The 69,918-nt window shown below is 47.2% G+C and overlaps 15 protein-coding genes across 15 annotated transcripts; 7 read left to right on the top strand and 8 right to left on the bottom strand.

Moving 5' to 3' along the window:
* Positions 1-1,681: 1,681 nt before the first annotated feature.
* N7471_010281 (uncharacterized protein) lies at positions 1,682-2,171 on the bottom strand (the record flags this gene model as incomplete). The annotated part of the gene is made up of 2 exons (XM_057283000.1): positions 1,682-2,046; positions 2,132-2,171. The coding sequence occupies 2 exons, from the start codon at positions 2,169-2,171 to the stop codon at positions 1,682-1,684; spliced, it is 405 nt and encodes a 134-aa protein (XP_057131979.1).
* Positions 2,172-5,724: 3,553 nt separating this feature from the next.
* On the top strand, positions 5,725-8,940 carry N7471_010282 (uncharacterized protein; the record flags this gene model as incomplete). Its single annotated transcript, XM_057283001.1, has 3 exons — positions 5,725-6,138; positions 6,206-8,598; positions 8,670-8,940. The coding sequence occupies 3 exons, from the start codon at positions 5,725-5,727 to the stop codon at positions 8,938-8,940; spliced, it is 3,078 nt and encodes a 1,025-aa protein (XP_057131980.1).
* A 7,054-nt stretch (positions 8,941-15,994) lies between these two features.
* Positions 15,995-17,137, top strand: N7471_010283 (uncharacterized protein; the record flags this gene model as incomplete). The annotated part of the gene is made up of 1 exon (XM_057283002.1): positions 15,995-17,137. The coding sequence occupies one exon, from the start codon at positions 15,995-15,997 to the stop codon at positions 17,135-17,137; it is 1,143 nt and encodes a 380-aa protein (XP_057131981.1).
* A 567-nt stretch (positions 17,138-17,704) lies between these two features.
* Positions 17,705-18,787, bottom strand: N7471_010284 (uncharacterized protein; the record flags this gene model as incomplete). Its single annotated transcript, XM_057283003.1, has 1 exon — positions 17,705-18,787. One exon carries the CDS (start codon positions 18,785-18,787, stop codon positions 17,705-17,707), a length of 1,083 nt encoding a protein of 360 aa, XP_057131982.1.
* Positions 18,788-22,337: 3,550 nt separating this feature from the next.
* N7471_010285 (zinc finger MYND domain-containing protein) lies at positions 22,338-25,313 on the bottom strand (the record flags this gene model as incomplete). Its single annotated transcript, XM_057283004.1, has 1 exon — positions 22,338-25,313. One exon carries the CDS (start codon positions 25,311-25,313, stop codon positions 22,338-22,340), a length of 2,976 nt encoding a protein of 991 aa, XP_057131983.1.
* Positions 25,314-30,980: 5,667 nt separating this feature from the next.
* N7471_010286 (uncharacterized protein) lies at positions 30,981-31,469 on the bottom strand (the record flags this gene model as incomplete). Its single annotated transcript, XM_057283005.1, has 2 exons — positions 30,981-31,370; positions 31,413-31,469. 2 exons carry the CDS (start codon positions 31,467-31,469, stop codon positions 30,981-30,983), a joined length of 447 nt encoding a protein of 148 aa, XP_057131984.1.
* Positions 31,470-40,760: 9,291 nt separating this feature from the next.
* On the top strand, positions 40,761-43,656 carry N7471_010287 (uncharacterized protein; the record flags this gene model as incomplete). Its single annotated transcript, XM_057283006.1, has 3 exons — positions 40,761-41,075; positions 41,403-42,923; positions 43,420-43,656. 3 exons carry the CDS (start codon positions 40,761-40,763, stop codon positions 43,654-43,656), a joined length of 2,073 nt encoding a protein of 690 aa, XP_057131985.1.
* A 5,806-nt stretch (positions 43,657-49,462) lies between these two features.
* N7471_010288 (uncharacterized protein) lies at positions 49,463-50,413 on the top strand (the record flags this gene model as incomplete). The annotated part of the gene is made up of 1 exon (XM_057283007.1): positions 49,463-50,413. One exon carries the CDS (start codon positions 49,463-49,465, stop codon positions 50,411-50,413), a length of 951 nt encoding a protein of 316 aa, XP_057131986.1.
* Positions 50,414-51,938: 1,525 nt separating this feature from the next.
* N7471_010289 (DNA-binding domain-containing protein) lies at positions 51,939-52,457 on the bottom strand (the record flags this gene model as incomplete). Its single annotated transcript, XM_057283008.1, has 1 exon — positions 51,939-52,457. One exon carries the CDS (start codon positions 52,455-52,457, stop codon positions 51,939-51,941), a length of 519 nt encoding a protein of 172 aa, XP_057131987.1.
* Positions 52,458-55,323: 2,866 nt separating this feature from the next.
* N7471_010290 (nucleic acid/nucleotide deaminase domain-containing protein) lies at positions 55,324-56,898 on the bottom strand (the record flags this gene model as incomplete). The annotated part of the gene is made up of 1 exon (XM_057283009.1): positions 55,324-56,898. One exon carries the CDS (start codon positions 56,896-56,898, stop codon positions 55,324-55,326), a length of 1,575 nt encoding a protein of 524 aa, XP_057131988.1.
* Positions 56,899-57,697: 799 nt separating this feature from the next.
* Positions 57,698-58,067, top strand: N7471_010291 (uncharacterized protein; the record flags this gene model as incomplete). Its single annotated transcript, XM_057283010.1, has 3 exons — positions 57,698-57,740; positions 57,801-57,883; positions 57,963-58,067. 3 exons carry the CDS (start codon positions 57,698-57,700, stop codon positions 58,065-58,067), a joined length of 231 nt encoding a protein of 76 aa, XP_057131989.1.
* A 2,323-nt stretch (positions 58,068-60,390) lies between these two features.
* On the bottom strand, positions 60,391-62,469 carry N7471_010292 (uncharacterized protein; the record flags this gene model as incomplete). The annotated part of the gene is made up of 1 exon (XM_057283011.1): positions 60,391-62,469. One exon carries the CDS (start codon positions 62,467-62,469, stop codon positions 60,391-60,393), a length of 2,079 nt encoding a protein of 692 aa, XP_057131990.1.
* Positions 62,470-63,450: 981 nt separating this feature from the next.
* N7471_010293 (uncharacterized protein) lies at positions 63,451-63,765 on the bottom strand (the record flags this gene model as incomplete). The annotated part of the gene is made up of 1 exon (XM_057283012.1): positions 63,451-63,765. One exon carries the CDS (start codon positions 63,763-63,765, stop codon positions 63,451-63,453), a length of 315 nt encoding a protein of 104 aa, XP_057131991.1.
* Positions 63,766-65,105: 1,340 nt separating this feature from the next.
* On the top strand, positions 65,106-66,239 carry N7471_010294 (uncharacterized protein; the record flags this gene model as incomplete). Its single annotated transcript, XM_057283013.1, has 4 exons — positions 65,106-65,223; positions 65,286-65,837; positions 65,886-66,170; positions 66,199-66,239. The coding sequence occupies 4 exons, from the start codon at positions 65,106-65,108 to the stop codon at positions 66,237-66,239; spliced, it is 996 nt and encodes a 331-aa protein (XP_057131992.1).
* Positions 66,240-68,073: 1,834 nt separating this feature from the next.
* Positions 68,074-68,574, top strand: N7471_010295 (uncharacterized protein; the record flags this gene model as incomplete). The annotated part of the gene is made up of 1 exon (XM_057283014.1): positions 68,074-68,574. One exon carries the CDS (start codon positions 68,074-68,076, stop codon positions 68,572-68,574), a length of 501 nt encoding a protein of 166 aa, XP_057131993.1.
* Between the last annotated feature and the right edge of the window lie 1,344 nt (positions 68,575-69,918).

Consider the following 69,918-nt stretch of genomic DNA (forward strand, 5'->3'; position numbering starts at 1 on the left):
AGTGCTGTTAGGGTATCCTACCATGTTAGCATACTAGACGGGTACTCGGTTAACCAGTAAAGGTAATATGTGCATACCATTTCAACCCTCGATTTCGCGCAAGAGTAGAAGCTTTTCCACTTCCTCTCTTTCGTGGAAATTCATGCCCGGTCAGTCCCAGAATCGGAATATGTGTATTGAACTCACGTACAGTGTTCCTCCAACTTTATTGAGGCCCTGTATGTGACACCCAATGACGATATATTTGGCAGTAGGGGGCCCATAACTATTTCCCAGAGTGCCAGGATATGTGCACATGTTTGTAGACCCAAACTCCGTAAGATATCACGATAAAGATAATCTTGGAAACCAGTGCCATTCGATCTAAATCTTGCCAGTATACACTTCAATGCTACATATTCATTCGGCAATAGCCGGCCATTGGCCCATGACAAAATTATCCCCTCTGAATTGCATTCATTGAAGTTAGGGGATGACAGCCGGCTTCTCTGAACTGGTCGCACAATATGTGGGTTGGGGAGCTCGTTGTTCTATGGTTGGAGATGATTGGATTTCCTATTGGATATAAACTGCTAGTACACTGTGGCGTGGAAATAAAGCACTCTAAAAGTGTTTGTAATCCTTGTCCGATATCACGCCTTTCTTTTTTTTCGATCCAGCCGGCTCCATAATCTACAAAGAAGCATCACTGCGACTTATGAAAACCATGCCGTTGGATAGTTTCTGCCATGGAAGAAAAAAAAATCATTGTCTCGGTAAAGACCCCATGTTGCTTCCCTTCTCGGCTTGAGCCGACATAATCCCTTTAGTTTCCGCTTTGGATGAAGGGAAGCTTGACCGCATCAGCGCGAGGCCTTGCGGCTAAAAGCCTTTCATTCATGGCCAATTTTACATGTGAAACCTGGAAAAAGAAATAGGCTGTGTTCATTGGGGAAACGAAGAGGTAACAGCAGCTGTATCGGTGCCTATCTGAAAGCCGGAAGAAAGGGATCGACGACAATGAGCTCAGATTGTGCTAGTTCGAGATAAGACTAGAGCAGAAACAAATTATTCCAAAAACTTTCACGATGCTTTTTCATCTGCGTTGCTGCATATTGAAATTGGATTACTCAGGATATATTGCTTCAAATGCGGCTGCGAAATCAAACATGAAAATGACAATCGGGAGGGTCTCGCAAGGGTAGTAGTCTTGTTCTTTGTATCGAAAGGCGAGTCGCAGTTCAGTCCAAGAGGACTGTACATGACATGGAACTGGGCCCTCATGTCTTCTAAGGCCTGCAGTATGTCTTGAAGAGGTTCACGCCTAGAAAGGATTTCTTTCAATGGCTCAACTACGGAATAGACCAGATCATCTAGTTTTGCATCGAGACTCAATATTGAATCTTCCGCATCCACATACAATGTGCCAACGTGCGTTCGCGTCTGTGAAACCACCAGTTGCGAGGCGCTTTCGACGGTGGCGTAAATAAAAGGGTCGGCTCCGATTTCTTTCAGCCGCTGTAATTTGTTAGAGTTGTTTGAGAGAAGAAAGAGAGGGACCTGTAGGACCACGGCGACGTACTTCTTTCACTTGGGGCAAGGGATTGACGTGTACCCTGACCAACCTGGCATAGATTCTGTGGGCAAGGAGCTCGTAGTACCAAAGAAATTCGTCAATGGGCTTCGATGAAAACCCGAAGGCCTACCGGACAAACTCTTTATTGGGTACCTCGTGGAACTTTCGGTAACTTTCTTTTGCGAGCTCTATGGCGATGTCCGCAGGGCCTCCAGCCACAAGCTGGGATATATTTAACATCCACTGCTTCTGATCCGGAGTATTTTCCTCCCGATGAGGAGGGAATACATTCAGGCCCTTCAATTTGGCATATTTCTTGTCACAAAGGCCGAGCTTGCAACAACAAACTGGCTCCTTGTCTCCCCGGAGTGATATATTGTCATGCATATGCTCGTTGTCTCCATCGGGATCTCTGCATAATTGTTCTGGTAGTTGGTCTTTCTGCGGGGTTCCGACAGGCGTAGATGGGATTGAACATGTATATTCGACGACTTGAAAATGGAAATATTTGCTTAGTGCGCGATCAAGGCAGACGATGTCTAAGTTCTACCTCCCTGGTTTTGGAAGAAAACTTACCTTTTGGGCTTTCACTGCTATACTGTGCAAGAACAGTCATAGTTGGTGGAAATATGAATGTAAGAGGTGTCTAGTGAATACAGGGGAAGATGCGCGTACATTTATCAAGAGCGCACTATATGCCAAGGATTTGTGTCTCGCTTGCATAGATCCTCGTAGCGGCATCATAGCTTGAAACCCCTATACTTTGGCTGGATTAGGGAGTCCCGAATGACCCATGAGTAGACTAACACCCCTGTCAGCTTTGTAAAAGGGCCAGTGACCATAAGTCTAGATCAGTGCAAGCAAGTGCCCGCGCTAGTACGATCAAATTGCTGCAAACCCAATTTTGTGGAGCTCAATATTCACCCGGACGGACTTCCCCTGCCGAGCACTGACTGGCGCGAAGATCAACCAGGCTCCGCACTCCAGTTCCCAGAACGCTCAGCGCCAAGCCCGTAATTACGGATTATTTCAATACACTGTGATCTATTGGGTGTAATACTCATAAAATACTGTCCTTTTGATAGGCTTTGCTGGTTGAATCAGCATCGATTGATATGCCACACCATGCATGGCTGACTGCTGACTTGTGCTTCACCGCCAGCACCCAACTTTCTCAAACCCAACTGTGGGGCTGTATTTGTCCAAATTACAGCACAGTCTGTAGTCTCTCTGGGCAAGGATGGGACAGGGCTGCCCGGGTAGCTGAGTCCCATCCCTGCCCGTGCATTAGCGCGTCAGGTCACGGGTTTGTGAATGGCAAAGCCTCATTTGTCTAAGAACAGAGCGAGTAATTCAGCTTCGTATAATTTTATTCAAAGTTGTATCTGTCTAGGAGAATGATCCCAGATGGATTCACAGGTAGGCTAGCATTCGCGGAAAGTCTTCGAGACAAATATCAGCAGATATAAATTGCGCAGTTTCTATTGGATAGTCTAGTGCTGCGAACGCCAGTTGCACTCGAGTAGTGAGTGTGTGTGTGGGGACTGCAATCTGTGTTTGCAAGCTTATAATAGGATACGTGGCGCGCACGGATATCATTGGCATTGGATTGGAATCAGGCTACCATTTCCCCTGGGTCTGATTCGTTGCGGGCCGTGCCGGCCTGTGAACGAATTTATGGTGTTATTTATCCATCAAGGGGAAAAGACGCAAATGGTGGAGCATCTAACATACTCGGGCGGATATAGAAAATTCAACCGGAGGAAGAGAGCACGGCGTGAAGCCAGAATTGTAAGGGAAATTGCGGATGGAGAAATCGAGATTCAGGTCAAACTGTATAAGAGGATGACGAAGAAGAACCTCGAAATTGAGCCTATTGTATCTAGATAAAGTAGGTAGACGACCTATATAGGTTCGATGAATTAATGCGATAGATTTGAAAAATCTGCATCAGACCTTGTATTGTTAGGGAGTTCTGTGGGTCATGACCCAGTAATACGAATACTGGCTTAACCCTAATGCATGAGTAGTACGTATCTGGATGGCTGGACAATACCATCAGTACAGGCGATCCAACACCGTAACCGGCCCTTACATTTTTCGTAAAAAAAAGAGGGGCCGGTTACACTCCAGGTTTGCGGGGGCGACGACCGTTCGACCATACCACACTTTGTTCGCGCGCCAACAGTAAAGTGTCTGGTAGTCAGCAGGAGCCTGCCCCGCCAGTACAGGCAAATTGTCCGTGCGTTCTCAACCAATAGTAGTGGCCTATATCGTTGGAGGTGTGGACCACTCAGTAGTGAAATACTTTAACTAGCTAGTTAGTTAACGTATTTCACATGCGAGCTGCGCACACAAGCGAGCTGCGCAGTCCGATACACATACTAAATGCGATACATTACAACTGGATATCCTAACAATACACGTCTATATGAGCTTTTCCTTATAGCCTAATGCTTATTATACAATATTTTGTCACTTTAGGAAGTTTCAGGAAATTTAAGAACTTGATGATTGAGATATATATATTCAGAGGCTTCAAAGATGTAATTTTTAATACCATAACAATGCACGCTTTCGATCTATTCAAAATTGATATATACTACTTAAAATACTTATCAATGGCTATCTGCATTTTTTTTAAAAAAAAAATTAATAAACAAACGTTGGTTGTTGAGATGTGAGTATAGCACATATCGCATTTATTATGGTGTTTCAACTGCGCAGCTCGCTTGTGTGCGCAGCTCGCATGTGAAATACGTTAACTACTACTAACTAAGGGTTAGTTACCATACAATGGCATAATACATATGAGAAATGCTAGAGCAGGTGGCGCAGCTCCCCTTTACTTACTGTTAATAGACCTGGCTTTGAACCTCCGCATGGGTCCCTACCCTGGAACCTCGACCCGCCAAGGGAACCGCCAAGGACCCTCGATTTTACATAAAGGTGTATTAAAGAATGGTTTATAAGCAAGTTATTTCCTAATTAGGGTGAGTCATACATATATAATTTTAGTGGAGGTTCCAGGGTCCGGATTTTAGACCCTCCTTGGCGCCAAGGAGGGTCCAAGTGGAGGTTCAAAGCCAGGTCTATACTTACATGTGGAAAGAAGGGCGGTGTCAGACCCCTGTGATCAGAAAACGAGCCGAACTCCCTCAGCTTCCACATCTACCTCCAGCTGACCGGAGCCGCAGACCCCTCATGCTCTATTTCTCCCGTCGTCGACTGAAGGGGGTTTGGGCCGGCTTTTATTTTGATTAGCCATTTGTCCTCGACTGGAAGGCTGCGTTTTGCAAAAGGGCTTTCAAGTTGCTTATACTGAATCTTATTAAAAAGAAACTATACGGGGACGACTGGCCTACCGGTGATGATGATACACGGTCTATGCTTCTCTTAAGCTTCTCTTAAGCTTGTAACTGTTTCTCTGTGGGATGGAAGTTGATGCATGAACGCTGAAATCATCGCTAGGTGAGGTTTTCGGAGAAAACATGCTGGGGCTTTCAATTGTGTGTAGTCGGCTGCAAGCATCGTTTGCACACAAACATTGGGAAAATATAGGGGGTTTACAAGGGGCGTTTGCAGGCATATATGATTGGATGCAAATGTGGGGCCAGTGTGAGCTCTTCCTTTCAGCGTAAAGAGTTAGAAAAGCCCACATTTTGTGATTGCAATCTCGTCGATCCTTTCGCGGAAACCCACTTACTCCTCTTCCCGATAGCCAATTTTGAAAACTACTCGGCGACCCATCACTCAATTGGCCAAACCCCGGTATATGAGGCGCAAGATTCACTACCTGGCTGTAGCCCTATCGTATACTTCTATTTGATGTAGAGTGAATACATAGTGCACACTGCTCTCCTTCGACTACTTTTTCTTCTCTTTTCCCTTAATATTTCATTTCATTGTTCTATATTCGCGCCTTCCAAGATTAGGTCCACCACTGATCCGCCATTCATTCCTTCCCTTCTATAATATATCTCACTTCCTCAATTACAACCAAAAGCTATTGGTTTCAGTCCCGATTCACCAAGCCAAATTGCTCCTCAACGGTAAATTGGGCGCCCAAGATATACCCAGTGTCAAGGACCCTGGTTAGTTGCGACAACAAAACAAGACAGCCGCGCCTGGCAGCTTCAAACACCGCACACCCGGGCTCTCCACTTGCAATGGATCGCAATCCTTCCCCGGATGAGCACCATGTGTACGCGGGCCCGCTGCAGCCACCAGGATACTCCCTCATGTGTAATCGTGAGCTGCCACAATTAACACCAGAAAGCACATATGGTCGACCGAATGGCCATGGCCTGCCCATGCATTCCCGGCAAGACCAGGTTCCTCCTTACCCAAACATCCACCAGCCAATGAATGGCGCGCCGTACGAGGGCTCACCTGATTATCGCGCTCGTATGGGCTACCCACCCCTGGATCGGATCATTTCGAGCCCTCCGCCTTCTGCATCACATTCAACAATTCACGTTGCCCAAATGGCGAGTACTACGCCGCCTGCCGGGTACGATCGGGCTTTTTGCCAAAGCGAGGCGTTTAGAGCACGCCAGCGTAAGGCAAATAGAGCTACGCAGGTAGGTCAAGCTTGTGGAAGACAGTATAGTTTTAGGAAATTTTTGAACTAACACTCGAGCTATATAGGCTTGCAATCAATGCCGAGCTAGGAAAGCAAAGTGTGATGAGGGACGACCAAATTGCAGTCACTGCAAAGAGAACAATCTTGGCTGTGTCTACAAAGAGGTGTCACCGCACAAACAAGAGAAGACTACCCAGCTGATATTGGACCGGCTCTCCCAGATAGAGAACCGCATGGAGGAGCGAGACAACAGCATGGATGAGCGTTTTGAAAAAATGCAAATGCAAATGCAAGAGCAAATGCTCAACAATTTGGGTAAACTACCACCTCAGACTGTCCAAGATCGTCCGGTCCTCCCAGCACCACCTCCACAACCCGTCATCAAGCAGGACTTGCTTCTCAGAGCAGTGATGCCTCAGACCCAGGTCTCAACTCCAAATATTTTGGACCTCGGGAGTCAGGATGCAGCAGCTCCGAAATTTGGCCAAAAGCTTGGGCCTATAGAACCGAGGCTCGACGATCAGGAGGCCGAGGGAGATCTCTCCATTCCGGTGGAACACACTACTGCAGCTCACAAGCTATTGATGTGGCCGTCAATCAAGAGGCTACTACACTCTGCAGAATACGACGAGGATTATGTGATGCGGTTGGAAGAAGAGCGCGGTCTCATCAGCATATACGGCCAAGGCGAGATCTCATACACAGCAGATGACAGTCAATTACCAACAAATGGTGACCCCAAGGGTGCCCAACCCAATGGAAATTGCGTAGGACCGGATGCTGATGTCGACATCGATGAATCTGGGAACTTGAAACTGGATGCTGTCACTGCTAGGCGCTACTACGATAGCTACTTCCAGCACATGTTTAAGCTTCACCCATTCCTTATGGAAGGCGAGCTAAATATTAAGGTTGATAGCTTCATCCGATGTTATTGTCGCATCAATTCCTCACCGAGTTCGGCTTCCAATTATACACGACTACCTCGCGATGATCCGCCACCAGCCAAGAAGAGGCAATCAAACGAGAGCCTGGGTGTTCGTGGCGGGTTCATGAAGGCTATCTCCAATTCGCTGTGGCCACGAGTCGGTAAAAACATTGACAATGCCTTGATCCTGCTGTGCCTGGCCCTCGGAGCTATTTGCGAAGCTCGTGCCCCTCTCCCTGGGCCTATCATGGACAAGAAGCTTGACTACCTCAACCAGCCTATTCCTGCTCCGCTGCCACCATTTACTCTCTCGCCGACTGTAAATGGGACATACGTTACCAATGGTGTGCTCTCCCCCGCAAACTCTGACTCGGCGGCCATGCAGATGTCGCTTTCGAGTTCTCTTTATTCTCTGCCAACCCAGCCTCCTGGCCAATCCTCCCATAACAGTCCTTTCAACAAAGGCATAGAAGGCCTGTCAAGGAGAGATGTGACAAAGGCGCACGATGAACAAGGGAACACGAGGAACTATCAGGCCATTCCTGGCCTGACTCTCTATGGATACGCGACCGCAATATTGGGCCATCTGCAGGGTGGAAACGAGCTAGAACATGTCCAGTGTTCGTTGCTCGCTGGTCTTTATGCCGGCCAGCTGGCCCATCCTTTCCAGAGCCACAGTTGGATTTATCAGGCCTCAAGGGCTTGCCAGGTTCTTGTGAGAACCAAGCGATATGAGCGACTCGAAGAGGGGGCTACGCAGGACTTGTACAACTTCGCGTACTGGACTTGTCTGCAATTGGAGAGTGATCTTCTCGCAGAGCTGGACATTCCAGCGAGTGGCATCTCCCGTTCCGAAGGTCGGATGGCTATTCCGAAAGGAAAATGGACAATTATTCTACCGAACGATCTCAACGCACCCCAAACGATGATGATGCTGTTTTATTCTGCCCAGATCCATCTACGCAAAGTCTTGAATCGAGTTCATACAGACTTATACAAGGTCGAAAAGCAAGGCCAGACACGATGGTCATCCACCGTTCAAGAGGCTCTGAGCCTAAACCTCGACCTCTGGCGTGACAGCCTACCACAAAACATGCAGTGGCTCGAAAGCGATCCGCCAGCAAACGAAATCAACGCCGCTCGCATGCGTGCCAAGTATTACGGTGCCCGGTACATCATCCACCGACCTCTTCTCTACCACGCACTACACTACGGCCACACAGGTGCCCGCGTCGGTCTAGTCGGCCAGTCTTTGGTGGACTCACCTACCTCGCAACAATTGTCCCCCTCGATACTGCACAGCGGCGCTCAGGATCCAAAGATGGCGAGTATGTCTGGTGACATGGGCTCTATGCCGGCCACAGTCTCCACTGACTGGCAGCCCCCCAAAGTCCGCTTACAAGATCTGCCGAAGAAGCTAAAATCTGCCTGCGACATCTGCATTCAATCGGCTATCAAGAGCACGGAGGCCTTTGATGGTGTGGGCGGACATCGGTTGGTCGTTACCAACATCTTCGGCACTTCCCATGCGTAAGGAATCCTCTGACCCCCGTTTCAAAAGGTCACGGATATAGAGACAATACTAACATATTTCTTCGCAGTCAATTTGGCAATATGCTCGTTCTATCTGCAACCTATATGTCAAGTTTAAAGGAGCTTGTCGAGCTAGAGACACTTGAGCGCCTCCTCGTCAGGACAATAGGTTTCCTCATCCAAAGCAAAAGCATATCCCCCACCCTCCGCGCCGATGCTCGCATTCTCACTGAGATCTACGAGAAGATCTTCCATCGTGCTCCTGACCTGAGGCAAGCCAGCATGAGCAGCCACACTCCAAGCCTGAGCAGCCAAACTACCGGCATGAGCTTCTTTTAAATGTGCATCTAGCGTGAGAGTTATTTTTTTGTTCCGTTCCTGTGGGCTTCGTAACTCGATATCTGATATCTTATATCCTAATGAACACATCATGCATGTCCCTGTCTCTTTAAGCCCGAGCCCTTCCGCGCTCGATATCTGTTATCTGTCTGTCATCTATACCTTGTGGACTACGGTTCTTTTCATTGATGAGTCCCCGAAACCTATCCTATTCAACACTCGGCACTGATACGAGCTTTATTCGTGGTGATTGGTTGGTGTGGCTCTTTTCATACGTCGAGCAATCTCGCTTATTCTTTCATTGCCTCTCTAAGGTATTGCCTGGATTGGCTTTGACCTGTTGGTTTTTTCCCTTTCTTTTTTTTTCTTCTTTCTTTTTACATTTTATTTTGGGTTGGAAGCATTTCGTGCTTTAATGGTCTGACCTTAGCAGATACGTCTTGGGAATGGAGTTATTGTGTCTCGTGTGGTGATTCTACTTACATTGCATGCATCCCAAGTTATACACATCTGTTAGCTTTTTTCCTTTGAATGCTCTTACAATATGCCAACTTATTTCTGTTTATTTGGCTGCGCTATATCATTTTCATATTCAATGCAAAGTTTTGCATTCGGTGATTGGCTTTTGGTGCTTTGAATTATACCTCATCTTCAGTGTGGGCTGTATGTAGGGGTTTTTCTTGCTGTAGACTTTCTTTTCGGTAGCTTGTAGCATTAGACAGCACATAGATCAATTACAATTGAGATGAAGTCTGATACTGCTTGTCCATGTGGTTAATCTGGGAATGGAACTTTTTGGTTCATGCACAAAGTTTCCAAGTTTGGAAGTACTAGACCTAGACCTCATGGCGTTTTGTGGGCCCTTCCGGTTCCGCGGTTCCAGCTCCCATAGTTTCGCCAGGGTATCAAACCAGAATTATCCAAAAGTTTAATTAGAATAAATTGGACGGTAAGGCATATGCCTAAATATGTCCATATTATCACTGGCGATCATAGAGAAAGCAAATGCGTGCAGCTAGCGGACCTCGGCTTCCCCACATTGTGCTCATCAGGAGTTAATTTAGAAGCACGAGTCAGCTTACTATAGAGTTGGTATACATTAAAACATCCTTATGTTTCAGCTCTTACATTGTCCATTCTTTGATATCTAGGTAGAAATCGACATATACTCGAGCCCAGATATGGCCCTCAAGAGAAAGTATCAACCCCTATTTCTATAACAACCAGCCAGTGTTAACAAACAACCGCAGGCTTTACAGCTGATTTACTGGGCAGCTTCATCTCCCGGAGGCTCATAGACACTTTCAAACTATTCCCCGTTGTTGCTCTGGCCCACTACACAGCCCAAGGCTGTGATATTGCTAAAGTGCGCCCAAATCTCGGCAAGGCCCTTAAATCCCTATTCAGAAGCCCTGGGATGTGCTGGAAGCTCGAACGAGGTCTCTACGGCTTGCGGAAGTCACCGAGGCTCTGGCAGTGTGAGGCATCAATCGGTACCACCTTGCTGGTTCGAGAGCATATGAGACACCTCTTCGGGGAGTTCCATTGGCACAATATAGAGGGAAATCCACGCAGGCACAGATCCATAAATTCCAGCAGAAGGTGAGTTCTGCTCAGTATGCCACCATAATCACCAGACCGGATACCGCGAAAGCGACGGCCTCTCTTGCTCAGTATCTCACGACCCCTTCCCCGAGCACATTGAAGCGATCAATCGAGTCATTTCACATTTTTATCACACACGCACCCGGGCCCTTGCATTTTATACACAGCATCAAGCGAGTGGGGCGGTGATTTTCTTCAGTGATGCCTCATTTGGAGACAATCATGATCGGAAAAGCTCGGAGGGATATATATGTATGATTTTTGGGAGACTAGTTGGCTGGGAAGCGAGTAAATAGCGTACGGTCACTACCAGTACCACAGAAGCCGAGCTACTCGCAATCTCAGAGACTGGGAGGATGGTCGCGGCGTGGAAACGGCTATTTCAAACGATCCGTTTCGATCCAGAATATATGTTGGCGATCCATTGCGACAACCAACAAACTGTTGGTTTGCTCACCAAAGAGATGCCTTATTTGTGAACAAAGCTTTGTCATGTGGACATTCTGTTGTGATCTGAGGCTGGTGCAGATCAGGAACCAAGCCGAACCATCGGAATTAATCCCGAGGTGTCTGTACGAAGAATCAAGTTGATTTCCAATCAACTTGATCTTCTCGTTGTATATATGGCCTCATGTTTCCCTCTGAATAAATACAACAATTTATACCTCTGAATTACAACAGGTTATGAGCCCGGAAGCAATCTCTCGGGTGCCGTCTCTACTCATCTGAGAATCATCTTAACTATCTTGTTAATATATCTACCCCGCTCGCTTTCACAGCCATCACAATGTCTGTTCTGGTCCATGACTCTCCTGACCGAGCTGTCACAGCCATAGAGCCTCTGACAGGAAGCGACAACTACGCGACTTGGAAACGTCTCATGACCTCCTACCTCAAAGCGAGGCAAGTCTGGGACGTGGTGTCGGGCGACCTCCAACGCCCCGACTGCCTGTTCAAGTACGCCAAGCCTATTACGGCAGACATCCACCCCTTGGTGGAACCGCACCTCGCTGGGGCGGTGAGACAGCGCGCCATTGAGGCGCGTCTCGAAGTGGAGGTCCAGGCGTTCGAGCGCCACCGTGAATGGTCGCGCCGCGAAGCTGAGGCTTACCACACCATTTTCCGGTATCTGTCCCCCCACATCAGCATTCATGTTGCGGGACTCGAGACATCCCGGGACCTCTGGAATGAACTCGAAGAACGGTACCGGCGGATGGAACTCGCCACATTTTGCGAGCTGTTCGCCCAGCTTCGCGAAACCACTGGCGAGCGCTGCGGCAGCGCGCGCGAATTTGTTGATCGAGTACGATTGCTCGTACATCGATTGAATGCTATCGTGCCGGGATCCATTGGCGATCGAACGCACATTGCGATCTTATTGACGCAGATCGGACCGGAATACATTCTAGTTGTGGATGCGATCCAGAATGACAAGGATCCGGTGAATCCGACCACGATCGGAAATCGCCTGTCTAATGCTGAGCAGACGGTTCGGAGAAAAGAAGCTTCAACACCCTTGCAGGCAGCATCTGGCCCGTCCGTCAATACGGTGCAGCAGTCTGCCAAGAAATGCAACTATTGCAAGAAGCGCGGCCATGTGGTCGCGCAGTGCTGGAAGAAACAGCGAGAAGGACAGTCGTCTAGGGACCATGCCCTGAAGACTGAACGGAGTGTTTCCGGCTCACCAAGAAATGATTTACAAAATATACCATCAAGCCAGAGAGAAGATCGGCCGGGCCCGCCGGCTTCCAAGAGACCGAGGATCAATATCGTGAGGGCGAGGGTGACGACCCTTTATACCCACGCACCGCAACCCCGGTGGATCCTGGACTCGGCCGCCACCAGCCACATCTGCTGGGATCGGAACTGCTTCAGCAGTTTGCGGCCCCACCGCGAGATGCTGGACACGGCGGGCGATCCAGTGGAAGCCGAAGGGATTGGTACGGTGAAGCTCACGCTCCGGGGGAAGTTCAACCAACCCCTGGTGTTAAAGAATGTATACTTCGCGCCACGCGTCGGGATGAACCTGATCAGCGTGCCGAAGCTGTTACGAGACCGCTACTCGGTGGTGGCGCACCCACAGAATGTCTTTGTGCAACGCCGAGGACGGACCGTGGGGACCGCCTACCATGCGGAGGAGGATCTGCTGATTCTGCGGTGCCATGTGAGCGGAAGATCTCGAGAGCGAGTCCAACTGGCGAGAGCGCCGGCGACCCATGGCCATGCAGATTCCCTGGAACCGCAGGCGGTGGCCATGGACGTCGACGACCCTCAGGAGTCAAGTGACGCAGAATGTGCAACGTCAACCTCTGAACTCGGTGGTGAAGCTGCGATACTCGATGGAGATGCGTGCAAAGGAGTGGACCAGGCCTCCGAAGCGTTGTGGCACGCTCGGATGGGACATCTGAACCGGGGCGACTTAAGGGCGGTCCTCCGGCAGACCGGCACTCCGTACCGACCGCTGACGCAGGCGCAGCTGCTGGCAACGCCGCAGTGCCCAGCGTGTATGTCGGGTAAGCAGCATCAGAAGAGGAACTCCCGCGCAAGACGGCCACGTCTGCATTCAACGAGAATTTTCGAATTGATCCACTCGGACATCATGGAGATGCCGATTGCCAAAGATAACTCCAGGTACGTGATCACCTTTACTGACGATTATTCTCGTGGCTCGTGGGCATATGCCATGAGATGGAAGCATGAAGCACTCCAGAAGTTCCGACATTTTGAGGCCTGGGTGCACCGACAGTTCGGCGCCCAGATCAAGAGGTTCCTCACCGACAACGGGAGAGAATACCTGCCGATCGGAACACACCTCGAAATCCAGGGAGTTGAGTTTGACACCTCGCCGCCATACTGCAAGGGACAGAATGGACTGGCGGAACGCACGAATCGTACTATCCGGGAGCGGATTAACACGCTCCTGTCTGATGCGAACCTTCCTCCTTCCTGGTGGACCGAGCTTGTGGACACGGTGGTCTATCTGAAGCTGCGCGCTCCAGCATCGATTTTACAGAAGAAGACACCGTTTGAAATACTATACGGAAAGCCGCCCTCGCTGTCGCATCTGCGACGCATTGGCTCCCGTGCCTGGGTATTGATCCCGAAAGAGCATCGAGCGAAACTCGGACCCCGGTCATCCGAATGCCGATTGCTGGGGTACTCTGAACCGAACCAGTACAAGCTGTATGAAAACCATTCAGGGAAGACAGTCTTTTCCCGTGATGTCGAGTTCGATGAGAGGACCCCAGTGGCGCCACTCATCGAGGGGGAAACAGGCAACAACCTCCCGGACAACGCTCCTCCATCAGCTGTCTTTCCATCAATGCCAAGTTCAACCAGCGGACTGCCAACACCACCTGCATCGCCATTACCTCCGCTGAATGAGCGAGAGAAAACGCCATCTGAGCGTGAGGAGGAGACACCTCCAGTGGTCAATCCAAGTCAACAAGGGACTGACTTGACATCGGATCTTGGGTATTCCATCTATGGTCGCAGACGAAGACCTTCACGGCGTCTCCTGGAGTCACTAGGTAAGGTGTACTCGGCAGGCACATTGAATGCCGCGCCGGCCAGACAAGTCGACCCGGCGTCCTTTCGCGAAGCTGTGTCAGGCCCAGACCAGCTGGACTGGTGGGCCGCCATCCAGAAAGAATATGCGTCGCTTCTCGAACACGGAACATGGGAAAGGGTTCGGCGGGAGGATGTCCCAGCCGGAGATCATGTGATTGGCTGCAAATGGGTCTTCAAGACCAAAGCCAACGGGACTCGCAAAGCGCGACTAGTCATCAAAGGCTACCGGCAGAAACAAGGCATCGACTATCACGAAACGTTTGCTGCTGTGTCGCGAATGGACTCCGTCCGCTGCATTGTAGCCAGCGCCGTGTTGCGCGGATGGATACTCCGCCAATTCGATGCGGTCACCGCATTTCTCCATGGAGACGTCGATTCGTCTATCTATATGGAGTTGCCCGAAGGCTTTGAAATGCCAGGGTACGTATGCCGGCTGCGCCGTTCACTGTATGGGCTGAAGCAGGCCCCGCGGATTTGGTACCAATGCGTCCACCGCGTCCTGGCTTCTCATGGCTTCACCATGGCCCAATCGGACAACTGTGTGTTCTACAAACCGGATTGCGTCGTTTGTGTTTATGTCGATGACTTTCTTGTTGCTGCGGCAAACACGCACGAAATCGAACAAGTGCAACGAGCCTTGCAAACAGAGTTCCGACTGAACGATCTGGGCATCCCTCGTTCGTTCCTCGGGATCCAGTTCGACTATCACGTCGATGGGTCCGTGTCCATTCACCAACACCAGTACATCCAGAAGGTGCTCTCCGACTTTGGCATGGAGAGTTGTCAACCGAAGTCTACGCCGATGAATCCCAAGCAAATCCTGAACCATCGTCCAGACGAGGAATCTCCGGACGAGGAAGCAAAAGCTCGTTATGCCACTGCCATTGGTTCGTTGATGTATCTGATGGTTAGCACGCGGCCGGATATTGCGTTTGCGCTGGGCATGTTGAGTCGCTTCACGGCTCAGCCGCAATCGCACCACCAAGTCGCTTTGCAGCGATTGCTTCGCTACATCAAAGCCACGCAATCCCATCGTATTACCTACCGCAGTGGGCAGCTGATCGGGTATACGGACGCCGACTTTGGTGGCTCTGTCGTCACTGACGGTGCATACTCGACGTCTGGCTATGTATTCCAGCTTGCAGGTGCGCCAGTTTCCTGGTCGTCCAAGAGACAGGGGGAAGTAGCCACGTCTACGACACACGCGGAATACATTGGACAGTATAATGCCATTCTGCATCTGCAGTGGCTCCGCACCTTTCTGGCTGAAACACAACTGTATCGGTCTCCGGTCACCAACATCATGGCTGACAACCAGTCCGCCATTGCTCTTTCTCGCAACCCGGAATTCCACAAACGGACGAAGCATTTCAACGTGAAATTTCACTATCAGCGAGCCGTGCTGGATACAGGCGAGATTGGGCTTCAATATGTTCCGACTGAGGAACAGGCCGCAGATGGTCTCACCAAGCCATTAGGGCCCACGTCCTTTGCCAAGTTTTGTAGTCTCTTAGGCATCGACGCCTCAGAAACTCCAAAGCAACATGCATGACAGCACAGGCGCTCTTTCCACTTTCTTTTCCCACGGAGGTTTTTTGAGTGGTTTTACCGAGGCCTGCCTGCTCAGCTTAAATCCAGTATCGTCATTGCCAGCAATACGATCCTGAGGGGAATGTTGTGATCTGAGGCTGGTGCAGATCAGGAACCAAGCCGAACCATCGGAATTAATCCCGAGGTGTCTGTACGAAGAATCAAGTTGATTTCCAATCAACTTGATCTTCTCGTTGTATATATGGCCTCATGTTTCCCTCTGAATAAATACAACAATTTATACCTCTGAATTACAACACGTACTATTGACCCGGTCAACATCTACAATATGGATGAAACCGGAGTCATGTTGAGTGGCCCCCGTTCGCTGAAGGTTTTGGTAGGGAAGGACTATAGTGGCTCAAGAGGCGTAAGAGTTAATCGGGAGGCCATCACAGCCATTGAATGTATTTCGGCAGATGGCCGGTCACTCCCTCCATTGATCATCTGGCCAGCTGCCACCCATCGTAGCTCGTGGACTACACATCCGACTCCTGATTGGCATTTCGCATGTTCCAAATCTGGCTACACCGATAGTGTGATCAGTCTCTATTGGATCAAGCATGTTTTTGACCCTCACACCAAAGCACTGGCTGGGAATAAGCCGCGGCTTCTCATTAGCGATGGATTCGGCACGCATGAATCTCTTGAGATTATGGAGTTCTGTCTCCTCAATCGAATAATTCTCTGTCGACTGCCATCACATACATCGCACAAACTTCAGCCCTGCGACGTTGGCGTTTTCTCGTCACTGAAGACTGCGTACCGCGAACATGCCGAGTCATTGGAGCGGTGTGGGGCTAACACAATTGGGAAGCAGCATTTTACGTATCTGTACAGCCGTGCCCGCAGCCAGGCGTTCAATTGTCGGAATATTCTCTCGGGATGGTCCAAAACTGGACTGCGACCCTTCAATCCCGAGAGGGTCCTTAGAGACATCCAAAAACCTCCAGCCGGAGATGTACAATTACAGACTTCTGACACTCTCCTGGCTGTTGCAAATGACTTGCCTGACACACCAGTCAGTCCCCGAAAGCTGGCCCTACTACGTAGCGAAGTTGAAAAGGATGCGCATCCAATGGATGAAGGCTGTAAGCTTCGTCTTCAGAAGATATTAAATGCGACGGAAAGAGCATTTGCGGAGCGTTCGCTTCTTCGGCAGCAGAACCACGACTTGTTTGAGCAAAATACCGAGAAGAAAAGTCGACAGCGTACAAATTCGACGGTGGTAGGGAAGGCTAAGATCATGACGTTTGAGGACATTGCAGTGGCAAAAAGGAAACGTGAAGAAAAAGAAGCCGCGCGAGAAGCAAAGAGGAAGAAACGGGCCGAACCGAGTGAAATTAGTCACACCCTGCCACATGCAGAGGGAAATTGTCGCCAAGAACCGTTGAGGGGTATAGAAGATTATTGCTCCGTTCTCCAATTTTGATTTGAGTTTGACTTCTGTTTTCTGGATAGAGTTATGGTCGAAATTAAATTTAGCTCCACATAATTTATATTTTGAACCCCAAACCTAGGCACGATAAACCTACACACCAAAGATCAAATATTACTAATTGGCTAACTGTATGAATTAGCTTCCGTTACGAACTTCAAAAACTAGCCTGCTACATTTTTAGAGGGTGGTTAAGTTACTGTCGTGTCTTCGGAGGACGAAGAGAGGCAATCCCTAGCATACAAACCAAAGGGGGACTTGAAATTTATTTTTCGATTTAAAAGGCACTGTAGGTTAGGTGTATATTCGGCGACAGAAAGAGTCTTAGAAGATTCCGTTATAGCTTCCCGCGGCCCCTGATGATTGGTCTCTGGGAATGATTCTTCACATATGCTTACTTCCTTTCAATCACAGGCTATATCTTACTTCTTAGGACTCTCAATGTAATACTCAGGGTTATATTGCAGTCACGTCTTTCAGCTAGATGTTCCAATTCTAATAAGGTGGCATTTGAGGCCGAATGTGATCATCAGCTGCGTAGCGAGGCCACTTTGCATGACATCATGATGCGCTTCGAGAGCGAAACCAGGAACGAAGAACGGAATTGATTGAGTAGGACCCATCATCCATTAACTCAGCAAAAGAGTAGTCCACAATAGACCCCATATGTTTGTTAAACGTATCTTCGTTTAAATGTCGCTTTTGGTGCTCTTTCAAAGTTTTATGAAACGTTGTGAACGATATCTTATCGTCATCCAAGCAGCAAATACTGTCTAGTAATAGTGCAGCTTGCCGAGAATCAGACTTCAGGGCGCTGTAAGTATCTGACCAAGTTTGATTCAAAGTTCCTCTTGAATACCATCTGCTAGGCGATGAAGCTGATTGAAGTTCAACCCATTGCGTTTTGTAGAACTGTAGATATTCTGCTGCAGTGGAACCAGTGGATCGGACGAAGTCGCCCGCAGAAGAGAGTGCAAGGGGAAGACCGTCGAGATACCTGCAGAGGTTCTCGATATCATTCTGACAATCCGTACTAAGGTCGCCAACCAGATGGGCGCTTGACTTGAAAACCTCCTTTGCTTCCTGCAGTGGGATTTTCTGAACCGGGAACGAGAGACCAAGTTGACAAAATGTTTTACGTCGAGTGGTAACGACGATTCGACCACCGTCGCCTGCCGGGAAAAAGTCGCTGATCTGATCCAATGAGAGACCATCGGCGTCATCGAACACAAGGAGCCAGCTTGAATTTCCCGGGAGGCCCAGCCACCTAGTCATTCCCCTCGAACGTTCTTCTTCACCATTCGGACTTTCAATGCCGGCGTGCTGGAGCTGTGATGGAGAGAGCCGTTCAGAAGCTTTCGCGAGGGAGCGGATCAGCGAGCTTTTATTCCTTGCATCCAGCCAAAAAATTGCGGTGAAATCATTCTTGTGTTTCCTTGCAAGAGCAACTGCGAGCTGAGTCTTTCCAACCCCCCCGGTTCCATGGAGCACCATAATGATGCGACTTGACAAGTTCAAAGGATTTAAGATGGCCCATAAAGAAGCCAGACCCTCCTCGCGACCAATAAATTCTGGTATAGCAGGTACGCCTGTCAGGCTGAAGGGGACGCCATATACAGCAAAAAGTGCAGTGGTAGGTCTCATCGCTCAGATCACAGAGTCCTGATAAAGTGATTTCAAAGGTCCAGTGAGGCTGAGAACGTAGGAGGAATAACGGAAGTGATGGGTGGATATGGGTGGATATGGCTTTTTAAGTTCAACGCGGAAAGGTGAGGATGGGTTAGGCTTCAGGCAACATCCACCAAAATGCTTCCTGAAGATGGGGAACGGCTTTGACCCTGACATACACGTGACCAGCGCACTAACATTGCAAATCAATTTGTTACAGGCTGGTGGTAAAGTCGTACAATTTAACAGTCATAAGCAACCAATGTGAGGCATACATACAGTGACGAGAGGGTATATCTATTATTCGCAGATTTGAGTCGCATGCTATAGAATTAATTCCCTTCACACTCCACCGTCGGCGCGATGCCAAAGGGCGGATGCTGGGATGTTAGTGGATGCTGATTTTGTACACTAGACAGCGCTAGGGTTCCTGGGATTGTAACACAAATGGAAGAATTGGATAGTCACTGGGTCAACCTCAAGGTTGGCTTCCAAGCACTGGCGAATGGAAAGGCCTCGAACTGTGTTGTTAGCAATAGTTATTTTTGGCTCGGAGAGTGATATTTCCGGGTGGAGAGCTTGTCGCCAAATTTGGATCTGGCGGATCAAGGTATCTCCGAGGATGCGGTAATGTACTTTACTGTCACAGTACAATGTCAGTAATATGACGTCGTACCTGACTCATGTGACACATGGTACCATCCATACCATACAAAAGTGCATATTACAGTTAGTCATCTATGTCCGCCCAGATTGTTGAAAACGCGGGTTTTGTCATTTTAGTTAGAGATTCCAATATATCTGTTGTCAACAAAAGAGGGTCGCAATTTTACTAGTGCGCCCGGAATATTCAGCACCCCCATCTGCCTGATGATCCTAAGGCTCTCAACGACCTTACTAAGCTCATCCCCTATTTATTCTGCACTTTCTATAGTATATAAAAATCACACTCTCAAGTACTCAATTGGCTATGCCCGTACTAGTCCGTACTGTAACGACCACGTTCCGACAGATTCCATTGGTGTGTAGAGTTGAACGAATCAGGTGTTAGGCTTATCCGGAATCTTGAAATACCCACGTGACTTCTTTCTGCCAATGCAGCACAGATAGTGCGGCACTGCCCCTAAAAGAAAGTGTTGTTGTTCAGAGGTATGAATTGACTTGTTATTTCAGAGGGATACATGAGCCTATATATACAACAGTTAGCCAAGTTGATTGGAAATCAACTTGGTCGTCTGTATAGACACTTCGGAGCTAATTCCGATGGTTCGGCTTGGTTCCTGATCTGCACCAGCCTCAGATCACAACATTCCCCCTCAGGATCGTATTGCTGGCAATGACGATACTGGATTTAAGCTGAGCAGGCAGGCCTCGGTAAAACCACTCAAAAAACCTCCGTGGGAAAAGAAAGTGGAAAGAGCGCCTGTGCTGTCATGCATGTTGCTTTGGAGTTTCTGAGGCGTCGATGCCTAAGAGACTACAAAACTTGGCAAAGGACGTGGGCCCTAATGGCTTGGTGAGACCATCTGCGGCCTGTTCCTCAGTCGGAACATATTGAAGCCCAATCTCGCCTGTATCCAGCACGGCTCGCTGATAGTGAAATTTCACGTTGAAATGCTTCGTCCGTTTGTGGAATTCCGGGTTGCGAGAAAGAGCAATGGCGGACTGGTTGTCAGCCATGATGTTGGTGACCGGAGACCGATACAGTTGTGTTTCAGCCAGAAAGGTGCGGAGCCACTGCAGATGCAGAATGGCATTATACTGTCCAATGTATTCTGCGTGTGTCGTAGACGTGGCTACTTCCCCCTGTCTCTTGGACGACCAGGAAACTGGCGCACCTGCAAGCTGGAATACATAGCCAGACGTCGAGTATGCACCGTCAGTGACGACAGAGCCACCAAAGCCGGCGTCCGTATACCCGATCAGCTGCCCACTGCGCCAGGAGTTCTACCAATCACTGGACCGTAAAAAGTATGAAGACGCGAAAGCAGGTTTCACTTTTTGCGGTTTGATGTTTGAGAACTACACCATTGTCAGCAAAAAAGAAGGGCTCGTACAGCCGGGAACCTTTCATTGCTTAGAGTTCGCTTCACAAACTGTTAATGCGCTGGTATTTACCATTGACAAGTGAGTCTTAATATTTTTGCCGATGCTTTTCGACCAGAATAAGAGATCTACGATTTCTCAAGTCCAGACAAGACGGCCACACTCAACCATCTCCAGCGCGAATTGAAAAATATAGAATTTGACTTCCAGTACAATAAAGAGCGACGTTCGACAGTCAGTGAAGATTTCAGTTTGAAATTAGAAGTTCAGATGGACTACCTACAGAGAACACTGAGGGGTATTGAGAAATTGTGTGGCCTCTAGTATACTGTTCCGGTCAAGGATCTACAATTGTTGGTTGATGTTATCCATCTTGACCCTGGCCGAAGTGGTGTGCAGGCCACCACACAAGTACGGAGGTGCTCGAAATCAGTTTCACTACTTCACTCTCTTTGGTTATTTGTCAGCTCAGTTTGGGCCCAAGGGGGGGAGGGGAAACCAGCCCTCGGTCTAGCCTTGGCACACCTCTAAGTACTACTCGAACAACTCGAGCTACTACGTATTGAGTTATCTGTGTGGTGGGCTTTATTAGGGGTACCAGCATGGGTACTTACTAAGACCAACAAGAATGATCTGAGTTATAGGGCCTCATCGGATAACAAATTTGCACCGGATAACAAATTCTTCCATTAAAAATGCATTAAAACCACTATTTACAAATAACCACCATGACTATCTATATGTATACCAATTTCCACCATACTTTATTCTAGAAACCTCCACGCCCCTGCTCCTCCTATTTGCTAAGAGCAATTTCTGAGCGAGTCATTGGTTTTCTCTCTATTCGGCCAAACTAGTTGGAATTTTTTTAATAACAGGCATTATTGACAATTATCGACAAAATAAAATTCTCTATCCAAATCTCATTCAGCAACAGCTCCAAACATCCAATTTGGAGAAAACCCATATAGACAACAAAAACCAGAAGAATCAAGCACATAAACAGCTCAATAGAAGAAAAGAAGCAGATCAGGATAAGCAGAAGGCCAACCCACAAAAAAAAATACAAAGGCGAAAAGAATGAAAATCGAAGAAAGAAACCACAGAACAAATCAAAGGCCTTTCCGCTCTTGATAGATTAGCTACTGCGAAAGACAGGCTTGGCTTCGAACAAGCAGATCAATTTACGGTACAGAAAAGATGCAACACCAATTCAAAAGAATCCAGATGGGCCGCCGACTCGGTTTCTCCTGGTATTGTAGTCCTCGGGTACTCCTTGTGCACTGATTCCTGGCTTGACTTCAGCTATCACGCCCACTTTGGTGAAAGTTTTGCTTTCAATTTTGGTCATGGGTTGATCCATGGGAAATTGGATTCAAAAGCAACTTTGGTTTTGGGAGCTAAAGTGAATCCTAGATTAGACCTTACAAGGCCACACAAAATGCTTGAAAGAAAAATGTATGCTTCAAACAAATCCACTTTAATCTTTCCTGCATACCTTCTTATGCCTTTTCCAAGCTGCCTTTTGACAGTCACGGTCGCAATAACTTACATTGCCGCATTGAGAGCATTTCTTGAGTCGCATGACACTTTGTCCACAGTTGTCACACGCTTCATCACTGGTCCCCATATTCAGCAGCGGAGCGTGGATTTTACTCATATGTCCCTTCTGCTCCTTGCTTATGAAGGTTTCCAGATACGGAATCGCTGAAATCGGCATGATCGCAATACGAGTTGCGTACTTCGCAAGAGCTTCCCAATTCTGGAACCGAGGAAATCCGTCCATGTCCTGGTTTTCGCCACAGCAGCAAATTGGCAGTTGACTGTGTTCAAATGATAGTGGAATAAGGCCCTTTGAAAAATACTGGCAACTTTCGTGATGATGCCAGGCCTGTCGGCAGCACTCTGCTTGAACAGGAAGCAGCTTCTTCCACAGCATTTCTTCTTCGCGAGACTCCAGGATTATGCTGAGTATTTTGCCTGACATGACGAGGTAATTCAGTGATTTCGATAATTCGAAGACTCGCGCCTTCGACAATGGAACGACATATGCATCCAGCAGGATGGAGCCATGTAGGAAATTATGGCGAAGCGCTGAAGCAAAAATCAGGGTGTCGGAGCTGTTATTCTTGTGCTTGCAAACAAGCTGAAAAATTTGGTATTGACCGTGATACGGACTGGTTCCTGCAAAACCCTGCAAGATTGCGTTTATGGAGATCTTGAGTTGAAGTAACGGGTTGGAGGTCAACGCCGACCTCTCTTCATACAGCTTTCGCTCCCTATTGCTCAGCATCAACCCCATAAATTGCTTGACCCAATCTAGTTTTGCTACCACAGGGATCACTGGCTGCTTGTCGAGGTTTATACTGGGAATGAGCAGTGGGATTGGCTGTCGTTCGCACATATAGATTGGGAAAAGATTGTGATTGTAGCCCCCAAGTGAGAGCGCAGAAGCAATAGAGACCGTCAGCTCAATAGCCCCAGATATCGATTTGATCTTAGGCTGAGCTCCATTGATAGGATATGGATAACTTAGTCTCAATTCTGCTGAATTTTGGAGTCTAAGATCCATTGTGCATGGCGAGACCTGCGTTACCATAGGCTTTGCGTCTGGTGTCATGACTTTAGAAGCAGTCTGGACTCGCAGGGTCTTTGCGCAAGAATCCCCATCTAGATGTACCCAGCAATATTCCATCTGAGAGGGTATATTTTCCTCTGCAGCAGCATGTTGTTTACTGGGATTACAACTAAGCCCCGGCGGCTCAGTCAGAACCCGGAGATTGCGACTGTCTAATCCACACTCAAAAATAGCCATACGAATCCCCAGTTTGGGCATGTAGTGGCATGTAGAAGGAGCGGATGAGACCGTCAAGGCGATTCGAATACCCTCCCTAGGCCCCAGGAGCAGGGACCATGTGGGAACTGCACAGGTCACGATCAAGTCAGCAAGGCCCCGCCATCCGTGATGGTCTGGGATGACATCGCAAATAGCGTTGTCAACTGATCGATCTCTCAGTTGTCCGAAAAAACACTGAATAGCAAAAAAGCTATTATCGAAACTTTGCTCAACATCCCAAACACCGACATGAAGACCAGGCGTTCCTCTTGGGTCTTTATCTTCCGTAAATATTTCAAGCTTCTGTCGTGGGACTGTCAAAGCTAGATATACAATTGGCGGGGCATCTTCGCGTCCCAAGAGCCCGGTACCAGCAAGGCACGCTCTAGGTCGCCCATATAGAGTTCGAACAACTCTGTGAGGTGGCTGTTTGAGGACATCACTAGTAAATAAGCCAAACACGTGGAGCCATAGACAAAGTTCCTGAAAACTGTTGCTTCCGACGAGCAGTTGTCTGTCGGCCTGTATCATGCCCAGAAGGCAGGTCATAAAGGAAGTCCAATCAGTTTGGACACGTTTCTTTGCCAAAAAAAGAAGTATGACGAATGTCGTGCGATTGTAGTGCCGGAGATCTACAGAAAGTGGCGATCTTGCTTGACGCATCATGGACTCCATCATTGACCCCATATCTTCACAACTGAACATTGTCAGGTAAAGCTTGAAGAAATATCTGGCTAGTTGGTCGAACTGATACACAAGCTGATAGCCAGAGGTAGAACAGTCATGTGCTTGGATCGAATCACCAAAGCTGGGGACCCTCCATGAAATCTCCATATGGTACTGACCCCGGCGCCCAGTGTTCTTTGAAGCCGTGAGATCTAGTACCTCCTCAAGCCCAGCAGCAGAAGCTGTATATGGAATGAGATGTCCAGATGGTGAGAGACCAAGGATCAAAGATATTGCAGCAACATCCGAGCAAAGTAGAGCTGGCAGTGCTACTGTGATATCCTCCGCCGCCCGTAACAAGCTATTTGTGAACAGTACTGAGGTAACTCGTCCTGATAATAGCGGTACAACTGCAGGTAGAACATTAAGCATTCCAACATGATCAACGAGGTTTGACGTTTCGATAATATCGAACAGCCTCCTTTCAATAGGCCGATTCAGGTCAAGGAGATTCAATTCTGTGGAGCTCCATGGAGAGGTGTATGCCCTCACGAGTTTTGGAATTACATTTGCTGAACTGTGAGAGTCTTGTAGCTCATAGCAAAGCCGTAAAGCATCTCCGCAAAAGAATCTAATTTGGAGAGTGCCGGAGTGTACCTGATGTTTCAGGGCAGTGCACCACTCCGAAAACTGAAATTTTGCGAGAGCGACAATTTTCGTTCCTATATCTTGTTCCGAACATGTTTCGTCATCGAATGCGCTGGCAAGGTGGAATGCAAGTAGTGGGTCGCTGCCGTAGTGAACTGCAAATTTTCCAGTTGGCGCTGAAGAGATGGCAAACAACGGATTCACGCGTCCGTATCCGCCTTCTCCTAGATCATGTAAGTCTGTGGCATTTCCGGCAACGACGCCGGTTTCCCAGAATTTGCGAAAGCACGAAGAGAGTACGGGCATCGCACGCGCCCAATGAACTGTCGCTGAACGAACGCCTTGAAGAAAAATAACATCTTCCTCGTGGGTTCTTTTCAGCGTTTTCTGAATTTCTTCCCTTGCATCCTCCTCAAAAGAAGCTGCCTTATCAGCATCCAAACCTGCCATACTAGAGTACTGTTTCCAGAATGCACGAAGACGAGATAATGTATCTTGACTCAAAAATTTGATGAAGCCGCCATACTTTGAGCAGGACCATATCTCAAGCGTTTCTGAGTTAGATAGAAGCTTGTCTGTCTGACTCTTTATTATTGCGACGTCAGAGTTCGTAACAAAGAAGTGGTAAAAGATCTTCCATATTGAAGCACTTGGTGCATTGTCAACGATAAGGGAGAATAGGATGATGTTTCGCGCTGAAAAGCCTACGATTAGCGCGATACGGGGAAAATAAACAGGCGTGATTACCTATGATCGCAGTTTCGACATCACAACAAGTAAATTCCCACTTGATGTGTTCATCTAGAATCTCAGGTCAGCTATGATAGAATCTTATTTGCATGATAATCGTACCTTGTATTGGCTTGCACCAAAGGGTAAAAAGTAAGTTTCTGGGATCTCCACATGCCAAGAACAAGATCTTGACCTGTTCCTCTTCAAGTTTATGTATTGGCGGAGGCACTCGACAATTAAACACATTCACGGCTGGTGTATTACCAATTGGGTAAAAAAAATACCTCAGATTCACGTTTGTCGCACCAAGCATGTTGCAAACAATCGGTGTTTGTTGTTTATTTCTATCGTCTGAAAAAATGCAGAGAAGGGAAGCGGCAACTCCAACGTTTGATCGGCAAGGCAGTTCTATGGGAGGTACTTTCTTAAATGAAATGTCGAGATCTCTCATTAGATAAGCATTCTAGGACAGACGCAAGGACTATATTACCGATTCACTCAACGTAGTTAGCTCCTATGCACATCCATCGCCTTGGAGATTTCAGGAAGCCGAGGAATGCATTTTGATTGGCCGTGGCTCGATTCTTTTTCACCGAACACCCATTCTCGTTTACAAGTGTCCCCCTAGACGTAAAAGCTAAACCTAAGTTGGAAACCGGGCGCTAGTTTCCCAGCTCATGTCTGCTGCCACCTGTACTTCAAAGCTGAACATTGAAGTGTCCCCAAAATAGCCCGCCAGTCACTGGCTTCGGCTAACCGCCAAAGTTATCGCGTCAGACGTGTCGAGTCATGGTTCGCTCCCCTAAAAACCTCCACTAACGAGGGACAGACTATATGCTTTTCCATAAAGCTAGACAGATCATGAGTCATTACGGAATTCAATTACGAGTCAAGGGCTTCTGACCGGGCTAGAAGCTATTCCTTGTGCAGGAATTGCCCCCTAGAATGACGCCCTAATGGCAACAATATGGATTTGGGCACCTATGAAATGGGGCTTCCCAGCTCCTGAACGCGCACTCCAATCGGATTGAAATTGATATGGATGAATTTCGGAACCTTCACAATCCACTTTTTGACATTTTGGCCTCGAAAAAATAATATGGACGCTGCCATGATACCAACCCTAATGGGCTGGACTTTTCGGGGTGATGCATCACGGTCGCTACGTGAAACCGTCTATTCCTGTGTCGTACCGAGGCCTGTGCTATTCAGCGCCACTATATTGATGTTACACAGTATGTCCCATTTTGTGTAACAATAGTACACATGGTCTTGGGCAAGTTTCGTCCCCTTCATACGCCACATAACGCATGCGACAGATCCTGGTAGCAGTTGACCGCCATTTCAAGGTAGAGACGCAGGGACCTTTGATCTATGTAGTAAAGGTGGCCTGGTCGGGGCTCCGGCTATGTCCTACTGTCAGAAGTATCTCCAGGTGGTTCGATGTTGGGGTGTTGGAGTATCTGGTGCTCCGCACGAAGAGAAGCTCATGTTATGAACTCAGAGCCTTATTAATGGCAAATATCCACACGATTGAGTGAACGATATTGAAACTAAATAATATAGGCAGGCACTCTGATGATCGGTTACATAAATCGCCATCGTTATAAATTGCAAGCCCAGTGATTGACTCAGTCACTATCGTAGGTACGATCCACTGACCGCAGGCCTGTACGCCGAGCCATTGATATATAGTTTCACTAGTCTTCTTCGCAGTGGCTAGTGGAAGCCGGTAGTGAGTGCCGGGAAGGTGTTGAATAATCTCTCTCGGTCGTACTGCAATCTGACATTCCTTGCAGACAATGATTGGCAATTCGTAGGGTCGAGTAAATAATTGATCTTCCATCTTTATTTACCACTATAGTGTTTGAAAGTGAAAGTCAAAAGCTAGGAAACATAAGATGAGATTTCGACTTCTTCCTCAATAAAATCCCCTTAATTATCTACTATTCGTCTTACCCGACCCATATCGATAATGACAGGATCCTCTAATGTCGCCCATTCTAAAGATTTAACTTGCCTCGGTCATGCATGCATTTCATAACAACACATCCGTGGGATTGTGGCCTGTTTTCTCAAGGCCTGTTTTGGAGGCCGGTGACACCACGGGAAAGTGGTTTTATCTAGTAGGAGCTTAAATCAAGCCTGGAATGAGATCAGTGAACATGATCTGTATCAATGACGTCTGCAGGTCAGTATTTCTGTGGTCACCCTTCCTCGGTAAGCTTTGAACTGCTGAGAAGTGCTGTGTCTATTATGCGGTCTGATCAAAGGATCTCGCACAACAAGATTCCTGGGTTCATGTCAGCTATGTTTGAGAAAAGCGACAACCTCCGAGATTCGTATCAGCGGCCTATCCCATGGGAGGCGGCCCATTGAGCCTGAGTGGGCTTTACAATACATTCTTTACACGTATTTGGTAGATTTGGTTGGTCAAAGAAGATGCCCCACACCCCTGACTGGGGATTTTAAATACAGTCACCCCGCAAAAGTTTCCGTAAAACCCTTCCCACCTCAATATATATATATGCAACCTACACATTCCAATTAATTTACATACCACCAATCTAAAATGCATGCTTTTAAAAAATAGGAATTAAATGCATAAATGGCTAATTCATTAAACCTGTATTTTTAATATCTAGTATACCACCCTTTAGCTGCAATTACAGCCTCACATCGACGATTCATGCTCTGGATCACCCGGTCAAAGTAATCCTGGCCTAGCTCCTCCCATGCTTTATGAATTAATCCCTGAAAATGTGTAACTAACTGCTCTTTAGTCCCTTCAAATTTATCTAGGTCAGGATCGAGGCGATCGATCATTTCTTTTAGCTTCGCCCAGGCATGTTCAATAGGGTTCAAATCCGGCGAATACGGCGGCCAGTCAGTAGTAGGAATTGCATTCTCCCACAACCACGCTTTAATAATTTTAGCCGTATGAATTGGAGCGTTATCATGCATAAAGATACGCTCCGAATTCATAAAAAATTGAGGTAGGTTTTCTTCGAGGGTTTCGAGATATGACTGTGAAGAGAAGCCTTGTCGTGCGGAGAATGGATCGCGATTCATTTGATATAAATCAGAATAACCACCACCGAATATCGCTCCCCAAATCATGATTGAGATTCGTTTTGATTTCGAATAAGTGACCACGTATTCTTTTTTCCATTTTTCATTCCGGTGGTTTAGGTGGAAGACCCAACGTGCGCGCTTCCCTTTTCCAATTTCTACCGAACATTCGTCGGACCAAACCACCCGCTTCCAGTCTTCCCACGTCCAATTCCGGTGCTCTAAAGCCCAAGTAAGACGTAGAGCGGCAACTTCCGGTTTCAAATAAGGTCTTTTCCGTGCTTTCCAATGTCCGTAGCCCGAGGATTTTAACATTCGAAGGAGGGTATCATCGGATACGGTTAAACCACTTTGTTCGCGTATCTCGGAGTAAAGAATAAAGGGATCACGCGTAATCAAACGTAGTATCAAGCTTTTATTATCTTCCGATAGAATTGGGGGGCGACCGGTTCGAGGAAGGGTTTTTCCATCGGCTCGTAGGGATTGTTGATCGAGGGTAAATTGGATCGTTGAGGTAGATAAACCATGAAGCTTTGCAATTGAGGTAATTGAGCAGCCTATAGATGCCTGGCCGGTAATTTGACCCTTAGGTTTGGAGAGAGTTCAGTCTTCCTCACCCTATTAGAATTAATAGGGCCTAGGGGTGTTCTTGGAACCATGGTTGATAGTTGAAAATGGTGGGTTTATTAAGACGCGATTTAAAAACGCGGGTGTGGGGCCAATTTTACGGAAACTTTTGCGGTAGAACTGTATATCTGAATGTGCCACGCAATATGGGCTCGATTTCGATGAAATTTTGTCTTATTCTATTTAACTCATATCCCTACATTTTCATTAAATATAAACCCCCCCCCCATCCAGCTACAGCGTCAGGAATAGACGACCGAAAATTAGCGTCCAATATGCGTTATACCCGCCCTTTCTCTTCAACAGTATTCACTGTCATACCTAGCAATACTGCCCATCAATCTTATTGTCTCCTTTGCAGCAATGGCCGAGGCATCCAAAGCTAGCGCACAGAATTTCGTCAAACAGCAAGTGTACCTTGTGCACTCTACCACGGGCCCACTATTAAAATTAGAACCAAGACGAGTAATACCGAAATCATAATTTCAAAAGACTTGCTATGCGCAGAATCACCAGTCTTCACAAGAAAATTTCAATAATGGTCATTTCAAAGAGTCACAGGAGCAGGCACTCGACCTACAAGAGATGGATGATGTCATCTCAACTCGTGCTCTCGAAGCTCTTCTTCAATGGCTATACCGGGGTATCATCAGATTCGATATCGGGAGCCCCGAGGAGAACATTTCTGATACTCAATGGATGGTTTTTAACAATCTCTCTGCACGGGGCTAAAGATTTCTGATCAATATCTGAGGGTTATGATACACTCTACCAGTTCGCCGTACTACACCCCCCCCCCACCCCAAAGCAAGCTACCTCTGTCAACAAATCTTCTTATTCATGAAAGCAACACAGATTGAAAACGGTGCTTTTTGCATTTTCAAGTAGCTTGGAAATCTTCCCCTCGGCTCGTTGCGGCTTTTGATTGCTTTCCTTTGATAGATTGTTAGGCCGTGGCGTAGGAAGAATTGATAGGGAAAACTAACATGGAAGTTATTGTGTTGCGGAAAGTACAGCTCTTGAGAGGAGACCCGTTCAGGTGAGGGCGCTCGCGATCTCCTGGTGTGGTCCGTATGAAGATTCTCGTCTTCCATGTCGGAAGGAAGTAAGGCGATGTGGGAGGTAATGTTGTCTCCACGTTCGGACGAGCGAGACTGGACTTTCGTCAAAGCCAGGTGCAGCTTCTGTGTGTAATTCTGGACTCGACGGATACTTCTGGAGCTTGTCATATCGGATTTCCTTGACGATGGCTTGGGCTTTGACAGAGAATCAGGCTTGTGGTCGCTGCAATGGAGGACGACAAGATTTTGTTAATCTTCAAGTAATGGCGTCGCAAACCAATTGGCAATGATCAATTGGTCAGATGTCTAAAATCGTGCATATTCACCTCTTTACGCTCAGACAGATTTCGGTTTATTTGGATAGGCTCAAGGACCTTACATAGCCAGTCAAGAAATGCAAATTCAATCAACTTCATTCCTGCCGTTACATAGTGTACTATCAACATTCTTCCACATCTATACGATCAGAAACTGCGAACCTTCATTGACGCAAGTTTGCACTGCTCAACTCTACTGGACGAGAATCAACGCTTCCAGCAAAAGGTTCGTCCTCTCCCTCTGAAGTTGGCCGCTCTCCTGCTTTAGCTTGCTTCACCAGCGAATTGATCAATGCTTCGACGGATTTTGGTTCCCATTCGTCCAACGACACCCCTTGCCCTTTCAGGATGTAGTCCACCGCAGCTCCAAGGCTTCGATTGACGGTATATATAAGTTCGGCCACTTTCGAAGTCTCGTGCAATTCTTTGTTGGTCTCACGGTGTGACTGCCGTTCTAAAGCAAGCTCATGCTCATATTTTGCGATGATCTTTTCCGCACGAACACAACATGTGTTGAGGTGCGCAATGGTGCGAATATTCCTGAACCCGGTCAGCTAACCCAATAGGAAGCTTCTTTAGTTAAATAGAGAAATTACCGAAGTGTCCATCTCTAAAGTTTTGGGGGATGGGGTAGGAGATCGATAGCTGGCCATTGAGTGTATATCTGTCTGCGGGCGTACTGAGCACTTTTAATGGAAATGATTTCTATATACCAAACGAGAGGAGTCGTATTTATAGGCGACGGGATCTTTCGTCGTATTCCTGGACCACAAGGACTGCAATTTGCAGATCTTAACATGAGGGTTTGATTTCAGATTAAATTAAACATAGAGCCGCAATAAATTTGCAACAGCATTGCACTTTGGGCTTACATGAGCGTCTTTATTTGAGGAATCAGTTGATTACCTCGTTTGGGTATGTATTGTTTGAACATATTGAATTGGTCATAAGACAGTGCGATCTTTGTTCGTCGTTTAATCATCGCCCACTAATACTAATTGCACAATTCGCATACGTTGGACTTCATTTGCTACGGGTCTAGATCAATTGGCTGCCAACGTTCCATCCTGACAATTAAGGTTCGCATTTTGCGAGCACACCCTTTAAGGCCAAAGGCATGCCTAAGATATTCTCGCCGCTGACCATGTAGTTTGGCTTTGGGTTGGTATAATTTAACGTTCTCCGTCGGTTGCATCATGGAGATACAGTATTGACTATATTAAATGTATATTTCCTCCTGATCATCCGACGGTAAGCGTTGTCCATAACCAAGCCAAAAGTGAAACAGTATATTATGTTGGCACTTCAAAGAGAATGCAAAGTCACAGCAGAGGGGTTCTTTGTTGTGAGTAGTTCAAGGATTAGAGAATTGCGCTTGGGGTATATACATAACGTACTTTGCTTGGTGAAGCCTTCTTTTGGCTTCCGGACTCTGGCAGGTATGCTCACGCTCGGTCTGTCCAAGATAATAATAATAAAAAATGACGACAAGAAAACGCTCTCCATAAGTGCGCTCGCCTATATCTCAATATTTTCGTATGCAGATTTCTATCCGTGCCGCTATTTGCTCTGTATATGAACGGATCTGAAAACGTAGGGATGAGTGTTTCATAGTGTAACGTGCATCCCTCCGCAACCGCTGCCCGCTGTCACCGATCGTAAAAACAGTATTTTTGAGAAGAAGGACACAAATTCGTAGCATGATGGCATTCAATTATCCCAGAAAACATCACAAGGATTTGATTGATACCTGTATTATAGATTTCGCCTAATTTAAAATAAAATCACCCTCAGTATTGAATAAAATTCAGTGTAGGAACTTCCTCCCCGAAGTTATGTTGACAGAATCTGTTTTCCAATCATGCTCCACATCAATCAATTGTTGGGGCGACACTTTGTACTGCGTATTTGATCAGTGTGTAATACACCATGTATTCACGATTAATGAGGTGAAATACTTTACATTTTGCTTCCTCTTCAATTTCAAAGTACTTCGTTTGCTGACTAATGGTTATTGGTAAATCCATTACGGTCACAATGTGATGACCCTGTTCTGTATTAAAATTGTTCATTCTTGAGGAGCCCAAAGTCTGGGCCTGTTCCTTCTCAACGATTGTAACCCATCTCAGCGACGGTTGGGGAGAATATCGCAGGCTGTATGCATTGTTTCGTGGTGGATGCCATCGGAATCAAGTGCAGAAATCGGGCGACTTTGATAATCCGGGACAAAATGGGTGGGTAACTGTCGGCGTCGCGCCAACCGGCTTCACCTCGGCCTTGCACGGCCAGTGCGCATATCAACGCACACTCGTAATCCTCTACCCGTGTACGCTGGTTTAATAATTCCATACAAAACTCTAAACATGCTGCATCGATGGCGGATACTTCGAATTGTGCCCGATTGTCGGGTGTGTCGCGGTCGGCACGTCCGAACTGGTAAAATTCGTCCTCACTCTCCTGACTCGGAACGGGATTGGCGCCGCGCGAACTGTTGGCGGACTTCGGTTCTGGCGAATTGCGAACTGGCGAACTGGGTCGGCTGGACTGGGCAACCGCCTGCGCTTCGTCCCACAACTTCTCCCACGCACGCTGCTGTCGCCAGGTGATCGAATACTTCGGACTGCTCCACTCGTGCGGAACCTGCGTGCGCGCGAAAAACATCAACACCTGCTGCCACGGGATGCTGTGTTTAACGATGGCCTCTTCCACCATATACGCCTGCTGCGGCTTGGTGGGCGTCTTGTCGCGCTCGACCCGCACAGCTTCGACCTGGATGGTGTGGCCCACGCGCGCGCTGACTTTTTGGCTTATGCGGGCCACGGCGGCCATGGACTCCCAAATCTCGGCCGTGGTTAATGCGGCCTCGCTACGGTCCTCGGGATCGGGTTGTTGGACGCACTGGACCAAATCGTCGGGGTTCAACTCGGACAAATACACGGCCCACTGCGTGCGACGCAGCCACGGGTTCGCTTCGTCTCGCTGGCCAGATTCGATCTGGATGGGCTGATTGATGTGCTGCTGGTACAGCTCTTCCATCTTGTCGAGCTCCGCGTGGATCTGGGACGCCTGATGAATGGGACGTTCAACTGGTGGATTCTGGTCCGTACTACGGCCCTGTATGTGGATGTAATGCCGGCCAGTGCCTTGGTTAAACGCCTGCTGGTATACCACCGTACGGCTGAACTGCTGTACCTATTGCTATGCCGTATCGCGGGCTGCGGCCCGGGGACGACCTTTGCTGCTACTGGGCTTCCACCCGTGCTTCTCACGCCAGTGGCGCTTCATACCGTCGACGCTGCGGACCACATACCCGCATTCGGATGCACGGGTGCACAATAAACCATCGCTATAAACTGGCAATCCGGGAATGGAATCGTGGACGGTGGTGGGCACTTCCCAACCTTCACTCTCCTGCACTCCGTTCCACTGCTGGATGGCGGGCGTGCTGTAACTGCCTTCCGGCGGGCAACCCCAGTCTATGTTGAGCTCCCTGGATGTGACGACTGATCTCACTCGGTCTGACTCCGATTTGGCACTGTTTGCAAATAATAATGGGGAATTCCTGCGGTTTGGTAAAAATTTGGTTCTCCATGTTGTGTGTCGATATATATTTATAAATGTATACAACAAATATCGAAATTGTACAACAAACTGGGGTGCGCAAACGTTCAAGGTTGCTTGATGGATATGAAACGTCGAACAAGTAGTTTTATTGATTTATTGCATTCGTTTAATCTAATTTGATTTAATTTATTCGGAGTTAAAGCTAAAAAAAAAGCTGGCCTACAAATGCTGCAAGTGAGATCCTCAAAAATACCGCCGAAATCTGCATAATTTATGCTACGCGTGACTTGTTGATGTTTGCACTATTTGACGACCCCAGGGGGAGGGTCGTGACCCTCAGGGTCGGGTCATACTCCTAACGACCCGGACCGGGTAGTCAGGGTTACCCGCGGGTCGTGGCGAGGTCTACATGTAAAGCGGAACAGATTGGCGCATAATACGAAAATCTGAACTGTTTGGGTTTTCCATTATGAAAATTGAGGCGATCATTTTTTCCATAGAATGGAAATATTCTATTGGTTGGCCAGGCCTTTTAAAGCGAAGATTCCGAACCGTCGGCAAGTCGTCGAATCGTGTCGTCTTGGCTCCGATCATCGTGAAACTTCCAATCATTCAATAGTGAATGGTTGCATTGGAGCGAACCGAACACTGCACTAAGCTGTTATAGCGGTAGATGCGCTTTCACCCGCGTTTTCATTGACTGGAGTCGACTGTATGTATGCCTGGATGCCAAGGCCATAAGATTATTCTCCTGCATGAAACCCACGTCTGTCCGTGAAAGTCCACAGGATCGTCTCAGCCACCTGTATTTTCCCGTGTCTGTCCGCGAAAGTCCGCGGGATTGTCTCCCCCAGCGTTTCGCCTGCATGCGTTCGAGTGGGGTACGCCGGCCAAAGAATTGGCCGCTTGTAGGTCCAGGGGCCGGCGAACTCAGTTCCAGTGGGTGTACAAGGATGCATCTGGACTCGAATCCAGGGAAAGGCCTGTCCGTACTTGTGGGGCACTGGCCAAGTCAACAAACGCGGATGCTTGGCCTACTTCCGCACGTTAGCCAAACACTGGTATTCTCTGAAAGTCTGCAGGATGAGCCCCAACGTATAACCCGCTCGTATAGTTTCCTGGTAGACCATGCTACGCGGTCCATCCAATCAAGTTACTGGTAGGAACGAGACATTTTATTGCAGCGCCCCAGCCACGTTCCACCAATGGCACGACCCAAATCTACCACTGTAGCTAGGAGCAAAAGTAAGCCAACTCGATCAGGGTGTAGTTTTCAGGAAACCCGGCCGTTCAGTTGGCTCCATTTTAGAAAATAGAATAATGTAGAAGAATCAATGAGAAGGACAAAAAATAAAAAAGCCTGGTCCCCTTCAAGTTGACAATCGCCCACATTTTCTCCATCCTAGCGTCCTGACACATCATGTCTGGCTTTTGGGAACCCAATAAAAACCGGCGCGCCGGGTTCCCGGGCTATCACAGATGCACGCAAGCCCGTTCCTGGGCACCCGGCTGAGATCGTGCCCCCGCTAAGGCACTGGCTCCTGTAATGTGCTCAGCTCCCTTCCTTTTTCTAGCATCATCTTTCTCACGTATTAGATCCGTCATATTCTCTGCCTTTTGGCCCTTTCTGATTTCGCAAATCATTAGGGCTGAACACGTTACTGGGGCTTCCATCACACTTCGATTTCTATATAATGCGCCGCGCTTTCACTGCTGAAATTGATTCTAGCCCTGGCATCCCCTTATACTTGCTGTTTACTGCTGAACAACACAACATACATATTGCTGTGGCTGTGTGGACGTAGCATAGCTAGACCATAGCACTGAGTCGTTATCGCTACAATAGTACCCGGACTCGTCTCTGAACATGCATGGATGACTATTAGTGTGTGCGCTTTGGAAATCGTTGTTCTAGACCTATCGCACTCTGGCTTGCAGGGGTGTCGGAAAAGGGGCTCATGCCGGCAAGTTCATATCCCCTGTGTGAAAAAAAGCGCCAGGTAGGCATGGGTACCGCTTGACTCATTTGAATGATCTGTGTACAATAAATTCGTCGATAGGCTTGCTAATGCGGCAGTGCTGAAAGCGTCTGCGGTGTTGCAGTAAGTAAGTGCGTAGGCAACGTACTTTCTCTAGGCAGAGGCTACGCGTAAGATGGATCATATTTTGTAGGCCCATCCTACGAGTGACGCCTGATACTCGTAATCTCCCTGTATGTCTGCGGTACATTCCATTGCCAGCGTTTTTACTGGTATCCCTGACCGTAAAGACGGGAATTGGGACGTGCCGTTATGGTACTGATGCCCGGTTTGAGACGTGGGGCATATCATCACAACCCCCTGAAGAGACAACGCCATGGCTGTCTAGCGGTGTGCCCTGACATTGAAGGCCCCTTTCTTTCTTTCCTTAAATTTCCTAACATGCGTGGAATGCCCCTTTATTCCATGGTCACCACCCTATGGGCAATAATTCTTGGTTTCTTTCATCTTTTGTCTCGTTCCAGACCCGCGCCGCTTGATAATCGCTTTCTCAGAGATTCATCTTAAAAGTCACTTGGTTATTCGTAGGTGAAAGCCGCTTCTTACCAGATTCAATTATGCTGACTGATGCCCGTTTTCTAGTCCTCGAGCATTTCGAATATTTCCGTCTACTCAAGGAAGATGTCACAACGCCTAGCAGCTGAAAGCAATCCAGACAAATTACTATCCACAGCAGGGGCGGGGGGTTCCGGGCTAAATAACCCGGAAATTAGGGGGATTTTCGTTACGCTTGGGGGTTTTGATGAATTTCTGAAAATAAAGGAAGGAACGTGGCAGGAAGAGGTAGGATCTACCGAACAGAGATGTCTACTGGAAGGCACTGTGTTCCTTGGATATATGTATTCATTGAACCAACAACCATATCTTTTAAAGGACCTTCTGGAGCGGGCTATTGCGGAATCGAAGCATAGTCTCACGAAACCTGAACTCGATAGAGTCATCGATGAATCTTTGGGAGAAGAGTCGCTTGTTGAAGAAAAACTCGATCAAGCCATCATTTCCCTATGGGATGGACGTGGTAACGCGGAAAGAAATCTCCATCAAGCTTTCGCTCTCCTTCGTCGAAAAGTTCTCCTGGATAGAAGAGAACACTCTCTTCTATAAAAAAAGAGGCTCTTGACGCTATTGCTGCAGCTTTGGGAAAAGGATATCGAGTTTCTTTTCTACTCTTCACAAGTTTCTAGAAAGACCGGTAACCCTTTTGGAGTAAGCTACGGTTCCGCAGGACTGGCGTACTTGAGGCATAAGCATCGAGGAAAAGGTTGGTCCTTTTTGGGAAGCCAAGCAAGATTTCATTACAGATCCTCCATCCCTTACTCTTTTTTTTGTGACATTCTGTATTTACCTGTCCTCCCTTACGTTACTGAATCCTTTGAGCCGTCTTCTTACAGTCATCGATTTTGCTGGTAAGCTTCCTGAAACAGCCTCAGTAGTCCGCTGAACTTGACTAGCCTTCTACGGGCAGGATAAAGCAGCTAAATGAAAACTAGAAGACGAAATTCGTAGTGCTTGTCTAGACTATGGGTTTTTCCAACTGCGTAACCACGGCGTTCCTGAGAATCGTCAAAGGGGGATATTGCGTCAATCTGAGAATTACTGGGCGAAGTCAAGGAAACATACAACAAAGGTATGTAATATACCCTACAGGAGATGAAGGTAACACGATGGCAATGTTGACTCGTGGAAAGATGTCGGCGAATTCAATCGCGGCTATGAACGGCTACGGTCCCAGAACTTTGAAACGCTCACCAAGGGGGATGTAAAAGAAGGTCACTTCTTGACACAAGACCTTCCCCTTGACGACCCTTATGTTCGAGCGACGAAGTGGGCCCAGGAGCCGAATAAAGAGCAGAAGGCGCTCGAGGAATCGGTCAACCAATCCAGATAAGCTGCCACTAGCGGTATGTTCCAGAAGACCGTTGCATCGCTTGCCCGGAAGTCAATAAAGTACTTTCGGAGAGACTCGTGAGTTAGGATCCGATCCAGCATCCAACGTTCGCCGGTGGTTGGGAGTAAACTGTGATTCTTCTTATGCTTCAAAAACTTTTGACCGCGCTGGTTATTCACTGGATCATCATTTAATTGCTGCAATGGAAGTTCCGGCACTATATCCGCTCGTTTCTCGCCTTCTTCGAGCAGAAAAAGTCTTTCCAGTTCGTACTGCGTGAGTTCGACTTGGGCTCGGATAAACCCCCGTTCTCACTTTCTTCCATTTTGGCCCCCGCTCGGCTGTTTTCTTTTGCATAGACTCTTTTCTGTTATGTATAAAACTCGCAACTGTTTTGCTATGGAGAGCTTAACCTATTGGAAAACTAAGTATACCATTCGCCATCCGGACGCCAAATGGCCTCAGTAGACTTCGCCATAAACCGCAAAACCCATAAACCGCCCCACCCCAAACCGCAATTGGGGCGGGTTTTGGGGCGAGGTCTAGAAACCGCAATGGTTTATGGTTTTTTAAATAGAAACCGCAATGGTTCTTGGGGCCCCAAATGGTTTATTAATTACAGGCCTAATAATTTTGGTAAACCTTATACATATATAAATCTAAATATGTCATTAATTTAGTAGTAATTTAAGGTCATAGGTGATAAAAATCGGTACTAGTGGATTACAATACGGTAATTAATTATAATGAATTTTATGCAAAATTATGCAAAATTATGCAAAAATGGGTTTTAAATGGTTTTTTTGGGGCCCCAACAGAACCCATCAAAAACCGCAGTGCGGTTGCGGTTTGGCCGATTCCAAACCGCACCCAACGCGGTTTGGGGGTTGGGGCGAGGGTTTGGCCCCAATTGCGGTTTATGGCGAAGTCTAGGCCTCAGTGCCTACCAGCGCCTGATAATGATATAGTAAAGCAGTATCAACTCACATAAAGGGCCAAAGTTATGCATGGCATCTATCGACGATATGTATTGTTATATAACGAAGGGTAGTCCGTGCTGGGTGTCCCAGGGGTTATGAGAGCGTTGACGATGCAAAAGTTTTGAACACACTATAATATGATGAGCGGATGTATTTTGCGTTAGATAATGCTCGGACAAAACTACATAACATAATGGTTAGATAACTATTTTACCACAAACCTTCTATACGGATGGAGGGCTTTCCACGATGAAATATGCCTAAAAGTGGTTTTAATCTGGACCAACTTACAGGGGACATATAATACAGGTATAATATCGAATACTAAGGTTGCATACATGGTGGAAACAGGGTATATTACTCAGAAAATCATGTGACCATTGGTACCATCCATACCATACAAAAGTGCATATTACAGTTAGTCATCTATGTCCGCACAGAATGTTGAAACCGCGGGTTTTGTCATTTTTAGTTAGTTAGAGATTCCAATATATCTGATTTTGTCCATACGTTGTAATACAGCCAGATTTCTGTCAGAAGGTCCTCTGTCGAGTTCCAACCGGTCTAATGGATAGTGTTGTGATATGTGGCTGATGCAGATCAGGAACCATGCCGAACGATCGGAATTGATCCCGAATTATGTATACGAAGAATCAAGTTGATTGGAAATCAACTCGACCTTCTCGTTGTATATACAGCCTCATGTTTCCCTCTGAATACATAATACTTAGTCTTCTTTTGAACTACAACAATATTCAGAAGCCGATTTGCTGCATATTCACTATTCATTGGCTGGGGTTGCCTGGCACTTCCTGATTCTATGCTAATGGAAGCGGATAGATACCCTCCAGTCCTTTTCTCTCAATGTGGCCGCCCCCAGATGGTCCTCATGCCCGGAAGCGTCCGAGTAGACCACTAGGGGTGTTCCCGATACGATATCGGCAGAATTTCTCCATATCGGGTATCGTATCGGCTACTACAAATAGCTTCAAAAGATTATCGGTTATCGTATCGGCTCACAAAATTGTCTACCGATAACTAACGGCCGATAATATCGGATTTCAGCCGATATTATCGGTAGTATGCAGGTATTACTTGTATAATTAATAGTACTACCTTGAAAATTTTTCTTAAAATCCTGCTGCCTTCCAACTTGTAGACCTGGCTTTGAACCTCCGCATGGGTCCCTACCCTGGAACCTCGACCCGCCAAGGGAACCGCCAAGGACCCTCGATTTTACATAAAGGTGTATAAATAATGGTTTATAAGCAAGTTATTTCCTAATTAGGGTGAGTCATACATATATAATTTTAGTGGAGGTTCCAGGGTCTGGATTTTAGACCCTCCTTGGCGCCAAGGAGGGTCCAAGTGGAGGTTCAAAGCCAGGTCTACTTCCAAGTTCCAACCACACACCCCCCACCCCTCCTACCACCAACTTCCAATTTCCCAAGCATCCTGATTACTATCTTCGTCATGGCATACAATGGCAATGAGGACCTGCAAATGACTACACGAAGGCAGGCACGAGTTGACTATGAATTGCTCAATGGTGGCCCTGATTCCCCTGAAGGAGTTCTACCATCAGACCAAATCACTGAATCTGATATATCTCAATTTTCTTCACAGTCGCCATGGCACTTCAATTCTACCTCTACCGATCAAGAATCTCTAGCCTTCTCAGAGATTTCACCTCATGAATCTGCCTCACAAACCTTTACCCGGAAGATCAAGAAACCTCGCCCAGCACCGACTACCGATTGGATTTGGGATTACTTCTCTACAACTGAGGTATGCCGTGAGTGGAAAGTCCTCCGTACAGGGAAACCAAGGACTGTCGACATGGATATCCAATGTACAGTTATCGATGAGAAAACTGGTCTACAGTGTAGTTGGAAAACCTCGGAATCACAAAGGCAGTCATCAACCTCGAATATGCAGCGTCATCTTGAGAGAAAACACTCAGTTCTTCCACCTCAAAGTTCAACTTAAAAGCAAAAAGATATCCGCCAAGTCTTCAAAAAACAAGGGAATCTCTCAATCCAAGAGCATCTTGAACGGAACATACTTCGATGGGTTATTCAAGACAAGCAAGCTTTTCTAGTCATTGAATCTCAGGCTTTTCAGCAAATCTTTGAAGATATTCCAGGAATCACTCTACCATTCACATCTCGATCAACTGTGAGTCGACGATTACAAGAGCAATTCAAAACCCAACGATCCTTGTTGAAGGAGGACTTAGCTACTACATGCAAAACAATTGCATTATCTCTTGATATATGGACAAGTCAGAATCACTATCCTATCCTTGGTATCATTGGTCACTGGCTTACAGAGGATTTTCACTATCGTGAAGAAACTCTAGAGTTCTGTGAAATCTTTGGACCTCATACAGGGGAAAATATTGCTACTGTGGTTCACAAGGCCTTAGTGGAATTGGATCTCACGTCAAAGTTGACTACAATTACTGGGGATAATGCCTCAAATGTTCAAGAGATGGTTTCTGAGTTATGGTATCTTTTGGAACTGAATCAGAATTCTTTACAACCAATTCGATTTTCTGGACCTAATAGCTATATTCGCTGTCTGGCTCATATCTTGAACCTCATTGTGAAAGATATTCTTCGTTCCTTGAAAGCTGGAAGTGTTTCAGAGGCCAATTCGATCTGTGATAATCTAAAATCCAGGAATCCCCAATCGACCTCATCATCAAGCTCTCCATCTATCTCATCTCAATCAGCATTAGCCAAACTCCGGATTCTTGCTATTTGGATTTCTCGCAGTCCTCAACGGAGGCAAGACTGGAAGTCAATCTGTGATGAGATGAAGCTCGATGATAAATTCATTGAGTATGATGTAGAAACACGGTGGAATTCTACCTTTCGAATGCTTAATGATGGGATACAAGCTCGAGCTCAGATCAATCGATTCTGTGCTGTACAGGGTGAAATTCCTCCCTTTACCAATGCAGAATGGGAACGACTTAGTCAGATTCATAAAGCTCTCAAAACCTTTAATGACTTGACGCACTTGGTATCTATATCAAGGCCACAGATCAGCCTCACTGTCCCAATTTACTATAAGCTTCATGATCTTTTACGGGATGATGCCTTAGTGGGATATGATGATGATATTGCCAATGCAATAAGGGCAGGCATGAAGAAGTACCAAAAGTACTATGACTTCATGGATAACTCTGAAGCTTATTATACGGCATTAATGCTTGATCCTCAGCTCAAATGTGATCTCATACTTCATGAGATGGTAGATCAAAAGGCTGCCCAATTGATTATACGGGAGACTCGTCGGATGCTCCATAAGAGATATCCACCACTTCCACAATCAATTCCATCCTCGCTTTCACAGACAAATCTAGACTCGAATCCACAGTCAATTCCAGGCTTGACTCAGGAAGATTCTCTCAATCGCAAAACAATGCGGTTATGGATGCTGAAAAAGCTACAGCCTCAGGAATATCAATTTGTTTCTGATATTGATCAGTACTTTGATAGTCCTCGGGTTACTATCACAGGCGCAGAGGATCCAGACTGGCTCTGCAATTGGTGGCGTACCCATAAGGGTGAATACCCTCAAATGGCAGAGGCTGCAAGGGAATTTCTTGCGATCCCAGCTTCAGAGGTATCAGTTGAGAGATTATTTAGTGGAGGGAGAGATCTTTTGGGAGTTCGAAGGCATAGTTTAGGGGCAGATACTATGAGGATATTGATGTTGATGAAAGATATTGTTTAGTTAACTAGTGAATTTATTGCTTAGTTTGGTTAGTTCGTTGAATGAATTCATTGATTGGTTAGCTATAGTTAGTTATTGCAGTAACTAGGAGCAGAGTAGGATTAAGAATTTAAGATCGTTGAACTATTCAAAAGAGGCAATACATGCATGGATGACATATATATATATATATACATGTATGCATGCAATAACTAGTTATAACTTATAAACAAGCGTAATTAGGCTAGCTTACAGGTCTACCGATATTATCGGCGCAGGTTTTTAGTAGCCGATAAAAAAACCGATAAATTATCGGCTACTACTAATATCTTCTAAAAGTTATCGGTTTTTTTATCGGCTACTAAAAACCTATACCGATAATTAACGGCCGATAATATCGGTACAGGTTTGTATCGGAATTATCGGTAAAATCCGATATCGGGAACAGCCCTACGCAGAAGTTCGACACAAGCTACAAAGCCTGACAGATAGACCCCTTACACCGCAACCCCTTTCCGAACCATGCGCCCAGAACGGCCACGATGAGATCCTTCGCGAAATTCAATCCTTGCGCGTTGCAATCAGTCCTGCAGACCCCACCACGGGATCTCCGTCCTATGCAGATGTTGCCCGCACTCCCTAGACTTGAGGTAAATCTAACGGCCTGCGTAGCCAGCCTCAAAGTTTATGACAATTCAACAAAAACACACAGGGAATTGACTAATCTTTTCAGGTGGAACATTTCAATGTGGCTGGAAAGCGGAAAGTAAGATTTGCGGACAGAAAATGCTGGGGGCTGGTAATTAAATCAGTTTATCAACCAGATTGCATGGGCGAGAGAGGGGAGGGGTGATCCGACGGGGTAGTTAACCTAGTCAACTAATTTCTATGCAAACAATTAGTTTTTACAGTGGTTCAACCGGCCTGGCCTCACAATTTGGTTTATTTGGTCATATTGAGATCTTAGGGAATTGTGATGGCGTGCAAAACGAGTAACTTCAAACCTCGGCTGAGCAGATTGTTCATTTCATCAGATCTACACTCCACTCTCCCTGCCATCACTTAATTACCTGTTTATTACTGTAGTTCTCTAGTTGCTCCATGCAATAAACCTTCAATTGATGTAACCAGCCATCCGAATTTCCTGCCAAAAATTAATTTTCTGACTTACCAGCCCACTTTGTTGGCCAGAGCAGTAGCTAGCCCTGCTTTTGTGTTTTTATTCCTTGGATTTTATCTCTCTGTGTATTTTGTTAATTTGAATCGTGTTTCCCAGGCAGCTTCGGCACTCTGCTCGTACGGTGAACCCCTCCCTTTGGCATTTTCAATAACGAAAATGTCTCCTAAGATAGTAAGATCCCAGGAACAAAGGTGACTTGTGCAACACAGTCCAGTGTCATTTTGAGGGTGGTCAATTGATCATTTGACCCACTTATTTGGCAAGGAAATTTTTCTAGGTGAACATTCAACATTTATTTATGAAGGGAAGTAGACAACGGATAAAAAATCGCACATTTTTGTAAACTCCTATTATGTACCAGAACCACTAGAAGCGATGTCTTTAATGATCTATTCGCTTCAATAAGAAATGGCCATCAATAAAGAGTTTGCCAGGGAAACGGTTTTCGCTAGAGCCCAGCCATTGAACAAAGACTGTTGTGATGTTTGAGCTAATGTGGAAGGTCATGAAAATGCACGATTTTTCAATCACTAGTTCCTCCCCATTTTCAGTCTCCAATGATTGTGCAGCGGCTTACACACGTATTTTTTCAATAGTCTATTCGTACAACTCGTCGGGGTCGGATTGTAATGATATGCAATTCACATCTTTTCCTATATTTCTCAGCCCTCTAAAACTTATTGCGGACTATCTTCGCATTTTGTTTAATTGCTAATGATTTATGGCTGCTGTTCTGAAACATCGAGAAATATATAGTTCGAAAACAGGAAGGCATCATCTCCGATCTGCGAATTCGTTTGGTCTCCACACACACACAATTCATTAACGCCCGGCGGCTGAACCGAAAGGGCAACTATCACTGATCTAAATGTACATGCCTTAGCTAATGCTGTGCCTCCTTGGAGCCCATACACGAATTCTTTCATTGTATGTCATCTCAGGTGTCAATACCTCAGCGGGTCCTTGTGGGTTAGTGTTTGGTTAGTAGATTTGCTTGAAGGCGTTTCTCCAAGTGTTCAACATCCTATCTTCGGCAATTGAAGCGTGTCTACCATCTCTGGCACAAGGCAGATGATGGGGTTGGGGCGGGGTAGGGTTAATATGTGTCGGTCGACACGGCTAAGCTGCGTCGAGTCGGCCCGTGGCGATTGCGAATCGTATTGTGGCTCGCACTGCTTCCAAATTCGGCTTCCAGTTCTGGTCATCCAAAGGCGACTTGCCGCCCAGGAAAAAGGATATGTTGCCTCGGTGAGTGTGGGTACATTGCAGCATTTCCGTCCGGTGTGTGGTCCACCGCCGACATCGAAAGAGGAAGTGTTCCACGGTCTCTCTGGCTTGTCCACATGCGCATTGATCCGTCTCTGCAACGTTGATCCGATAGAGGTATCCATTTAATCTAGCCATGCTAGTTCGGAGTTGAGCCAGCACACTCGCTTCTTTCCACGATAATCGATCATACAACTGCCGGGTATGCTTTCCCGGGAGTGCTGCATCAACTCGTTTGGAGTGTCTCCCTACATTGACCGGTAGGCAATTTGCGGGGAGTGCTTGGGATCGTGAGATGTTCAGTGTTGTCGACTTCATCCGAGGGACCTGTGCTTGCGGGGTGGAATCCTCTTGGGTCGCGGTCCGAGCCTGCTCTTTTGCTAGGCCTCGCAGTTGATTATCTTCGCTGGTCGGGACCCAACAGATGTCGATGCGGTTCTCGTGCTTCCGTAGTCTCTTAATCAGCTTGTATGCTTGGCAGATGTGTTCCTGGCCCGACTGTTGTCGAGGGTTCCTTAGCGTAAGTGCCGCCGCTTTGTTGCTCGTAAGCAGCGTGACTCTACACCGTTTCAATCCCCGTAGCGTGCTCAGTGCGTATGCCATTGCTGCCAACTCCCCAGAGTATGGGTTTTGCTCGGTCCTTGCACCCAGTGTGACGGAGAAAGTTTTCAGCCTCGGTTTTCGATACCGAGGTGGCTGCTTCTCAATCGCCACGCCAAATCCTACCATTTCGTTCCGCGCCGAGCTGCTGACCGCGATTCGCATAACTCCGCCCGCTTCGGTCTGTGTCTCTGGTAAATTCTGGCCATCGCCCTGTACACGTTCCTCCCATGGTGCCAATGTGAATGGATTGATGGTTTCCAGGGTTTCCATCTCAATGGTCTTCAGCGCGTCGGCGACCTGATACAATGGCGAACGGTGGTATCTTCTGAATTTCTTGATCTGGGCTGTGCTCCTGCGGAGGGGATTGGTTACTGGTAGGGTGTGAATATCCGTCCACATTTTCGCAGCTCGTCGCCAGAGCCGGTGTTGCACCGTGACCTTGTGAGCCTCCGCTTCCGCTACGCTGGTCGCAACTGTGAGGAAGGTTCCGACAATCGCTTGCGCGCCTACCCTTTGCACTCTGTTGATCGGCCCGATGGCCTTATATTTGAAAGCGCGCATCCAGACATTGGAGGCATAGTCCACCACCGGGGCCACGGTCGATGTGAACAACTGCCGCGCTGTTGCTGGTGAAAGACCACGAAGCCGTCGCAGCTCCATCGCTGCCTCCAGGCCTTTAGACGCCGCTCTCGCGATATGTTCCTTGTATTTGAGTCTCGTATCCATGATGACGCCAAGAATCTTGACATGATCTCTGGGTTCAACGGCCTCTCCCTTGATGGTAAATGGCTCCGAGTCCGACTTGCGGGCCTTGGGGGCGAAGTGTATGATGGCAGTTTTCTCCGCTTCAAACGTCGCTCCACTTCTTCTTTCCCAGTCGAGTGCTTCATTGACGATTGTTTCGATACCTTGCCGGTTGCTCTGCGCAGTCGGTCCGGTCACCCACGCGGTGAAGTCATTCACAAACGCGATCGCTCCCCCCTGGCCGTCGATCTGTCGCTGTACGAGATCTGCGTTGAAGAAGAGGAAGAGGATCGGGGACAGGGGTGATCCCTGAGGTAGCCCCGCCTGTGGGAGGCTTCGCGTCTCCGATGCTTGGCCATTAATTTGGATGGTCGCCGTTCGCTCCGAGCAGAACGCCTCGACCCACCGAAGCAGAACCTCCGGTATACCTCGCGCTTTCATCCTCTGAATCAATCGTTCCTTACAGACCCCATTGTAGGCTCCTTTGACATCAAAACTGATCAAGCTCAGTAGATCTCGCGATCTTGGGCCAGATCGCCGGCTAGCTTCTTCCCCTCGCCACGTTACGCCTCCTTCCACCCATTCTTTCCACATGCAGCGAACCACCATCTTTGCTCGCCAGTCATAGTGCAATAGCCTGTGCTTCCCCCGTAGAAGAACCAAGCCTGGTAGGGAAAGATGCTTTCGTCTATCTCCATGAGATCTGCTATCTAGTGCACTTCTCATTCGTTGCCAGCGTCAATCCTAACCTGGTTCTCCCAGCTCATCTTTTTTACAAGCATAGTGATCATTGCGAGAGATGAACCAACTTCGCCTCGATGATGCAACCCAGTTGACAGACCACGAATCATGAGAAGACTACTCGGATTACGTCCCAACGTCTAACTTTTGTGGCAGTCTTCGTAGTAATATCGACCTGAGCTCTTCCTCGTCGAGCGTAGTTGAGAATAGCTGGACTCATCGAGCAAACCACCCTCACTCAACCTCAAAAATTTCCAGTTGTGTGAGTGGGAAAACGGGAGAGCCTACGTCGTGGGCCCACCAACCTGAGAGATACCGGATAGAGTGGTGAGTGACAGCCAATAATGGGGAGGTGTCAAAGGACACGGAGGAAGATGTCGTTTTGGCACCTAGCGCCTTCTGGAACCTGTCTCTGGGGGGAGAGAAGCTAGAAAAAGTTCCTCGACGCCAAACTGCTCGCTATCGCTAAGCGAGATCAGATGACACAGTCATAGTCGCATCAACAACCCATCGTACCAAGAGAAATCTGACCGAACGATTTTGACGATACCGATATATCCTGGACCGCCATCGAAAAGCAGTTTTGATATGGCCAGAGCTTCCACTCCATGGTAAAAACTGATGTTGAATATCAGTATCAATTTCAACTATGGAGACAATCGTCATTTATCTCCATCCACTGTCTGGAAAGGAGAGAAAGGGGAAAGCCACCTGTGACGCAAAGAATGTTCGGTGAGAGGGACACGCCGCTCGACGCAGAGGAAAGTACATGTACCTCTAGCGAGAACCGAATTTGGCGCAGCGTCTTTAGTCTGATGCAATGTGTCTCGTCGACGTGTCAGCACGGCCTTTATTGCTGTGTGCACTCAATGGGAAAAAAGCACTACCTACTCAAATCCCATCACATCAAACGCCTAATAAGCCACATTGAGAAGGGCCGTGTTCCGGAAAGTCACAAGGACGTGCTAGAAGCGGTCCGTGACGAACTATACCGGGAAGAGCAAGACAGATTAGAGAGAGACAGGCGCAAGGGCAGCCATGTCACAGGCCTAGGTTACCATACCCACCAATCAACATCCGTCTCTCATCCGAGCAGTCTGCGCCTTGATCAACAGACTAATGCATCACGCATCACATTTGAACAATTTACTGCCGACACGTATAATTGTGAGGGCACTTACAATAAGAGAATGGTCACTCTCAAACAAACTTTGACGCATGTTAACAAGCTCTTACGAGTTTCTAAGTGGGAACTTTCACCTCTCCTTCTCAATCACATAATCTCTTATGTTATCTAAGCTACCGTGTTCTAAATTCTGAGACACTTCTTCAAGTACAAGTTTGAGAGAATATGTTATACCAGGCCCGCTCGAAATTAGTTTCACCATTTTATTCTCTTTGGTTCTTTCTTAAGTCTTGGCTAGACCCACCTCGACCTACATATGGCATAGCCTATTTATGGCTGTCAAATAGGAAGACGGTAACGAATATATACTAGCTAGATCAGGCTTAGCGTCGATAAAAATAGTGGCTGGAAAGCAATCAACGAGAACAAAATAGTGAAACTGATTTCGAGCGCGTCTATATCATACTGTTCTATATTTCTGTATTTTTTTCTTTTTTTTTTCTTTCATTTTTCAGTTTTCATTTTGCTATCTTCCCATTTGTGAGGTTTGAGATTGATGCAGATAAGCAAGAGATGTGTCTGTTTTTTCACTAATCAAAACAAGACACATCACAGTGCGAAGGTGTCCGTACCGCTCGTGGTTTGGTATAAAGCTAAATAAAAACTACCTTGCAAAGTTCTATTATATCGCTAGCACGTCCATCGGCCTCTTTCGATCTGCTACTCTGACAATTCCCAATCCAGATGGAGGGCTCTTTTGGAAGGTGGGTGGTCTAGGGCAACCTTGAAATGCCGAGTTCTAATACTTTCAGATGTCTTTCTTCTCCCTTGTTCACATTTACTGTTGGCGACAATAAGAAGGAGGTTACCGTGCATTCTTCCGCTTTGGCAGGACTCTCACAGCCCCTGAATGCTCTAATCAACGGCAAAATGATCGAGGCAAAAACAAGACACGTTGACTGGTCAGATATCGATGAAGACACGTTTGCTCGGTTATGTGAATTTGCATACTTTCGAAATTACACACCCCCGACGTTTCGCATGGTCAATGGAAAATCCCCTTCCACCAAGGTCACAGAGACGGCAAAGGAGAAGCGGAAACGCAAAAAGAACCGCGCAAGTTTCAACTGGAACGATGCGTCGATGGAGGAGCCTATACCTGAACCTGAGCCGGAACCCGAACCAGAACCCGAGGAGGCTGAGCCGGAGGCACCTCCTTTCGAAGACGCTTGCGACGATCAGGAAATTCCATATAAAGAGAGAAGCGTGTGGACGGGTCAACTACGCGATGCATTTGAGCGGAATCTAGTCATTCCCAAATACCAAACTACCGACCTAAGCCATACCTTTGCGGCACCCGAAAATACCGGGTCCTGGGAAGACTTCACCCCGGTGTTTCTCGAACAAGCTCGACTATACGTGCTGGCCGAAAAATATTGCATAGACTCATTGTGCCAGCTTGTACTCTCCAAGTTGCATCAAACGTTGAAAAGCTTCAAACTCTATGATACGGGTTTGAATGGTATCATTGAACTTGTTCGATTTGTCTATATGGACACACCACCGAATTACGGTGGAAAAATTGATGGCATGAGGAATCTTGTAACGCGTTACGTTGTTTCTGTTCTTGGTCAAATTGGCGAGAATGAATGTTTCCGAGAAATTTTAGCCGAAGGCGGCCCTTTCGTGAGTGATTTTTGGCACATCATTTGGGGTATCGAGGAAAAGTCAAGCGCATGAAATGGATGGATGTTCTGAGGTCTTGCTTGTCTGCCACGGCGATTTCATCATCTATTCAAGCCCTGAAATACATGTAGCATGTTACCCTTAATTAGGCCAAGGCATGACGCCCACTGGATGTGGCTGGATTCGAGTCGGCTAATGTCCCTAGGTCGTGATGACAATTGGTGGAGGAGTTCTCTCATATGAATGTAATCTCTGCTGTCAGGCCTTCAACGCATTCAAAATGAGCAGCTTTTTGCTCTATGAAAGGCCAGCCTGTATCGATGGTTGCCGGCCTATAAACAGTCTCAAGGTCTTTGGGGTAGAAAGGTAGACGATAAACGCCATACGAGGCTGAACATCTGTCAACATTAAGGACGGCGAGAAAGCATGGATTGAGGGGCACACCAGGTAACTAGCAAGCTTATAGCCGTGCCTTCCAGTGCCCCCCCACCGCCTTCGGGATGGGGGTGCACCACACCGGAAAACCAATTCACACCGGAAAACCAATTTTGAAGCTATTCACATTAATTACTGCTTTTCACCCTGAGTATCTATCCAAAGAGTCTCCCCTCCCTGCCGCGCTACCACCACTGTATCTGACAATATAAAACTCTCCCCGGTAGGCGACTTGGGTGGCGGTTGGCCGTACAATTTTGTCCATTGTTTATCCAACCTCTTCTTCTCTTGTATAGCTTCTTTCTCTCTCCTGGTCTTCATTGATCGATTGGCATCTTTTTTACTGAGTATACCAGAGTCTCCGATCTTAGGAATCTCTCTTTTGGTGATTTGTCGCTTCCGAGTGGCCTGTATCTCCCTTATTCGACTAACTGTATCGCTCATCATCGCAAGCTCTTCCGCCGTACGTTTATGATGGTAGAACGCACGTTGTAGGCCTCGTTGGAGCTTTGGTGTGAGGGCCTCTGTAGTGAATATCTTCGAAAGCTTTTTTTGATTCTTCTCGAGGTCTTGGGCACTCTTTGGAGGGGTGTTTTCCACGCTAGAAGAAGAGATATTCGGAGGAGGTGTTGATTCACCGTATACATAAAGATCGGGCGCGAAGAGGTCTGGTATCGGCGGAAGTGTATCTTGAAGTTTTTGAATAATAATATCGCCATTCGGAGGGTATATACCACGTTATTTAAAAGAATTTCGAATGATTCGCTGGTTGAAGGTCTTGTTGCGTACGCTCACGATGTCCTTAAGAAAATCCGCCTTCCGCGCGGGGATCCCACCCCACTGAGAAATGAGGTTATTTTGCTTGCGAAAATGTTGTTTATAAGCAAGAAAAGGCTTGCCATCAAGAGGCTGGCAAATATGAGTCGTATGAGGCCGAAAACAAAAAGGGATAATGTCGTAAACCTCGCAGAGTTGAAGAAATTCGACGGTCTTATGGGACTCATGACCATCGAATATCAATACACGTTTTTCACCCCTCTTTACTCGATCTTTTGTAGCTTCATGAAATTTTTGAAGCCATCCAATAGCAAGGAAGTCATTGATATATCCTTTAGGCGAAACAGCCGTCCAAAAGTGTGGTAGATCAGCAGCCGCATTCATCGAAGTTATAGATTAAGTGTGATGGGAGACCTTTGAGTACGTTCGCAAGCTGATTATACCAGTGCTGTAGGTATCCTACATCTTCTGCTTCAAGACGTTTCTTATCCTTCATTTTCTGTGTCACAGGGCCTAACATAAGATGTGGTGGAAGTCTTTTCTCGAAACGATACGCCCACATCTTACTGACTTCATGATTTGAACCAGCACGTACGAGAGCCCGATTCGCCCACTCTGTGAGCATCTCAGGGGTAACGGGGAGGTATAAATCACGCATACGAATGATCCACTGGACTAGAGCTTTCTCCTGATACTCATCAAGAGCTTTATTCTTAGGTGTATAGGCGTTACGAGCCTGTCGTCCCCGGCGAACGCGACCGCGCAGTATCTCATACGGAATGTCATATTCCCGCGCGATCTTCGCAAGATTCGGTTTCTTTTCGCACTGGGCGGCTTGGCAGGCCTCGAGTACATGGGATTCGTCTATTTTGGGTGCCTTTGGCATGGTGGGTAGGTGGGAATAAAGTCAAGAAGATGAATGGCTTCAAAATTGGTTTTCCGGTGTGAATTGGTTTTCCGGTGTGGTGCACCCCCATCCCGAAGGCGGTGGGGGGGGCACTGGAAGGCACGGCTAAACCTTTTTTGTGCACGGGCCTAGGTTTCCCGAGTGATTTGACTATGTCAACAAAAGAGGGTCGCAATTTTACTAGTGCGCCCGGAATATTCAGCACCCCCATCTGCCTGATGATCCTCAGGCTCTCAACGACCTTACTAAGCTCATCCCCTATTTATTCTGCACTTTCTATAGTATATAAAAAACACACTCTCAAGTACTCAATTGGCTATGCCCGTACTAGTCCGTACTGTAACGACCACTTTCCGTCAATCGTTTTGATCGGAAACAACCTGTCTATTTCTACAAATACCGCGGGGATTATTCTCGGTGGTGCAGCTGTGTCCCTGAACTACCCCGCCCTCATCACAACAGGCCCTAAAGAATTGGATCGCAGTTTATTTCTTCGTTCCAGTACACTGGCATCGTTAATCTATATCGAGAACTGTGCTCTCTATGAACTTAAAGCTTATACTAGCAAACCGAACGTTTAAGATATCAAGACCCCTTAGGTGACAGGTAAAGTTGTCTCTCATTGTACTGAAAATAAGCGTGTAGTTTCACGTAACAGGCTCTTGGGCAATGAGCACGCAGGAATAGCAAATCGGGCTCAGGCGCTCATCTCAATAAACAAGAACGTATAGACATGCCTCGCATCAGCTTGTATCAATAAATTTGGCGTAGTTGTCGTAACGCTAGGGTCACCTCAAGATCGGCAGCATCTTTTCGCCCAAACAGCTGGAATCCCACAAGCAATCTTTTCAGCCAGCTTTCCTGGCTCATAGCGAGCCTAGCAATACTATAATTGCTATTTGACTTGAACAAGCTGACCGATCTGATTAAGCTCGGTTTTAGCCTTTCGATCATAAAATCATCCAACAAGCCCTCTTCTTCGATCAAAAAGATTGTTAGGAGAATGTAGATCATCCTAGAGGAAATGGGTATATTAAAAGTTTCCGCTGCAATCCTCAGTCTGGAGTCGACTATCATCGAAGAACGCGGACTCTGTCTTTGCCCATCCATGTCGACGCCAAGAGTAAGATATTGTAACCCTCGAATTAGTTGCCGTCGCATGTCGCTGAGTCGTTGGAAAGGAGTGCCGGCGAGACAGGCCATGCAATTGCACGCAAAGCCCAAGGCTTCGTGACGTTCATATCTGGTTCTGCATTCGAAATCTGTGTTATAACAAAAGGTGACCTCTTCACCGACGTCTATGTCTTGAGTCGCAAAAGCTGAAATAATCTCCCCGCTAGTAGTGGGGATTTTTGAATTTGGTGTACAAGAATGGTTGAGGCGGGAGTGAAGAGGAAATAAGCCATGAGCTGGAAGCTTGTTGGGGTCTGACGTTACGATGCCAAAAGAGTTCTCGGCGAAGGCTGCATTCAAGCTTCTAAAAAGCCTCGACCCATTGTCCCGAAGGAGTAGGAATTCTGCTTTCTGACTGGGTAGCAATCTCTGAAAGGACATTGCGACGTGCTCTTCCGTGATGTCGGTATGCGGCCTTGGGATAATGAAGAGTGGCTTTTCGCTCAAAATTCGAGATCCTCGCTCAATGTGTCTTGTGGCGAAAGCACCCCATCCTTTGCCGGGCGAGGGTCGTAGCTCTAATGGTGAATTACTGGGTATTTGAAGCTGGTGGTATGCTTGCACAGAGGGTTTATTAGCCTCACTATCAGGCTACGGAAAGGGTGACCAACGGTGACTGGAAGAACCTGCGCCAGGTGTTGACATTTCGAGGATGAGACTGGACTGGAGTGGGTTTTTGGTAGCTTGGGTACAATAAATACCAGGAGTGGCGTCGTGAGTCACGGTGCACTATGAACTTCTCTAGCCCATAGCTTAGTGTGACAGGTCACCTTTAGAAAGCCCTTTGTGGAAGTCAAGACGCCGATGCATTATTTCTGACACGTCGTGCAGCGGAGAAGCTGTGCCCGCCACCTCCTTTTTCTCTATCCACAATCTCTCCACGTCAAAGCTCTCACACTGCGATGGAAAACCCCGCGACAGACTCGGTGAATAAGTTCTTGGAGACGTCTAATAAATATGCTATGTCTTCAAGCCACGGAACCTGGCTTGCTTCGACGACTTCATCGGTGGTCATGCATGCATTCTAGGGAAAGTCTCTAGCACGGCACCTGCAGAAACCCTATTTGTAAATTGTGATACGTCGTGCCTCGGAGAACGCGACCTAGCAAATAAAATTAACATTGATCAATTACAGTTTGACAGAAGCGGGGGTGGGCAGGCATGCATTTAGGCCGCAAGTTTTGGTCTGATACACGTAATAAACCAAATCCTCAAACCCAGCAAGCTTCGAAGAGACGTGAGCTCACGTCAACTTCCTTATTCCCTATGAGAGACAAACGAGTCTCACTACTCAAATATCGTACCCCTCACGGTTCCAGCATGGCTCAGTCAGACAAGTGTCTTCCATGGCCGCCTAAGCCACTACTCTAATCGAACTCTCTCTCAGTATAGAATGTAAAGTTCGGTCAACTGCACAGCATAGCTAGCTTTAGGTTCTATTTTGATCTATTACTAGATTGTTTTTATATAATTGTTCATTTCAAAAATGGCATGCCTCAAAATCCAAAGTAGAGATTGGAAGAATGGGCATGTTGAATTTTCTACGGTATATTAAGCTTTCTTGAACAATTCGACTCAACCTTAATTTATCTTGATCAATAGAGAGCTGGGCCTAATAATTCGCAAGATTGAAAAGTCGAAAAGGTTAAATCACAAATAATGGTTTCAGCATTCAAATCTCCACCCCACCAGTGTCGGAATCATCACTCTCAGCCTCTGCGCTGATCTCACTGGGAAAATAGGGAACGCCCCGAGGATTAAAACTTGGGTCGATGTGAGGTTTCCGAGAACCCTGCCCAGCCCCATATTGAAGGTCAAGCGTCTTTCGTAGTTCGTCAAGGGAGAGGGTAGCCACGGATGGGCCGAGGTTTGTTTCGATGTCAATAATGGTTGAGGTGCCTCCCGCTGTGGAGTCCGCGAAGCCCATCCGCTTACCAACATTGGTAACGATATCGTTTGTTAAAGCCCCCCTGACAGTGTCGATCATGCGAAACAGAACATCCTCTTGATGCTGAAAGCGCGTCGCGGCATTCTGTTCATCCGTGCGGACATCAGGAAGCCGCCACTTCAGATAGAGTTTCTGGTGGGAAGGAGGGCTCGCATAGCCTCCCGGGTGGCAAGACATGAACAGATGGCAGAGATAGCATGCCGGCTTGCTGCATCCAATGTACTTGTCCCTCTCGTTTAGGAACCTGCCGCCCGTCTGCTCAAAGTGATCGAGGACTAAAAGTTCCGCGTGCACGCGCGTTTTGCCTTTACAGATATCCTTGGACAGCACCCGGTCCAGTTCTTTCTCTGAGTAAATTTGCTGCAAATGCTGCAGGAAAATATCTCGCTTTGCCGCGTCAGAGAACATACGGTGACTAATGTCCTGAATGTTGCAAGTACGGGCCAAAAGAGCGATTCGGTCCTCCCGCGACCCGCCAATCGTCTCGATGCGCAAGCCTCGCGATAACTCTGAGCGAAGCCTAATGGTGGCCTGGATCAGTCGCTTACACTGAGCCACGTGCTTCCCCAGTTTGTAGAGCAGCTTATGGAGTCTCTCGAAATTACGGGATTGTTCAAGGCTCCCGGTGGTGTGATGTAAGGCCTTGAACACCTCCCGGTCCCTATAGCTGGAGAGGGCTAGGCTTGGCATATCGTTTTCCTGAAGCTGCGTACTGCCCTTCGAAAAGTACGTTGCAAACCAGTCGCGGATGTTGAGGATGCTGTCGTGATCTGCTCGTGGTGGTCCAGGCTCGGTATCCAATTTTCCCATCACCCACGGGACAAACTTTTTCACCTGCTGGTAGTATTCGAAAATTTTGGGGGTGTTGAGGTCCAGTACATGGGTAGTCAATATTTTCATTACCCCTCGGCCCTCATTCGTGTCTAGTCGAACCGTAGGCTTATCAATAATCCATGAAAGTATCATGAGCACCTTCTCCAGAAGAGTGACGACTGCCGGATCAATACCATCGTTGGCAGCCAGCAGAACCACTATCGCATCGGGGGCCTCTTCGAGGGCTGCGGCGGTGACGTAGCCAGGTTTCTTCTGGTATGCACATATATAGGCAATGGCGTCAACAAAGGATCGATAACATCTGGGGGCAGTCAACCCCGGGCCTTCAAGGGATATATCGCCGGGCTTGATTCGATCCCCTCGGACTTCACTCAGAGTGTGGAGCAAGCAGAGAGGCTCGTAAAGCAACCGCAGTCTTTTAGGCTGGTGGGAGATCAGCGGAGACCTTGAATGTCCTCCGCTCATTATGTCCTACTCGAGAAAGTTTGCCAAATGAAGATCACAGACACCAGTTTTCTTGACCTGTGAATATGCCCGCTGCAAGCTTGATGTATATACTCTAGAATCCATCTTCTCTTCCTCGCTACACTTCTTCTGACTCATTGCGCCTAGATAATTTGTGGGCAATCTCGTCATCCAGCTTTGCTGCCCAACGCTAGCCATTATCTTGTTTGTCTTTCGCTCCCTTTCTATTGCTTTCCAACGGTTTCCGCCCTGTCATTATCCTTTGCCTTTCAATCTGCATCCCTGTCTTTTGCTTACTGTATCCTAACTCGCTACTCGACGCAAGCTAGATTGAAGCCATGTCATACTGCCTCGATACTCATGCAGGTCTCAAGGTAATTCTGCTGTGCACAGACATACTCATTGTTGCGGTCTCCCGGGTCGGGGGCTCATGTTGCCATGCATTGCGTCTCTTTCTACTGTTGCGGGGTCGGTTAGTCTTGTGTTTGCCATGAAAGACAGTTAACAGTACGACCCACTCCGCCTGGCCAACACATCTGCGAAAGGATGGCACGTCACGCTCTAAATCACTTCCTTGTGTACTTCCTTTGAGGGCCTGTAAATAAATTAATAAGACGTAATGTCTCTAGGCTAGAGCCTCACGGTGGATCACAGCTGAAGAATTTCCCATCCTGTGGTGGTTGCATCTCTGATAACAACCGTTTCTATAAGGTGAGCGGGGAGACCATGCACGGATTTCAATAATTCTCTAACCTGGAAAATCTAGATTATAGCTTTTCTATCAGCCCGAAGTATGAGCATGGCCAGTCTACAAAGTCGCAGTGAAGACACCGGCTTTGACAGTGAGTCTAATGGCCATCTGTCTCCCACCTGCATCTAAAATGACGCCAGGCCGTTTATAGATCTTCTCATCGGCACCCTTCTCTTTCGGATATCCATTATCTCGCTGCTTGCCAGCTCTGAACTGTCGCACAAGGAGACTGAGGTTAGCCCACTTTTTCGGTCATTTCTCGCCGGCTGTCGGACTCACGCAGACACAGAATTATTGCAACCAATCTTTCCAGACGTTTCACTGGGTGCAAATAAAGGGTGCCTCAAAATTGTTGACGATCCTCGAAAAGCTATCGAAGAAGAGAGCAGTGCCGGAGATCTTGTGGTCGCCCGCGTAGGGCAGTCCTACAGATGCTGCCCTGAGTCGCAAAGATTTCCGCTCTTATGGAACCTGGCCGATATCTTCTCTCTTCTTGCTCCAGGGAAAGCCCACCGTGGCAGCCATCTAACGACGAGTATTGAAACGTCTTGCTGCATACCAGACGTTCTCTCTAGCGCATATCCGAACTTCGCATTCCCATAATATTGGCGTCTGCGGCTTCTATTTCTTTGCCTTTAATGTAGAATTATTTGAATAAGTATGGAAATTTTTTGCATTTAAATCCGTGTAAGCATCAAGTGTTGAGACTCAGGAGACTAAAAGACTGAGGGCATGCAAGTGAGGCACTCTCAACAACCGTGAAGGAGCCGAGAACGTACAGCCATATAAAATACCTGCTCAAGGGAGCGGGAAACATGTCTTTTCCATTTTCAGGCACATTCGGGCCAACTTTGCACTCTTTCTTTCCGATCGACAGAAGCGGCGCTGCAAGTCTGTATCCTTATGGGCGCCTTGGCCAGTACTGTAAAAGGTTTCTGTTAATCGGCCAAGCTCATAGGCCTCTAGGAGCATAATTTAGAACCTGTTGGCGAACCAAAATTGTAGGATGGGTCATTGTTGGTATGTCTCATTCTACGGGATTGGAAGGTGCCGTGCGTCTGAGAAGAAGAGATAGACCTTATGCAAGTATGAGTGGGCTTTATTTCGTGGAATAGAAGCGGGGTTTTCAAGCACGGATCTGTTCTCTCTCAGATCTCAAGGAAGGCCATGTTACTAAACCCATTCGGCGAAAGGACCCCTGCGTAGGCACTCGGGGAACACACCTTAAACACCCCTCATGCAACAATGTTCTCACATTTATCTTTCATTTGAGCATTTGGAACTTGTCGTGAACTCAAAGTTCAAACATCATATGTAAGACGCGTCCTAACAGCCGGTGGCTCCAAATTTCCCCGCGGTATTGCCAACAGTGCTTCTTTTATGGGCATTGTGGTCAAGGTGATATTTAGAGCGTTCCGAGTAATCAAAGTGGTTGCAGGGTCCAAAAACAGGGACTTTTGTGACAGGGTGTCGACCCTAGGCGACTGCGATATATCATTATACAAACCCTCAACATGGTATGGGTTATCACATGTATATTTTCAGTCGAAGTGTCCAGGGTTGATTCATGTCAGCATATTCAGTTTTCTATATCAGTTTCGAAGTAACCGACCACATTTCAATCATCAGGTGTTCAGGTCATCTCGAAGTTGGAGAGCTGTAAAGCGGTATATCTCTCCAGCGCCACTATTTTCGTTGATGTCATCTTGTCTGGTATTAGATGTCCTACTCCCTTTCATTACGTAGCCCATTACCTCAGGTCAGAACAATAGAGCACTCGCAGGCACCCGTTTGGTGCTGATGTGTGAAGCCAAAGTTGGTATCATCCTGGATACGGTCGATTTGGCGAAGCTAAAAGAGAAGCTGGCTGCCTGTTTGGCCGCGTGCCATCGTTGGAGGAGTGCCGCGAAACATGCAAGTGGTTTTGTAAACTGGCTGACCAGACCAATGCTATTGATAGATGTGAAAAATGCGTGAACGGCGCGCTTTCACACACGAACAGGCTCGCAAATACCCATGAGCTGACTCGATAAATGAGGGTGGTGTAGCTTTGCGCCCACGGATGGTGCGTGTCATGGGGGATATGTTACTTGCAGTCACCACCACCGACATGGTGAGTATGATCTATAAGGCCAACCCGAGCCCAATCCAACAAGTACACCTAGGAACCCTAGGATATTAAGCATTCAATAGAAAAGCTCGTCAAAATTAATACCTATATTTAAGAAAAAATTAAAATTAAAACTAGAACAACTTTGGTTTCTATTAAAATGGTCCCCGTGAGGCCGGCACTTGTTGGCCGAATGCATGAAGCATCGGGAAAGATTCTCAACGAGCACAGCGTTAAGTCTCACGTAGAGACTTCTATGGAATTGCAGCATTAGGTTTCTTATTGCGACCCACTTCTAGTAAAAGACTTAAACCACCTACCAGAGCCGTGAGACGTATTAGATGCTCGATCGGTGATCTGCGTTACAAATTCCAGTACCTATATCTTGTTGTTCAAGCCAGGGCTAACTCTCATCGATACTCAAAACTAGTCTAGGATAAGGTAAGACTTGAAGTACTCAAGCCTAGTTCTTGTGATTTCACAGCAAAGAGGAAACCATGGCGAGAAAATGCGAACTGTATCTTTTCCTACTATGCAGCACGAAGGAAAGACAGAAATATTTCCAAGTTTACCACGACATAATTGAGCCAACGAAGAAAATGTTCACATGGTACCACACTCCCGCATACAACTAATCAAGGAGCACGGAGTTGAACAGTCTGTGCCCCGTATCGGTGGGCCCTTTGCCGGTGAATTGATTATTCGACAGGCGAAGAGCAACGAAGGACAGACGCCGGAATCGCGAGAGCTCTTGCGCAATCATACTGGTGGAAACCGATTTTGCCTGGATGACACCAGCAACGACGATAATGCGGATAGAGGCATGAAGGTTTCGAATGTGCTGCACGAATTCCAAGATTGACTGGCCGGTGTTGACTACCGAGTCAACGAGAAAGATTGTCTCGCGACCTTGAAGATGCTTATGCTGAATATCGCCTGGGTTTTTTGCATGAAGAAACATGGCAAGTGGCAAAACCCTGTTCACGCCCAATGCCATTGGTTCACCACCTCGCATCAAAGGCACAATCAAGGTCTCTTCCTCATGAAGAATTCGATAACCATCTGTTTTATGACCTTGAACATGGGTAATATGGCACGTCTCAACGCCAAGAATTTGGGTACAGAACTCAGTGGCAAGATACCATCCAACTTGGGAATGTGCATCCCGCAGTGCTGGCCCCGAGATCGCTGCATCGCGCATTGGTGTCATGAGCAATTTGGCCGCAAAACGATCAGTAGCATGAAGAAGATGAAGGCTTTGGCGCCGGACAAATAAAGAGTCAACAAAAAATTGATCCGTCAGTTGTACTAAAGGTAGCCGGGACGTATCAAGGCGAGCAGTTGCATTTGACGGGAGCACAGCCTGGCGCGGCCGAAATCCGGCCTTTCCGATAGATCTTGTCAAAGCCTCGTCCATGCTAGTACTTCTCAATGCTTTGTCGCCCGTCACAACAATAGCTTGGTTGGCCGCTTGGAGCATTTCCACATCCAGTGGACTGTCGCCAAAGGCCCAAACATAAGAGTCGTGCACATCACGCAAACGCGTCACGAGTGCCGCTTTCAGTGCGGGTGTCATGACAAGAGCGTCGGACAAGCGCCCCCCGCCGATCACTGTAACTGTTTTCGCCAGACCCTCCCTCTTCAGAACCTTCTCCCAGACTCTGCGAAGTCCACAGGTTAACACCAGCGCGCGGACATGAGTCTGACCTGACACTAAGTGCAGAAGATCTAAAATCTCAGAATGGACCTTGATCATGAGGGCCACTTTGTCGCAGCAATCATCATATTCTTTGTTGTCGCCAATGACTTCTTCGCAAAGGAAGGTCGCTTGGCGGAAGGCAGTATATGAGTAGTGCAAAGGGCTGCTAAACAAACTTTTCAAGGGGAATCTCTCGTCCGCCTCAGCCGAAGGTATGGAAGCCAGCTCCCAAAATAGTTCACCGCTGTCCTGTGGTGCGAGTGTCTTGTCGGCGTCAAAGACTAGCACGGTCTCCGGCCGCTCGGATCCGGTCGTTATGAAGTCGTCCATGCGTTGCTGGGCCAGTCTGGAATTCAAATCGTCTGTATGGGTCTTAAGATCCTGAATGAAGGGAACAATTTTCCCCATGGATACCTGGCGTTGGGTAATGGTCGTGAAAATGATGTCGTGGGACCTGCAAAGGTGACGCAGTTGTTTTTTCTCCTCTTGCTGCCATTTGATCAAATGAGTAATTGACACTGCTGGACGACTTCGTTTCTGATCACTCGACCGATACTCCGCAATGTCCTCAGCCGGCACATCAAGATATAAAATGTGAGTGTAGGTGTCTAAATCAGCTGGTGTATACACCAATTGACCAGCAACTTCGTCTTCGGCCCAAAACATGGCATGTCCAGTGACTATGGCACTTCTCCCACTGTCGGAGCTCTCTTGCTTGATCCTTCGAATCGCACGATCACGGACCCCTTCTTTGTCATCTTCCCTCAATTTCTGGAATGCTTCAAGCCCCCCAGGCGTGCCCGCTGCAATCACCTGGCTGCCATCATAAAAGGAGAACTCGGCATGACTCAGGCCACATTTGAGAATATCCAGCAAGAATGATTTGCCAGATCCAGGGAGGCCATAGAGGCCAATGATGACTGGTTTTGGACAGTCGGCTGACGCCGGGTTGGTGGACGTGAGATCGTGGCTGTCACTGCCATTGAGACACGATACAGTGGGAGGCTGCATGACTGAAGCTTTGGTAGAACAGGAGTTGATATCAAGCAAAGTAACTGTGAAAGTTGGTTCTCGATGGAGAAAGACAAGTACACCCTATACTAGCAAGGTTTATATCATGATCTTCTATAGAAAGTAGCGGTCTAAGGGTACACGTGGACCGGTAGGTATAGTAGGCGTTGAAAAAGGAGAGAATATCGAAATCAGACAAAGTGAGCGAAAACAAAGCGAGCGACTCGGCGATCACAAGGTGCCACGTATCACCAGCAGGCCATGCAAGACCATGTATTAAGTCGCGCAATGAATATCCCGAATCCCTGAGCTGCAGCGCGGTGATCAAGGTAGAAGAGGCCAGACACGTCGGAGGCCACGGCTGACTCGCTGGAATATTTCGGGGTCCATTTGATGGCGACAGGCCACAGAAGCGACCTTTTCATCCTTGCTCGGGTTCACCACTTCATGTATCGAGTTCCAGCGTTCTTCCTTGCACATGAGAGCAGCTACTTTGAAAAAGAACCATCGCGAGGTGAACTTGGCCAACATGTAAGCACAGATTGGGACGATTCGGTACCCCGAGAGAGAAGGAATCCGGCGAGATGGAAATCCGTCATATTGAGCGCGTGTAATTGAAAAAATGACGTCTGAAGCTTCACTCAATCTAGAGAAATGTGTTTTTGCAAGTCGGAGCTCCTGAAATTCCTCGCGAAGTCTGTCTCGATGCCAGGACGCTTGGGGCTGCCGAGGAAGATTCAAGCTCTTGAGCCAAAGCCGTAGTGTTGCTTGCCCCAGTTGTATTGGTACTTGTGCCACTGAATGCATATTGAAGTTCAATGGTAAGAAGTTACGGTCATCAAATCGTCAGGTTGTCAACGAGCAAGGTTCGTCAATGGCTAGAAAGGGGCCGCTAAGATCCAAGTCGTCATCGGGGACGGAACATCTCAGGTTCCGATTCTTGTTGCTGCGGCAAAGCGCGCCAGGCCGTCTACTAACTAATCATCTTTCGATGGTGTCCCCAGATCCGGAAATTACGATTCTCCACCTTTCATTGCTTACTGCATGCGTTCCGCATGGTGGGCGTTCCACATTTCGAGCTTCCCGCATCGTAGGCCTCCCGCATCGTAGGCCTCCCGCATCGTAGGCCTCCCGCATCGTAGGCCTCCCGCATCGTAGGCCTCCCGCATCGTAGGCCTCCCGCATCGTAGGCCTCCCGCATCGTAGGCCTCCCGCATCGTAGGCCTCCCGCATCGTAGGCCTCCCGCATCGTAGGCCTCCCGCATCGTATGCCTCCTGCATAGCGACCTCCTGCATGGTGGCATGGTGTACTTGGACCTATTGGGAATATGGCTGGCAGCCAATCATTGACCTGGTATCATCTGTTGGGTCAAAAGTTGGAATATCCGACTATAAATAGACTGCGGCACATCCGCAATTGCGGATCCAACTTTCACATCCGCTCCGCAACTTGCGGATTTGAGGATCCTACTTCAAAATCCGCATCCGCACTAGCATAAAACTCGCTAAATTATCCTATTTTAGTTGGCCACGTGACATTTATGCTGCTGACATACTTTTGTTTTTATCAATAGTATACAAGTGTTCTGGGTATAACAGTACTCACCTTCAGTTCCCCCCCACTTACTATATGAAATATTGAGAAACAATGTTGTATCTGAATCTATATGGTATTCTAATTATCTAATGTTCCTAAATTACTAGTTTAATCAGTGTTGGTAGTTTGTAATTTAAGGATTACCAGTCCATCTCCATTGTTGTCGCGGAAATATATATTTGTTACATGAAGAATGAACTATATTTCTTCACAAAGCCCTGTAGTACTTCCAAACCACACTTAATACCCTCCAATCATTATTGAAAATAGCACTGTTAGATTAAGAAAAGCCTCAAATAGCTATATTTTCCATCAAATTAATGTTTACTAGGAAAGATAGAGAGAAATTAGTTTTTCCTTATGATTTTGCGGACTTGAGATATTTCCCAATATGTATATGTGGATGCTAGCGGATGCCAGCGGATCATCGCGGATCCTCCTTTGACATCCGCATCCGCAAGCTGCGGATTTGCGGATTCTACCTATTTTACTACATCCGCGGATCTTGCGGATGCTGCCGCAGCCTAACTATAAATATACAAAGTCCTCCGTCGGCCCTTACCTATGTTCTCACTTACCCTTTTAACAGGAAGTCAAAATTGGCGCTCAAGCGGGAGAGACCAAATATTAGAAGTATGGGCTCGGCAACTCTAATCAAGATCTAGAGATCGATCCAAAACGTGTCGGTCGCCCCAGGCTTGACCCATACCAGAGGCTTCTCGGTCGATTTTACGAGCAGCTGTTTCTTTTGAATGCACTTGGACAGACACGTGACAACCACACAACTTCATCTTGCGAGCTTGATGTCACCCGGGCGCGACGCCGACGATTTCTGCAAAATCTTTGATACATTTGTGAATTCAAAAAAGGGGGCAGCGCATGCACTGCAATTGGGCTTGAGGAGCTCAATACGTGCTACAACTTCTGTGTGGCTTCGAATAACGAAACCGATAAAATCGCTACGTTTCTCCAAAACGTCCTCAACGTTTTGCGGGCCATAGCCCCTCAAGCTGGCACAAATGATACTTGCAGAGAATCAATGTTCTTTCAGCTATGCATTGGATTTGCTGCTGAGCGCATCGAACAGGAAAGCAAGTGTCTTCGCAGAAACGTAAAAGACTGTCTTTCCAAGCTGAACAGACAAAATGCAGTTTCCGGTGTGTCCGTCCCTTTCACCTATCAATATAGATCCTCTTGTAATTTGTTAATCGATTCAAAGGTTCGCGGTTGATTAAATGGCTGCAAACAGCTATTGGCTTCGATGATCACTTCAGACTTTGCAAATTCGCGCACGACGACCGCCATTCCGATCATATGAATGAGATTTTGAGCAGGGGTTTGGAAGATGAGAGACGGTCAGGCCCTACCAGCAGGCGCTCATCTTTTATCCTCGTACGACATTACATCGGCCGGCTTGCACACCATATACGGGCTATTAAAGAGCTGCTTCGGGATACCCAGGACCTGAGTCACCTCCTTGATAACTACGCTGTCTGTAAGATTTATGCACCATCCGCTGTACCTCCACCCATTCGCGACTCGCATACCAACCTTCGGGGAATTCTGAACCGAATGTTCAAGAACAATGATAGTGAAAGAAAAATGCTCGACGGTGGTCTTCTCCACTTGGAAAAGGTGGTCGGGATCTTTAAAGATTTTCTGCGTCCATATGATGGCTCCTTGCTCGATGTCCATGCAGAGGTCCAAGTGTTGGAGTACTTCTACAAGATGCAAAAGTCATTCGCGGGTGACGATCGTTTCATCGCTTGTAGTAAGCCAGCTTGCCTCTGCTGCGAAATGTACTTGAAATATCATCCAGCCCGTGTGATGGTGTCTTCTTCTCACCGCAAAATTTGGACGAAGTGGAGTCCCCCACATGTGCAACAATTTGACAACGAAAATCCTGCCGCCAGGCAACAAAAGGATATCTTGATTAAGATGACCCAAGACCTTCGCGAGCAAGTGATTACCCATGTTTTGCAACGCTTACCACCAAACCGTTGGCATCCAGATTCAATCACAAACATCACGAATATCCAGCAATTTGGCATCAGCTCTGACTCGCTCGAGGTATCCGGTGCAGAAAGTCCCGAGACTCCCCCAAGTACGTATTCACGAATTCATCAAAGCAGGTCCAACAGTCCTCCCGACACAGACCTTTCGGATAATTTAGATGCAGAAACGGAATTTGATGAAGATTCTGGCTCGGAAAATGGGGGAGTCCTCTTTTTGACAGCACTTGAAGGAGCTCAAATACGTGCTGAACCTTATTCTATACATCTCGAGGAACACGTATTTAAATCAGCGAGAAGCAATTTAATAGCATGAATGAATTGAATCTACACCATGTATTCATTTAAAGGCTTCTAACTTTTTTCCCGAGGACAGCTGCCAGAAGGCGCTAGGTGCCAAAACGACATCTTCCTCCGTGTCCCTTGACACCTCCCTATTATTGGCTGTCACTCGCCACCCTATCCGGTTGTGGATGTACGTTGGTGGGTCCCCGTCGTAGACTCTCCCATCTTCCCACTCACACAACTGGAGAAATTTGAGGTCAGGTGAGGCTGGTTCACTCGTCGGGTCGAAGCTATTCTCAACTGCTCTCAACGAGGAAGGGCTCAGGTCCGATAGCACTGCGTAGGGGCTACCAGAATAGCCAGACGTTGGGACGTAATCCGAGTGATGTTCCCATGGTTCGTAGCCCGTAAACTGCGTTGCATCATCGAGGCGAAGTTGGTTCATCTCTCACATTGATCACGATCCTTGTAAAAAACGTTAGCTGGGAGTACCAGGTTAGGATTGAGGCTGGTAACGAATGGAAAGTGCACTAGATAGCAAAATTCATGGAGGTAGACGAAAACATCTTTCCCTACCAGGTTTAGTTCCTCCATGCGGGCTATTGCACTATGACTGGCAAGCGAAAACGGTGGTTTGCTGCATGTGGAAGGAATGGGTGGAAAGAGGCAAAACGTGGCTGACGGGAGAGGGGAAGCTAGCTGGCGATCTACCAAGCAATTCCAAGTGGTTCTATCTAATATACGGTACTGTGACAATGACTTATTGCTGGCCATAAAATCATTACGATGACAGTTTTGCTAGAATTCCGAGGCGGTAGCCTAACCCAGCCTAGCGCGCGTCGGAATTAGTTTCTTCGAATCAAGAAGGAAGAGTTTGGAGGTATAGCTGATTTCGAAAAGTACTGTACTCGATCCTTCAAGAAGCTAGGTTGAATCTGGCAGTCTGAAAGCATCGGACATGGAGGATCCTCATGCCAACAAGGCAAACATCATTATAGTGTGTCAAAATACTGCGTGGGCCATGTATCAGGTGCACCAATCGAAACACAACGAGTCTACATTGTAAATTACGAGGCGCCCACCAAAGATGTATGGGCCTAACGAATGACTAATCTACAATCTGTTCTTGGCGTATTATTCCGGCACTGAGATATTCCGGTACCCGAAATACCACCGGCCTGTTCATTCCGACAAAAACCCTGCAGTAGCGCCCGACATCGGCTTCCATATCAGTCACATGGAAGGCCCCTTTCAGACCCTAATCATATGATCCTTACATCTGGATGTGGTTTAAGCCCGTACTTTTGATGGTATTTCTGCTTTGAACGGTAAAATACGAACGAACAAGAGCTGAAACATGATACGTCCATTTACCTTTGTCAACGAGTACTTGTTTTTGTTTCTGGCGAATCGTGTGCGTTTGGCAAGATACTCCGCCCTCATGACCTAAAATTTTAAGACCGACCGCTAGGACTGGTTCCAAGTCGATTCTGGCTCATTTGCCTTGCCTCTAGCATATTCAGGCTCTCCGGCGAGCATCTCATCAATAATATATATCATTTACTTTATATCTCTACCCATTTCTGATAAACAGAAGGCCGGTGTCTTAGCCTCGCTCCTAAAATATATGAATGACCACTCCAACCGCGCCTTATAATGGAGGAAAACGAAATTTCATCGAATTCTTCATACGATTCTGCAATGACACCAATGCATACCAGTCTATACGAATCCTACACTGAGCTCGCTTTACCACCGTATCCCGCACAGAAGATAGGACCACCTTATAAAGGAGCGACTTTCATCATTCGCGATCTTCAGAGAGGCTTCGTTATCGGACTTACGGATGGAAATTTGTGCTTGCTACCTGGAGAAAATGGAAATCTATTGGTCAATTGTGGTGACGGGCATGGCAATCACTGGCGCTGTGTGGAAAACAAGGACCGCTGGTTGGGCTTCAAGAATGCGGTTTCAGGGGAGTTTATCGGACATGACAATAACCGAAAAAACTGGCGTTTCATGGCCAAGGTAGAAGCCCACAATCAATGGGAATTTTTCTGTGTCCGCCATCATCCGAACGGCGGCTATGAGATGCTTGTGAAGCATTGGGATGGCTTTCGTGCTATGAAAGTAGGCGGCATTGATGACAGGGAGCTGATGGTTGCTGGTGAAGGAAAAGGCGGAACAGCATGGGAATTTTTGGAAGTTTAGATGGGGGTTGCGTGAAGTATAAAGCAAAACTCAGGAGATCATCTACATAGTGTTTATAGCTGTAGTCAACCTGGTATATGAGCCTAGCTGTTTAGAAGAGAAGTGGAGTTTTGCCGCTTAAGATGTTGCTTTGCTTGCACTATGTCTTGCCTTTGTGTGGACCTTTCGAGCTCCGGAGCTCTAGGCTTGAGTGTATATGCTCTTGGATCGCTCTTAGACTCTATCAAAGGGACGAATATGATTATGGGTGGATACAGAACGTTTTTAAATTACGTTTTTATGTGATTAGGGCTTGAAAGAGTCTCTCTGTCAATATTATGGAAGGTGAACCAGGACGGGACTATACTCTACTAGGATGTATACATCCCTTTTACCCCCATGGGATAGGTATGGGTCTGTAGGTGGATTTCGCTTCCGGTTGATAGATCGCTCTAGGCATCACTTGATCTCCTATCTATGGCTACGATTGTATTATTTCTGAGGGTCGGTGAGGAACGCTGCGCGGTCTAAAGGCTATCACAGCCACGTATATCTTTGTGCGTACAACTTGTCAGACCCTCCCTTTTCAAGATAATTAATTTAAGTCAACTGGTATAAGTTCCCTGCTTTGCGAATAGAATCACGACGATGAATGTAATCTCGAAGCTCTCCCAGACCTCCTTGATGTTTAGACCAAATCATTGAATGATTGCCTAAATCATCTCTGCCCTCGACTAACATTTGTATCGGTACCTCGTAGTATGAGTCGATCTCTAAGTATGAATCCTTGACAATCTCGGGATGAATCGTACGGCATCTCTATGATGCCATTCAACATTGGTTCGGAGTCGGAGTTGGATTGAATAGCCCTTATTTCGTGTTGGCGAGATAGGGACGTAGTCGCCGTCATCCTTCAACGTCGAGGTAATGCTGTTTATTTGAGTACCAGCTAAGTCCCGTCAATACTGCCGATTGAAACAAGGTATTCAATCAATAGTCAAGTTGCCAAAGTAGTCCAAGTAGCCCAAATCCGGTATGCTTGCCCATGTCTAATAGGCGTTTGGACCAATCAGCCTAGTATTTCGAAAATCAGTACGAAAGAAGAGGTTTGCACTACAGGATGTGGGTTATTGGGACGCCTGATGCAAGTGAACCTACTCTAATGACATGCTTTATTTGGCGCTGACGAGGGAACCGAAGTTTTCAAATAACAGTGTGGGGTGATGCCCATTTACAGTTTAGCCAATCCCTGATTCCTCCGACGCATGGGACATAGATCGCCAGAGCCGGATGTGAGGCAATTTGCATGCTTAGCCTTTATCGCTAATGCCCAATGTTGAGCTGGCAAGGTACCCTCTGGGTTTC

The sequence above is a fragment of the Penicillium samsonianum genome, assembly GCF_028829775.1.
Source record: "Penicillium samsonianum strain IBT 33392 chromosome Unknown utg000006l_segment0_segment0, whole genome shotgun sequence".
Taxonomy (NCBI): Eukaryota; Fungi; Ascomycota; class Eurotiomycetes; order Eurotiales; family Aspergillaceae; genus Penicillium; species Penicillium samsonianum.